The following is a 62,518-nucleotide window of genomic DNA, read 5'->3' on the forward strand; positions in this document are numbered from 1 at the left end:
CATGTGTACACTGCAAAAAATGTTAAAATCTTACTATAACAATCTCATTAATTTAAAATCGTATTCTGTATTCTACCAGTCATGTGGGGTAATTCCACTTGTTTCCAGTGCAGTTTCATTTGTTTCTGGTGTTTTCTAGAAACAAGTGTCAGTATCTTGAAACAAGGCAGAATAAAACAGATCACTCTACTAGTACCAAGGAATAATGCTTTATTCAAGAAAATTCGAGTTGATCCACATTATTTTCACTTGTTTTAAGAAAATCTGAATTTAAAACTCAATACTAGATTATGTAAATTGGACATTTTTTGCAGCGTGAATAATATGTGTGCATCTGTGTGTGTGTGTGTGTGTGTGTGTGTGTGTGTGTGTGTGTGTGTGTGCGTGCGTGCGTGCGTGCGTGCGTGCGCTCAAACTCTGTACAAGTCTGCAATGTGCCTTTGCCCCCGCTTCCTTCCAAAGTCGCTTAGAGTGAGTCAGGAGATCAAAGTGGGAGCTGTTGATTAATCCACATAACAGGAGCTTTTCCACTAATAACAGAACATTCTTTTCATTCTGCCTGCCTGGTACGTCAGAGCGGCCGAGCGTCCACAGGCACATGGACACCTACACATGGACCCCTGGAAATGTCACACAATCTAACCAGAGCCTGCACATCTCCTGTTACACTGGATGTCGTGGTAAAGCAGGGGGAAACTGTGGCATAAGGCACTAACAACCACCAATATGAAAAAAAAATCCTTATATAACTTGCACCCATTTACTGTAATACTAGTTACTATGATTTGTTATGCTTGTTACACTCATGGCCACTTTATTAGGCACACCAATCTGATCATCTGTTGCTATAGCCCATTTGTCCTAGGGGCCAACAACTTGTGTAGTGAGATGCCCTTCTGCACATCACTGTTGTAAAGACTGTTATTTGAGCATTAGTGGCCTTTCTGTTAGCTTGAACAAGTCTGCTCATCCTCCTCTGACCTCTGACCTCTCTCATTAACAAGCTGTTTTCAGGCCACAGAAATGCTGCTTACTGGATGTTTTTTATTCATTGCACCGTTCCCTGTAAACTCTAGAGAATAGTAGTAGGCCAGCTGTTTCTGAGATGATGGAATGATGCATGTCTGCATGCTTTATATATTGAGCTGCTGCCACAGGAGCTTAACAAGCAGGTGTACCTAATAAAGTGGCCGGTGAGTATATATCTGCTTACAATAAAAAGGTGGGTGAACTTTATTCTGCATATGAATAGGTGGGTAACTCAGTTACTGTAATATGGGTTGACCCTCCACCACATCCCTCATTACAAGAAGATTATAAGCCTAAGTAACATTGATCAGACACATATCAGTAAATTACATTTCGTTGTCCAGTAAAGTATTCAAACCCTTCAGTTTTGCACATTTTGTTTATCATGTTATTTTAATATGATTTCAATAATTATTATGCATATTAGAATGCTTGTGATGCCTCATAATGCCTTTTGAGCACCACTTCAAGGAAAGTGTTGTTATATCTTCTGTAGAGGTTTCCTAGTTGAAACAGACAATGAACTAGGTTGGGTGAACTGGGAGAGAGCTGGGTGAACTGGGTGAGGGTTGGGTGAACTGTTTGAAGGCTGGGTGAACTGGGAGAGGGCTGGGGTCATTTCATGTCACTGGGCCTCAGCTCACCATCCAGACCAGACTTCACTCACCTCAAGGCCCAAATCTCTCTCCAGCCCCCTCATCTCACTCCCACGAAGCAGTGCGAGGATGCAGCTATACCCAATCAAACATAAAGAAATCATTTGTAATGGTATTGCACAGAGCGGGCCTGTGTTTTGTCTCAGTGAGAAGGCCCGGGCCGTCGCCAGGCAGATGTTTGGGTTGGATCGCCGAGCGGTGGAACGCCACCCTTCCATCTGGCTCCGGCTCTGTGGGCTACAGGAATAGAGTACTGAGAAAGCAGGGAACACGACTCCCCTTTCAATAGCGATAGCATGATAGAGGAATGCTTTTCCTGCACCTGCAAGTCTTTTCTTTTACAACGGGTCCACCCAAAGAAAAAAAAAAAAAGCATTGAGCAATAATCATTTGAGGAATTTAATTTTGCCTGGGCTAAATCACTTGGAATGTTTGCATTGCGCCTCAGAAACTGACTCGGTCCCAGCACAGGGATTTTCATTATAAGCACAGCAACTGAATCCCTGAGTGTTAGTCTGGCATGAAGAATGATCAGACTTGTCAGTTGAAACAATAACAAACAAAAGTGTAGATGACACTTCACCTCCTTCAAAGACCGTCTTTCAGTGTATCATAAAGCGGTCACATTCTCAGACAGTGAACGTCGATCTGGACCACAACCTACATTACAATCATATCTTTAACGTCTTGATCGCTATCATGCCCTGCACAATCAACAGCGTTAATTCAACTCTGAGGAGTGTAAAAATCAACATTGTGCCAGTGTTCATACAAGCCCACCCCATCAGAGTTCATTTAACACACTTAGACGGTTTTGAACAGCCGCCCCAGAGCCTTATCAGCTCTCTGAGTGAAGAAACAACTCTCCAATCAACAACGCCAACTCGAAATAATCACTCACAACACCAACACTTATTAACGCTGGAAAATTCGATGTGCGTCTGGAGATCTCTCGCCCATCAAAGCTATGGGCTGTGGAATAGATTAAAACAAAGTATTCTTAGGTTATGCTGAGATTTTCCCCTGTGCACCAGGCAGGCAGGCAGTTCCCTCCCATCCCCTGTCTCTCTCTCTCTCTCTCTCTCTCTCTCTCTCTTTAAGTATCAGCTATCTCCTGCCAAAAGACTGACTGGATATTAATAGCAACACTCCCAGAATCCAAACCACATTTGTTTAGGTCAAGGCTGAGCTCAGCGTCCATTAAACAATACAGAGAAACTCAAACGTCTGGCAGCATGAAGAAGAGGAATGAGAGATAAACTAAACAGACCTCCAATGTTATAACTACTTCAGCCGGAAAAAAAGGGAACTTGATTGAAGAGGTTAATCATTTAAACTCGGGGGGGGGGGGGGGGGGGGAGTGCACTGTACAGGCATCAGCCAGGAACTTGGACTCTCGCTGCCGACTGCCAACCAAGCTTACAGTGAGGGTGATTTGTGGGCCCTGCAGCACAAAGATCAACTGTAAGACCAAGAAGCCAAAAGCCTTTTGAGACATTAAACTCTATACCGCTTTACATCACGGCCATTTATCATTTTCTGGATGAGGATCTCTGCCGGTTTTGGTTTTTCGCTTATAGTTTCCTTTATGTTAACCTCGACGATTAGTCTCCAGTTTGCAATCTGCATGATCCAGTATGAGCTTACATGTGATTCTTCCTTAAGTATATGAGCGTGACTGTGTGTGTGTGTGTGTGCTGAAGAAGCTGTGATATCACCGACAGTTTCAGGGTTAGAAAAAAAGCACAGGTAGTGAGTGGGTTAATGCAACGCATGGGCTTCTCTATGTAAAACAGTGCCATCTAGTGCACAAGCCTCACAAGACTCTATCATGTGACAGTCCATCCATCCCAATGTCAGTACAAGCTGGAAGATGTTACATCAGCTTAAGCCCATATCCAACCACAACTTACTCAGAAACCTGTCAATGTCTCCTTCAGTAACATCTACATTCAACTTAAAGTCATGCTGACCTTTTGTAAGAATCTCAGAGTTAAATTAACACTGATAGTTTTGCAGAGCATCTCACTGGGAATGGCACACACCCTGACCACACAGTCTGTCGTATTGCTAAGTAATGCGATTCAAGTCTCCTCTCTCAATTGTGCAATAGGGCGGCTTCAGAAAACTCCCAGATTCTAATTCTGAGCCCAGCGTGATTTTCCGTTCAGGATGGCAGAGAAAGGTCAAACAGAAGCTAACGTGGAGAGCGTGATGTAACACGTAAGACTGTGTGTCCCTGCTGACCGCGGTCGGATGACCGGTACCGAGCCCTGCTGACAAGGTCCAGAACATTCCCTTTTAAAAGTCAAACCTCATTTTTCTCAGAACAGCAGGAACAAAATCCAGCAGGAAGGGGTGATTTGTGTGTGTGTGTGTGTGTGTGTGTATGTGTGAGAGAGAGTGTGTTCTACAGGCCCATGTCTAAACCTTTAGTATCTGAGGAACTGGCAGTCACCCAAACCCTGACACATCTGTCCAGAGCCTGCAGACGAAAAGAGGGGAAGGAAAAGTTTGAAAGAGTTTGAGAGAGAGAGAGAGAGAGAGTGTGTGTGTGTGTGTGTGTGTGACACACACACACACACACACACACAGTCACAGATGTAACGCACGTGCCCCCACCCCCACCCCCACCCCCACACACACACACGGTGTACACACACCCACATGTTGAGTAAGAGTGGAGGACAGGGTTAGGTAAACAGTGGTGCTGATAGCCCTGAGGTTAACGTGGCCGCTCTGATTGGCTTATCTCTCCGCGATGGCTTCGAAAACCCTGGCTGCCAGCCAATAGAAACAGGGCAGGGAATGCTCTGCCCCAATCAGCGGAGAGAAAACATCCTGTGCTGAGACAGAGGGAAAGGAGTGACGCTATGAGGATCGGAGGTGAGAGGAGTGTGAGGTGAGGTCTGGGTTACCGTAGATATGGCCTGTTTGTCACTGCCAGGCTGCAGAGAACAGCTGCTGGTCTCTCAACAACTGGACTTTCTTTTGTTTTCTTTATGTGTTCAGGCTGGTGGATGGGCATATGCATTTTCCTTCAATGCAGATACACCTTCAGATAGACCTAACAGTTATCACATTAGTTAGCAATCTCTGAAACAAATAGGACTGTGAATTTAGCTGGTAAGTTAACTAGGCTAGATTTGGAAAGTTAGCTATAGTGGGCCAAATATATTACCTTAAAATGTATTCTTATGTATGTAACGGATGTATCGGAATGTGACGGATTCTTGAGTTCCATTCTAATACGTTTTTCAGTGGGGAATCTGTGAAATGATAAATATCCGATTCTCAATGTTTATATAATGTGGTACAGGTTTGGGTAAATCTTGGTACGCAGCTGTAGGACATAGCTGGGCTGTAGGTCTACTTGCTCTTCCAGGTAGTTTCCCACCCAGAGAGTGACGTAAGTTCAAAATGGCTGCCATGGGAATAAGGTCTATAGTCAGGTTACTCTGTGCATATAAATGTAGCCAGTGAAAAATAAAGTCCCAACGGAAGTGTGGGTTTCTTTGCAGGACAGGAAGAGAAAGGGAGCCAGGGCTTTGAGCCCTGCGCCTCCCATAAACGCATCAGCTGACCTCAAACCCGGGTAAAAATCTAGTGAAAGGTCCTTATTATTCTGCTGTCCAGGCCTAAGCTGTCTTTATAGGAGGTAAAGTCTTCCTAGCAAGCTCTGGTGCTGGTTTAATGAGTGGTGTGCTTTGGACTGAGAATGCAGGGGAAAGGCCACAATGTCCTTTTACAAAAAGGTCAAGTTTAATGTTAATTGTGTGTGCGTGCGTGTGTGTGTGTGTGTGTGTGTGTGTGTGTGTGTGTGTGCGCCAAGTAGGGAGGTAGCGAAGAGTTCACCCACCTTTTTAGTCATTCATAAATCTTTATGAGGTAAATTCATAGTAAACATCACATTATATAGTATCAAACAGATGTTAGTTATATGAGGATTTAAGGATAGGGAGGAAAAACAAACAATGAATGCCTTCCTTTTTTAATATAGATATTTGTGGTTGTTTTACCACTGCATCACTGGTGCAGAGGAAGGGGGGTATGAAGGGTGCACATTACAGCATTTGAGGGTTATTTCACTGGCAACCTTAAATTATAAGCTGTTTTGGCGCTGTATAGCTCTGAGCTTATAAGACAGACCAGTAGTATACTGTCTCACTTACACACACACACACACACACACACACCCACACACACTAACTGATTTTGTCGAAGTGAGCCCCTAAATATAGCCGTCCCACAGTGTTATTATCACAGCAGGGTAGTGCTCTGTTATCTCTCCTCCTTCACTCCCATTGTTTTACTACTCCAGCAGATGACAGCTTCACTGAGGCTGGGGCCCATTTGCTCTGTATATGGCCTGTTATATAAGGCCTGCACTGGCTCTGGTGTGTTCGCTATATTTTCCAGCAGCGACACTCTATAAATGATTTCATGCCAGCTGTTTGTGCCAGAGAGGAGAAATTCCTCTCACCTTGTGGTACAGTCTTACTCATCTTGACATCCACTGTTCTGTTCATTAGTGTTTATCCCATTGATGTGAATGGAGCGGGTCCTGATGGGACGGCTGACCAACCATGACGCCTGAAAACAACAATTCTGGCCGGGAAAGAAAAGTCCATCAGCGTCTCTGTGATGCCAAAGTGAATGAGCGTGAGAATGGCATGTAAACATACAAATACGTCAGTCCAGGAAAACACCACAGCCACAGCCAAATACGCACGCACACACACATGCGCAAACAGATACCCCCACACCAAACGCACACACACACACACACACACACACATCGTGGGGAGCTTTGTGCTGCTTTGTCTTTGTCACAAGGCAGCGGCATGAAAATGAAATGAAAATGTCAAGGCCTTGCTGAGTCATCCATTCAGAACTGGCCATGCTGAACGGCATGATGGGAAGTGGCGGTCCGGTGGCGGCGGCCGCATCGAAAGGCAGCGACCCCCTGCTGCGCTGCTGCCTGGCCTGGAACTGTCTGGATCAGCAGCCGCAGACTGACGCAAAACAACGCCAGACGCACACATACACGCCCACACACACACACACACACGTATGCATGCACACATAAACACTCATTCACAACAGCAATCCCCATGTTTAGGACTTCCACAAAAGCTTTTGTTGATCGCGCTGAGTGTGGGTAGCAAGCACTGGCCTGTTTCAACATGTTCCAACAACAAACGGCTTACTTCGCTGCTATTTTTCTCATGACAGGCAAAACACAAGACAATCACGCTGTGCTCGGCTTCTCCCTCGCCGTGTTTACACCGAAACGAACACACTTTTGTTTGGGTGGCTTTCTCTCAATGAGGGTCAGGCAGTGGGACATGGTACATACCAGGAAGGGCTTATAGCATAAGAGCTGCGAAAGCTACTGTGCAGCAGGGACGATGGAATCTGCGCTGACCCACATACAGTTCTGCTACATAACACAACATGAAAGGCGATAAGCTGCTCGTGGGCATGATATGGGATGGCCTGTCTCTTCGGGGAACGTCCTTCTTTTCAGGTGCGGAGGGAGCCTGAACGCAGCACATTCAAAACCCAAGGAGGGAAACTTGAGCAATGGCTGGTGGAAGACGGGATCTGATGCGATGGCTTCCTCTCTGAGTATAGACACTCAAAAGTTAGATTTCATTGTTCAAATCCACTTAGAGCATCACAGAGGCGGAGGAAGTTTGTAAATGAGTGTTGCACGAACCATAGGGGACATCCATACTAATAGGCTATTCTCATATAAGGAGTGATACTGTAAGTAGAAGGAATATAGGTGCAATTCCAGTTTTGTCATATTTTCACTGTTAGTTACCACTATCTGGTCTGGTCTCATTTTTTCACTCCAGCCTGTCCTATATGAATGAACTGACTCGAGAGCAACTCTTGTTGGGGAATCAGTTGGTGCTGGAGGATTACTTATGAGCGCACCCTCATATGACTACAGCGACGAGGATGTGTGTTGGTGATCTGACCACCTGTTCCACTCAATACAACATGCCTTGACGCATGATGGGGTCATTAGCCACACCAGGGCTACATTAGATCACAGACGATTTGTCAAACAAGCATTACTCAGATTTTCCAGAGACAAACACCAAAGGCAACTTCAATCAAAATATGACGAACTAACTGAAAACATCTGTGCGTGTTTGTGTGCAGGCATATGTGTGTGTGCGCTGAAATTAAAGAATGTGGATGTTTGAGAGTTATAACAAAGCATCCATTTCCAGGCTAAGCTCTCATGTCTCTGCAAGGCACCAAGGATCGCCTGTTCAAACACAGATTAGGGCTGTGAATTACATAAGGGTTAAAGAAAAATGAACATTCCGTCTCCTGGACGTCACTGAGTGCCAGTGTTTCCAGCAGAGCGGGCTGAGGGGTCAGACAGGATTTCCCCCACCGGTAGCAGTTGGCTACACAAATATAGGCCTGAAAACAAACATGTTATTGGAGAGAAGGGCAGAGGAAAAGCCAGACAAAGCGTCTGTGACGTAGCAGCTGAAAATAAATCACATTTCCCATCCGTCACCGGGCATTAAAGCTTTCCTGAAGCGTGGCATTCTGTTTGGCCCTCAAGACTTCCGATGCAGACCTGAACTCCTTGGTAACGTTAAAATCCACACACACAAGCACAAGTAATACAAAGTAAGGTTAGACTGATATACCGGTTTGATAATGTATTGGGCCGATATTGAAATATTTAAATATTTATGAAATGTCAATACCAGTCAATATATCTCTGATATGATGGAGGTTCCTCCCTATTTTATTTTCTTTGCAAAATTTATTTGAATGTCATTAGTGCTGTTTCAGAGGATTTTCCACCCGAGCAAGAGTCAAATTCTAGGGGGAAACTCTGAATCCTTGTCATTTAATGGGTATAAAAATGGACAAATGTAAAGATATTGAATATCAGCACACAATATCGGTATTGGCCTTCAAAATCCCATATCGGTCAAACAACTAATACAAACAACATACAAACCCCTCACTGGCATACTCTGATTTCTTTACATTAAGGCGAGAAATTAAGTTAGCAATACTAATGACAGATAAATCTGATACATCTGCTCTTCCTGCTGCACTCTGATTTCCCCGTGTTGGCCTTGAAGAACAGGAAATGACCCTTGCAGGAAGTGGGCGACGGCATGCTTCCTGTCTTTGTTTGGTAGGAAAGGAGTCGTTGGGCCTGTCCGAGGTGAAGGAGACAGAGGACAAGATGTCGCCTATGAAGCCGATCTGCAGGACCGCAGTGGAACAGCTATGACTGATGAAGTTTAGAGATTTCCCTTTGCATGACCCTTTGGAGGTTTATAGTGTATCACACCTTACACTGCGTCCGCTGCCACTGTCCAATCAAATCCAGAGTGTGACTAGAACTTTAAAATGCGGTTTAATTGGAATTGGCTTCAGTGCTGGACTGTGTTGCTGCTTCCATCTAGTGGTGCGCAGTGTAGACGCATCTAGTGGGGGTAAAATCCAGCAGAGGGAGACACTGTCTGATCACCTGTCAGAACTGAAGGTATAGTATGAATGATCATGTTGTGTTATGTTTAATATCAAGTGGACAAAACTTGCTACTGTGCTGGTGTCGCCTGATTCTGACTGACTCGTGATCTTGACTTGCATTCAATTATCTAGTGGTGATTTGGCCTGCACACTGTCCCCAAATGTTCCTGTGAATTGATTGATAATGATATTTCAGTTGTGTATAAGCAGCTGTAATTCATTTGCTGCCTTTGAGCATTTTTTTTTGCCACTTTATGCAAACATTGTCAGCACACACACTTGCTCGGGTGAATGTCTCAAGTATTTTCAAAGACTAGTTTTGCATATATGCCAGAGCAAGGGTGATAATAACTAATTACATTTACACACGTTAGTGTAACTGAGTAGCTTTTTTGTGTACTTGTTCTTTTTTGAGTAGTTTTTTAAGTCAGTAATTTCACTTTTACTTAAGTATGTTTTTGCTTACTTAAGTGTTGTACTTCGCTATATTTTAAATCACATCCATTACAGAGTACAGATTTTGTGGCTCTCCATCAGCATCAGAAACTGGACCGACGTAAAGTGACAAATAGTAGAGCCATTCACAGCGAGAAGAGTAATCTGGCTTTACTTTGTTTGTGTACTTTATGTTGTAATTGATATTATTTACAATTAAAATAATCTACTTTTGAACTCTGTACTCTCGTCCTTTTAGAATTGCAGGGAAAAGATAACATCTAAAAATATTCTCTTTTCTAAAAAGTAACTTTTAAGATGACATTTTAAATGAGCCACTTTTTACCTTTACTTCAGTAGATTCTTACACCTCTACTTTTACTTCTACTTAAAAAATATCAGCAAAGTAACAATAGTTCTACTTGAGTAGGACATTTTAGTACTCTTTCCACGACTGTGCCAGAGTCACCTATTATACATATTAGTATACATAAATAACCTGACATCCGTGCCTTTGTCATAGCTTGGCCTGCTCACATTCTACAGCCTGCACAGTTCAGCAGTGTTGCAGAGAGGAGGCGACTGAAAGATCCTGGTTCAGTGTCTGCAGACATTGCAATGCCTCCTAACGGACACAGGGGGTCAGATAGGCTAACCCTGAGTGAGTGAGTTACTTTCCAGGTCAATTAGTTGTTACATCTAAAAAAAAATGGCAAACTGGGAGGAGGATGCAAGTCTTTTGCTGTACACTAAGGAATATATTGAATAGATGGAAACAGGGATGTAGTGAAGGGTAAATCCACCTAAACTCAGTTTGTAGTAGTCAGTGTAGTATCAGACTGATTTAAGTTATATGACTGATCTGTGTTTATATTGGTGGTTGTTTGCCTGGAGATCATACAGTTTACCACCTTTTTATTTAGCACTACATCACTGGATGGCAACATTTAGTAACTTTCTATTTCTCTCTCAGTTAATCACACTGGAGACTGGGTGCATTATGTATTATTTTCCAATTCTTAAGCCATTCTGTACTGATCATAAGTCACAATGATGAAAAAGCATGATGTTCACATTGATGTTCAATGTTCACCTTCCATGGTTCACCTAAACTATTCTAAACATTAAACATTGCAATCTTCAATTGATTTCCATTTGGTTCTTTTGCTCCAGATCAAATGTTAGTTTCAACATTTGCTGTACTTTGGATGTAGATTTCGGTTAAAGTGGAAATATACTTTTTCTCTATTTGCAGGAACGGAGGACAGCCATCAAAATCAAATCTCAGAGCTACTGCTTACATAAGAGGTGGGCAAATAACGGGAATCTTTCATGTTTTAATGATCTCTATGCTGCTGGTGTCCAATCAATGATAGACACTGAGTAATATTGATAGACATTTTACAATTATTGCACAACATCCTAGTGGACACAATGGCTTTGCAACAAATGACCCTTTAATCCACAGGTTGATGCATCTATTCCACCTCCTGTCTCAGAGCGCTTCATATTCGCCTCACAGGCCAATGCTGATCTTTGCTGTCAAAACTACTTGAATAGATAATACATCCTGTAGAAACGTTGGCCTGGAGTATTTCCTAGTTTTGACCACACAGAGCAGAACAGCATATTGGCAGAAATTCTCATAAGAAATAAGAGAGCACATTTCATAATTAATCACAGTTGATTTATTTATCTGCATAATCTCACACATATCACAAACAACAGCACATTGGATTTTAGGAGTTTGAATCAAAATCATGTACACCACAGTCTGATTTTATAGTTCATTCATTCCTGAGGTGAGCGACATGTCAAGTTTTGCATCTTACCCTATGCTGTATTCCAAATGTTGCCACATACATAAATCCAAATAAATCCACAGTAGGCTACAAGAAGAAGATACAATAATATGAAATAATAAAGTACATTATATCGACAGGTCTGATTACATGAGTGCAAAATCCTATTTCAATATAAAGACATATAGGATATACAGCAAGAACTTGTGTGGTCCATTGAATATGAACGATGATTCAGTTAAAGACTGAGTCAGCACTACATCACATTTTTAAGCTATGAACATGGTTATATGGCTTCTATACAGTGAACTGCTTAATCCTGAACATAATTTCTACACAACTCAGTCAGTGATGTCTAGGCAGGTATTTCACCTTTGGCAGTGTCAAATGCTTTGTGATCAGAAAGTTGTTACTTTCCTACATGTAGAGATGGATGAGCCGTTATTACAGACACACTGCTGCAGTCGATTTGAATTTGTTTGAATATTGCACTCAATATAAGTGTGCTATAGCACAATGAAGTTTTTTGAAGTTTAAGGGGAAAATCCGAGTTGGCTTCTATTGAACTCTGTCGGTGACCAAAAGTAAAAAACAATTTAAAAAAAGATTAAAAAAATATAAAAAAGCGGCTTTTAAAAGACAAAGATTTCAGCACCTGGCCAAGTAATTGTTGGGTCACTGGTAGTGATCAACAAGCCTATAAACCCCCTGTAGATATATTTTGGCCATTTGTTGTATGGGACAGTAAAAATCTGCATCCCTTTTGCTAAAACGACTCTTACTGTGGGACGTAGTAATTCTTAGTCCATTTAAATTGAACCACACGTAGGGTTTGTTCCAGATATTCCTGAACATCTGATTCAGCCGTCGTCCTGTTTTCCTCGGTGTAGTTGGCTGGCTGTACGTTCTTTTTGAATTCTTCCTCTTTTTTGAACAGGTTGCTCAGACTCTCAGCTTCAGCACAGTTTCCATAGGGCCAGTTCTTTATGTCTGTTGTTTCCAAACCAAACAACTCCTGACAGGATTTGCAGGGAGGAAGTTCACTCCCATCCCTGATGCGAAACGCCTGACACCTGACATGCCCTTCTAGCTGTAGGGTTCCATCAAAGCTGGACATCCTGTCCTGTGGATAGTAGGTCATCACTGCATTGGCTACGCAACTGTCCCAGGTTTTCAGACAGGAGGCAGCGACCATGATTCTCCCAGGATTACGACCTTTGGTGGACATGGAGACTCCATAGTACCTGACTGAATTTGGGATCTGAGAGACACAAATGGTAGAAGAGACCAGATCTTGCACTTTACCCAAACCCAGCTGCTCCAGACGCGTCTTATCATTCAAACCCAGCCACTCCAGATGCTTCTTAATACCCAAACTCAGCTGCCTGATGAACTCTTGTAGTTTCCGAATTATTTGGTTTTCATCCTCTCTGTCTTCTGCCTGTGTGACAATCTGAAAGGAACCATAGACATATCAAGCTGTCATCCCTATATATTGGGAGTGATTTACTGAGTCATATGCTTTGTGTTTGTGAAGTGCAATTCGGGAGATTAATCATAAACTGTTACATGTGAGGATATTGAGGCAAGGCAGCATTTGTTAATGAGTTTACAATTAAGAATTGTGTTGCCTTCCACAAACTATAACCTCACCATGTCCAGCACACAGGAAAATGGACTCCGCTGGGGTAGTTGAGAGGAATAAAATTCAAATGGCCGTGGGAACAACTTCTTCAATTTTTCCAACATTTCTTTATCATTCACAATCACTTCTGGGGGTTGTCGGGGTGTGTAGATTCTTCCCAAGAAGAAGATGCTGTGAAGTATCTGTTGTGTAAGGAGAGATATTGTTCTGAGTTCTGTGTAATTGAAAAGCAATACAACATGAAAGCAAGTTAACATTTTGTCCCCCACAAATGATGCATCATACATCATCCCAAAGTTTTGTCAAAATCAGACCAGTGGTGTTTGAGATATCACATCTGAGTGTAAAATTTACCTTTAATTACAGCGCCCCCATTAAGCCAATCAGTGTAATTTGTATGAATGGCTGGATTTGTGCAGCAAGTTTCAAGTCAGACTGACTGTGTAAGAGTTAAAGCCTTTCAAAGATAGAAATATTGCACTTTACTTATAGATCAGTGTAATTGAACACAGAACATAGTGTCGAAATGCATCACCCCTCCAACTTCTGTTAAAATCACTTAGATTTAGTGACCTTTAAATTATAGGCCATTTTACCCCACCCATAAACGGGCCTATTAGTTGACAATAGGAAAAAAGCATCCAAAAAAAGTATTAGGTGCCAAAAACATAACTTAGTTCATATAAGACACTGAAGTTTATAAGACAACACCCCATACAGGACACACCTCATCCAGTAACACTCTCTCTTTGAGTTTCACCGTTTCTTGGATAATCAGGAAGGCGCTTGCTCTGAACTGTTTTGCATCGTCAGAATCCAATATCTTCTCTTTCCTAAAATAATAATGATAAAATGCATTCAGGCATTAAGAAGCACACACAGCAGTAACCGAGCTTCGATCAGAAAAATCTTCCAACTCACCTCGTACTCTCGGGTGCAGCAGCCTATTGCCATAATCGTTGAAAAGATGATAAAGATTAAACATTTCACTTATAACACAGTAATGAATCAGCAACACAGCGGTGACAGAGGATGACAATAGTGTAAATTATTTGCAAAGAACGAGACAGAAAAGCAGCTACTTACCATTGCAAGTCTAGTATAGCTAAATCGAAAGTACTTTAGATAGGCGGAACTAGACTTAACGTCACGTAATTTACATAAACCGGGTACATTTCAGATATGAACACTGAAATGGCGTTCATTTCCTTGAACCAGACACATCCACACACAGGTAGGAGGAACATTTGAAGAGGACCACCTAGGAAAAATAACTGTTGCAACCCTGTGATACAATTAACAAAGATACTATACAAATATCACAGAAAAAAATCCCTATGGGAATATTATAGTGATAGCCTACCATAAGAGATAGAAAATACCATAAAGGTCACTAGAAGCTAGCTTACTATAAAGTCACTATTGAGTAGCACAGACATACTCTAAGAACCTATATGAATATCATAGGAATATTATAGTGATACAATAGGAGATTAAATATAAAGTGCAATAAGGTCACTAAAATTTACCATTGAGTAGCAGTGTAAACAAAGTTCCTTAAGTTCCTATAGTAATATTATAGCCTAATAATATTATGGTGACACCATATAAGATATAAAATATAAAGTATAAAGTACTAAGGCCACTATAAAGTCACTATTAAGTAGCACAGACATATTGTAGAATATTGTGAATATTGTCTAGTTTAATTAGTGCAACTGGCAAATAACGGAGAGCATGGAAACAAAGGTAAGATGCATACCTGCCAAGAAGAATATATACAGTATGTGTCTCTGAAACTAAAAGCTAGATACACACCATGAAAATATCCATAATGGTTGAGAAAATAACATGGACACAAACGTTGATACAATATATTACTTTATTGATTACAGATTGAGTATACCCTGTATAAGTGAGAGTGCTTCTTAATTGAGTGTATTTCAACAACAAGGTGGTATAGTGATTATAGAGGCCTTCTGCTCACAGAAAGGTCACAGGTTTGATCCCCACAACAGCCAAAGTGTCTCTGAACAGCCATGTGTCCTGTCAAAACTGTCCTGGAGAAGAAACATAGAGACCCTCCCCGCTCACCCACTCTGTCACTCTGAGAAATGTAAACTATAAATCAAATCCTTTGCATCATGCTGAAAACTTATGTGACCATATCAACAGTGAGCTAATAACTCCTCTTCCTCAGATAGATAAAAGAAAGAAAAGGAGATACTGTCCATCCTGTGGGCCACCAAATGCCCAATCTGATGGATATTTGCTCTGATGATGATATAATGTGAATTAAAATACAGTGAAGGTAAGTGACAAGAGGCACTTGAGCCACCTTATGTCCTGCAAATTTTCCTCGTTAATATGCAACTTTATCCAGCAAACGTCTCCAAAATCTAAACAGATTACCTACTCTATAGACGGAACCTGTGGTATAAGTATGACGTTTCTATCATGTATTGTTTGAGAGTTATTGTGTTTACAGTAATGTGTTAAGAACAAGACAGACATACAGACACCATCATGACATAATGTCCTGTATACCATGTGTCATGGTGGCGGGACATAAAAATACATTTTGGTATAACCTCAAACCAAAATCATCCAACACTCACAAAGAGGTGCCACACTTGTGTAATGATTATTGTAAGCACATGCTAATTTGAGAGAAGAACTGATGTGATAATGTCAGTCCACACCGAGATGAAAATTAACAATTTCCTTAAATCTGTGATCAGAAAGGATAATTCCGGTTATTATCCCCGCGACAGCAGGGGCTCTATGGATCGCACGGTCGGTCGCTCTGTTCACCACTTCATGGCTCAACAATAACACTCATGCTGCAGTTACATGTCTTTAAAAAGCTGTGACTGAGCAATAAGCATGCAGTTAATAGTCCATTTGTCCACCAACAATAGCACTTCAATAGCACTTTTGATTTCAGCATTACTTTAAGATATGAAACCAAGATGTTTGACACGTGTGCTCATCTTTGGCAAGGAACAGCATCTGTAAGAAAACAGGTATTTATTAAGAAATGTATCAAATGTCTAGGTGTATCATAAACAATCCTCGGCATATGTGATATCTCTAAACAATTATGCTACTAAAAAGTACATATTATCCACTTTTGTGCCAAGAATACTTTTGTCAGGACAGGAGATAATGAAGATGAAGATAATGAAGTTATTTCTTTCTCAGGTTCACGCTGTCTTGCTCTTATGCAGTTACTGCCCTTAAGCTAAGTTCAGAGGTCACTTGAATACATTTTCCTGGGAGCATTAGAACCTTATGACCTTAGTCTTCACCCTGCACCTGATATAAAGTTATAATTAGGATGAGCATATACTATCTACTATAGAGCCAGATACCCACCTGCTGTCCTTTGGTGTGCATGCTAGATGGCATCCAAACAGTCCATGAATGTGGACTTCTCTGCCCTCACTAGATCTAGGTGCTGTTGGTCCAACTTCTTCCCCACAGCACCCTTCCTCACTTCGGCCCAATCGTCCTCAGACTACATTCAACAGACCAAGTCATGAAGTCCTTGTCAGTATCCACAGGTTATCAATCATTGGTATCCGGTATAAAACGGCCTCTCTAGTTCCCTGTAAATGATTACAACCAACTGTAATGTGCTCTCACCATATGTTTGAAGGACTCCCCTCTCCAAAAACTCTTGGACCCTGGATACTCAAAGCCCAGTTCAATGAACTCCTTCAGGCTTGAAGCCACCACATGCAGCTCCTCTCCATCATAGGCATACACATTTTTGTCCTCACAGGTCATCAAAACAAGCTGGCCACACTGGTATGGGGAGTTCTCCACTGCACCTACGACCACCATGTTTACTGTATCAGGAAGGTAGAAGTTTCCCCACTCCTCCACTTGGGCATCATTCCCTTCGTAGATGGTGTCGGCCAGCTGTCCTATCGTCCACTTGGAGTCAGACGGCTTCTTTAAGGCAACCTCCTTGTTTTGATATTTGGACACGGCAGCTGACACTTGTCTCAGGTAATTTTCACCTGCAGCATATTCACAGATGTTACGTGAGGAGAGTGTGAAGGGATAAGGGAAAGACTTGGATTATCATAACAAACAATTGGAAGAAAATGTGTGTAGTCTACCTTTTGCTTCGTAGCACTTCTGGAAAACAGGCGGAACCCTGAGAGATAGAAAAGATGAGGACCTTGATGGAGGTTACAAATAGCTCTACTAATTCTATAATAAATATAAGACACTATACAAGTATCACAACAGTACCCATAGGAATAATATAGTGATATGCCAGAGGAGATTAAAAAATATAATGCACAGTAAGGTCACTGTAAGTGGATGATTGAGTACCAGAGAAACAGCGTAAGTAGATATAGAAATATTAAAAGAATATTAAAGTGATTTTTTGTAAGCATAGTGTTTTGGCTTCCTTCTAAATTTCAATTAGGCACAAATAGATGTCTACAGACATTTCCAACACATATCGTAACCATTTGTACTCAGTTTGATGCAGCGGTGGCACCACAGCTCTAAAAGTGGTTGGGCCAAATTTGTTCAACCTTTATAAGCTATCGAGGGCTCAGGTTGCAAACACAAAGGCAGGAGTGGATCTAAGAATTTCAGGCACTTGCCCAGTTGGCTGAGATTAAATCTAATTACACACCTTCTATACTAGCCCCTTAGTGATTAGAAGAATGGCACTAAAATCATTTCTGTTTTCAGCAGATAGCTCTGTCTGGTGTGTATGGAAATGCTTTAGCATATAGTATGTTAAGTAACGGTAGGGGATTAGCATTATCCAAAGTATGAAGATAGATCTTTAAATAATCCAAAATTGGTATTGGATTTTAATCTATGGCCTGTAGATTCATAACTTCTGAAAACAAAATCTCAATCCTCATCATTAGTGATGTGCAAAAACTTTAGCCGTCTGGGTAACCTTCCTCACTTTCTGTTTCAGTTACGCTCAAAGTCTCATAGGAAGAGAGATATTGGGTAGCACAGTGGCTCGGTGGTTAGCACTGTCACCTCACAGCAAAAAGGTTCTGGGGTCAAATCTCGGCCCTGGTCCTTTCTGTGTGGAGTCTGCATGTTCTCCCTGTGTTAGCATGCACACCAGACAGATCTATTTAGCAGACACACAGAGATGATTTTGGTGCCAATCCTCTCGTCACATATTGGTTAAGATGACCAATGGGCCAAACTCCCAAAAAGTCGGTATTGTGCTTTAAGGATAATTTTGTGCTAGCCCATACTGAAAGCTGACATACTTGAAATTTCCATCTCTTGAGAGAACATTTTACTTTCCATCTTAATGTTTACTATGGTGCCACATCTGACAAACCAATTTCAATGAAAATAGAGCCTGATCATCTGCTAAAATATGTTGAGCAATTCTATCTGCATCCTTTCACTACCCTTTACATGACTGTGGTATGAACAACATTTAATAAAGTTTGGGAAAGTGCCTTACTATTCAGAAATCCATCTCCATCCATCACTGATCTAACTGGGTTGCCTTTATTACTCACAAACCCCAAGCAACAAAAAAAATGGCTTCTTCTCTTTTGAGACACTAATATATTCTGCTTAGATATACCGAACATAGTAAGGAAAATAATAAAACATTTGCCTTAGAAAATGAATCAAGACAGAAACAGCTATGGTAAGACTGGCAGCACAGGAATCACTTAGTGCAAGATACAAAGTTTGTTCCATTGGGACACTGGAAGAAACACACTTTCCCAATACCAGATATGTGACTACCATCTTCTTCAACAACATAATAATTATGTTCGCAACTGATTTTCCCTTTGTAGTCCTTGCCCTTTTCCTCTTTCATTCCTTGTAATGAAACTTCCAGTGAGCCTTTCTGAACCCCACAAGCCTTGTTCTCACCTTGCAAAGTTTAACAGCCCCTCCTCCACTGCTGCTGCTGCTACAACAACAACAAAAAATTCAACTTAAAAACTATCATACCCTGTTAACTCTTGGTCAGGTGTCATTAAATGACGTAGCATGGAGGGCAGAGAGTCTGCAGGTTTTCATTCCAACCAAAGACTACAGCAGGTGATTTCACTCATTAGTGGTGTCTGATGCAGGATGGTGTATCCGACCACTGTCTGAAGGTGCATTATATGAAATGAGCTGCTGTAGTCTTTAGCTGGAACAAAAACATGACCATGTGTGAGCCACACCGGTCTACCAATAACAATAACAATAATAATAATGATGATGATGATGATGATGATGATGATGATGATGATGATAATAATAATAATAATAATAATAATAACAATGCTTTTTTTTAAAGTATGAAAAGTAGGGTATTAATGTGCTTACGTAGACTCCGTGACAGGCTCATTTTCCATAATCACCTATAAGACATTATTAATGGAAAGACAAAAACAGTCTGTTAAAGGGACACAGATTATACGGCTAATAGGCCTAAATGCGTTGAGAAACTATCGATTCTCCAACACTGAAATTCGTGGAAATCGAAAGTAAGAAAAAACTAAACCTAATCGTAAATCAAACCAAATGTATTAAAGTATTTACCAGTTAGACGTGTATACATGTTGCTGTCTTTATGAGGACATATGCGGCGAAAACATACTATATCCTCTATTTATGTCCCTACACTGTTCCATAAAACCAACAACAGCTCACAGTTTAAATGCTGCCTTCAGGTACTCCCACTAAGTCCGAATTTAAACGTGATAAACACGTTTAAACGCGCATTCAAGTGCTTTTGCTCGGAAATAATAACAACTCTGTTACTCTGTTACAAAAACTATATTTTTAGTGGCTTTTGATTTATTTTAGTAATCAATGGGCACATACGGTATTGTAGTGGTATTTTAGAAAAAAACAACAAAAAAAGTTCCAATTCACTGTATTACAATAGATGCTGTAGCCTACACCTTGGCTACTACAAATATTGTGTTGCTGTTATTTAATGTCACATGAAATAATAATTATTTGGACAATTTGTATCAATGCACTGCCTACCCAAACTGTCCAGTTAAAAAAAGCTCACTGTCAGGTTTATAGTCCAGTAGGAGTTCAACGGAGGTCCGTGTTGTTTGATACACATCAGAGCAGATACTTGCGGTATATGAATGCGTGAACGATTCCATTAGATTCATGTGGCTGAACGCTCACATTTAACCGAGCAGCATTGGATGAGGATAGTAGCTACAGCTGTTCAGGTGGAACTTTTTCCCAATGACATCTAAACCACAGTTTGGAACTCCCCCGCACGGCTTCCATGCTATCCGTCTCCTAAACACAAACTCGGGTACCTCGGGTATTATTGAAAATCCGGATTTTTGCAGTCGTATTTACCATGTTGTTGGGTTATTTTACGGTCTATTGGTAGTTCCTGTTCAGACATTTGTAAATCCGATATTTCAGACTGCTTCTGAAGGCAACAAGAGGTGACGCAGTTATCACCGAGCGACTCAAAAAAAAACGAGAAAAAAACACGCTCCTCCTTCTGCCCGGTCACATCATGTTGCGTATTATTTTTTATGTGTGTTTTTTTTTTGGCATCAATATTAAGGGTTTGAAGACTTTCAAAGCTCGGAGAATTGTAATGCTACGTGGTTTTTACTTCAGAAACAACTGCAATAAAAACAAAAAAACAGAAACAGAAAACAGACGGCGCATGTGCAGTGAGTGAGCGGAAGCCGTATGTGCGTCAGCCGGAAATTGTAACGTCCTTTCTGCTCGCGGACTGCCATCATGGTGAGTTCGCCATGAAGCTTTAGCATTTCTAAGATTAATTTATGTCCCTATTTCGCATTATTGTGCCGCCACAAAACATATATGTATTACTAATGCAGTGCTACACTCATTTAATATGCGTTAGGGGGCTATGTATGTGTATCGAAGCTTTTAATCCGTATCGGTGAAATGTCGGATATCGCCAGTACTACAACGTGGTCCGTCAGGCAGTCAGGGCCGAAACCCCGATCCCTCTCCGTTAACCAAACTCAAGTTTTGTCTTGTAGGGTTACTTTACTTACAGCACTCACGACGTCGTCCCAGTCAAACACTCTATCCTGCCAAACGCCTGTAACGTTAGTTAGCATGTAAGCTAACGACACGTTAGCTTGATAACAGTGCGCGTTTAATCAGAAGACGCTAGGTAGCTAAAACCTTGCCCAGCCAACCTTAACTGCACCTATCAGGCTTTGTTGCACAGACCTTAAGGTGTAGACTTTTTCCAGGGCGTTAAACCCCTATTATCGCTGTTAATTGTGAACACTAAAACTGTCTATTCGTTAGACTGTCTCATATCCAGAAAGTCCCTGGTTCAGTCCCTGCAACAGCCAATGCTGTGTCCATTAGCATTAAGTACTAAGGCACTCCTACATACTCAGTAAGTGAAAGTTATTCTCGAAAAGTGCACGAGCTAAATGCCTAAGTTGTATTTCTCTGGTGTCTTTCCCAGGTCTTCAAGCGCTTCGTTGAGATCGGCCGTGTCGCCTACATCTCTTTCGGACCCCATGCTGGCAAGCTGGTGGCCATCGTTGATGTCATTGACCAAAACAGGGTGAGTGGTGGTGAGGAAGACTGATTTATCAATACACCGTGGCCCTGAATGAGACTTTTGAAATAGCCAAGTATTCTGTGCTTTCCAGGCTCTTGTTGATGGTCCCTGCACTGGCGTGAAGAGGCAAGCCATGCCCTTCAAGTGCATGCAGCTCACCGACTACGTTATCAAAGTACCACACAGGTGAGTGACTACAGGGGTTAAATCCTCAGTGTTGGGACAGACGGGTGTGGGGACATTTCACAAACTTAAGTCCAGGTATTAAATTAACATGCAAATGATGGATAGAAGAGCATATTTATACTGTATTCCCTAAACACTTGAACCTTATCCAGTTGAACAGCTATATAATGCAAATGGGCGAGTTAATGTGTCTTAAATATTAATGTTTTTATTGTGAATGGGGTTACTTGTCAGGCTAGTTAATTCGCACTGAATTTGGAGTCTACAGGACATCCAACATCCACCTTTACCAGTTTGAAAACTGTTAAACTGGCAGTTTCAGTGTGGGAACGGTAGGGTTGGGTATCAATATTATTTGTAAGTACTGAACCACTTAAACACTACTTACTTGTTAAGAGCTGCAAACTTAAGATGCAAAGTTGCAACAAATGTGTACATCCATTGAGAAATCTGTAATTTTTTGCTTATTTAGCATATGGCTGTCAGCATTATTTAACTTGTGACTGGCAATGCAGCAATATGAGGTACATCATTTATGTAAGGTTATAGCCAGGATCAAGAAAACATACTGCCTAGTGTGTTCATTAGGGTTACACAATGCAATGGAGTTGTAGATGTGGTTACTCTATGAACTGGACTCATCTTCAAATTAATGCAGCCAGTGTGACTGAAACACAACCAGCAGCTGCCACGATGAGCACTCATGACTTTGTCAAGAGGCATGATGTTGACGTGCTGTTCACTTACTGCTCTTAGGGTGCTAATGTTGTTGGCTAACACCAAAACACTGATGTTAGCAAACGCCTGTGTTACCAGACATTTCTCCAGCATTTTTTGGCTTGGAAAGATCAATCCCAACTAACAGGATTACCAGTCTAATTCCAAGTTTCCCCGATTCTTCTACCAACTTTAGACTAGCCTCTCATGTGATTCCCTATCTTGATACCTTCTGCTTCCAAATTTTGACTTTCTCCTGTGTCTCCCCGTGCATCATCTACTGTGTACCCTCTCAACAGCAGGCTTATTCATTAGATGGTGTTGAAAGATATCTTTTCTGATTACCATATCTACTAAACTATACAAAGTGATTGCAATTGCTATGTAATTAACATTGTATCGTGTATTTACTGGATCAAATAGATGGCTTTCTGAAAAAAAGACCAGGTTAGGATGCTTTCATTCACACCAAATAAGAAAAGTATTGTTTAGAAGCAATCACCTTAATGACCTCGGTCTGTTAGGTGAGTGTTGTATAGCAGTGACTAGCTGACAGGGAGGCGCTGCGTGACAGCGAAAACTTAAAATATGCATCCATTGTTCATTCAGTTAACTGCTGTTGACCTCAGTAAATGTGAGCATGGTTGGCTTGAGGCTTCAGTCGTTGTGAGTGTTTGGAGAGATGAAGGCAGTTGACCATTGATACAAGGAAACAAATGCTCAGTTGCTGTACCACCATCATTACATTTCAACCCGGATTCTTATTTCATGTGGTCTGTAGGCGTGGTTATTTCACAAGTATGATTGTAACGTTTAGTGTTTATGCATGCCTCTGGTTTCAGTACTTAATGTCTTCTTTATTGGTCCACAGTGCCCGTCAGAAGTTTGTGAGGAGGGCCTGGGAGAAGGCCGAAGTCAATGAGAAGTGGGCACAAAGCAGCTGGGCCAAGAAGATCGAGGCCAGACAAAAGGTAAGGGCTTTTTGTTTTATGCAGTTCCTATTTATTGCCAAGACTGGTGTTGGTTAATAAGATCACTAATAATCCAATACTGATACATGAAGATTTTCATTCTTAGAAAAGCCAGATGAGTCCTTGCAGTAAAGAAACTTTCTGAAGGCTTGTCTCAAATGTAGATGGTGGAATTTCTCTCCCAAACCAGCAGATAATCATATATCAAATCTTATATACGCACACATTTATGTCTAATTGACCCCGTTCTGTTTTTGTGATTGGAGGCTATATCATTCCTTTGTAGGCAGTAGGTAAATATTTACATGTGAAATATTTTCTTGCACCCTTCTTGACCGTAGTTGGAATTAATACAAAATTGAATCCAAATTGCTCTGCACTGTAAATGTGTATTCAGTGGACATTAATGGTCCCTGCACTTGTCAAGGCCAAGATAGTATTGTGGTAAAGTCCATGATGCGAGACCTGGGCTCCAATCCCCCCTGAGCCACTAATTTGGGCAGTACGGTAGATGGAGTACCATAGCGAGTAGGGAGACCATCTTTAAACTGGAGGACCTGTGCTCTGACCCCTCTGTGGATGGGGCAAGCAGAAAACTATTTCCCTATGTTACCAAGTATGTATCCCACAGACATTATGTAACTGACTTATCCTGGTTTTCTTTGCAGAGGGCCAAAATGTCTGACTTTGACCGCTACAAGGTGATGAAGGCCAAGAGGATGGTAAGTTTAAGGGAAACACAAATGCACTGTTGTCTTAGCATTAGACACTGCCCTGTTGTTGCCCTTGACCACAGATTAGAGTATATCTAGCAAAAGTATGTTGCTCCAACAGCTACATAGCATGTGTTAACTATGCACTTATGGTTTCTGTTTCTGCAGAGGAACAAGATCATCAAGCATGAGGTGAAGAAGCTCCAGAAGGAGGCAGCGAAGAAGTGATCAATTCCCTCAAATAAACTTTCGAATTGTTCATCCTTGTCTACCTGTCCTGTTTTTTCCCCTCTGATAGTACCTGGCTAGCTTACTTAGAGATTTTTCACTGCCAATATCAATTTTGACTAATAAAATTTATGGACGGGCAAATGCAGACTTCTGATCTGTTACATTTGGTGAACAATATAGATTGAAAACTTAAATTGGGTTCAAAAGCAGGAATGATTAAGAGATCATTGTTTGCATTAGAAAAGGAAGTCAGATTTACTGTTTGACATGATACACAGGGCTCTATTCATGGATTTTACGGTTGGAAATTCTCCAGTACCAAAACAATGCGTTAGCCTTTTACCAGCCTTATAGTGCATACTGGTGTATCCCTAGTATCAGTTGGTAGTGGGGTTAGATATTCCTTAGAGTGAAGTATTGACTTCTGACATTCTTGTAAATCAACTTGCATAGTAAATGAATGAGTTGTGATGGATGCCTACTGGGCTGAGTACACCCGCTTTAGAGTAGGACTAATTACTGAAGTGCTTTCTATGTGAAGGGATTGTAGTTCTAAATGTCAACCTAATGTGAACTAATTTAATCTTTAGATTCCTACTGCTTGGGGAAGTGACGTTTTGCCTCAAACATTCAAGTCAGATTTGTTAACTGTAGTAGGGGCTGAGGTTTCATCAGGATCATGATCCTGATTAATTCCCTTCATCTAAACCTCACAAGTTGGAGACAGGATCATCAGGATCATGATCCTGATGAAGGCCACAAGCCGAAATGCGTTGGTCTAACAAAGTTCTATATACTACAAGTGTTGCTGGAGTTTTGACCTTTTTAGATTTGACTCTCTAGCTGTATGTACAGTGCCAGATGTCTAGAGGCACTTTTCAAAATCCTCTGCATTAATTATCTGATGTTGAAGGGTACAGTCAAATTCAGAGCTCCTGCAATTCAATCTACGTGTCTGTTGAGCCTTAAATTCCATAAGAATTATCTTTACATCTGGAAAGACATGTACAGCCATGGCCAAAAGTTTTGAGAATGACACAAGTATTGGTTTTCACCTGGTTTGCTGCTTCAGTTTTTATGATGGCAGTTTGCATATACTCCAGAATGTTATGAAAAGTGATCAGATGAATTGCAATTAATTGCAAAGTCCCTCTTTGCCATGAAAATGAACTTAATCCCACAAAAAACATTTCCACTGCATTTCAGCCCTGCCACAAAAGGACCAGCTGACATCATGTCAGTGATTCTCTCGTTAACACAGGTGAGAATGTTGATTAGGACAAGGCTGGAGATCACTCTGTCATGCTGATTGAGTTAGAATAACAGACTGGAAGCTTTAAAAGGAGGGTGGTGCTTGAAATCATTGTTCTTCCTCTGTTAACCATGGTTACCTGCAAGGAAACACGTGCAGTCATCATTGCTTTGCACAAAAAGGGCTTCACAGGCAAGGATATTGCTGCTAGTAAGATTGCACCTAAATCAACCATTTATCGGATCATCAAGAACTTCAAGGAGAGAGGTTCAATTGTTGTGAAGAAGGCTTCAGGGCGCCCAAGAAAGTCCAGCAAGCGCCAGGACCGTCTCCTAAAGTTGATTCAGCTGCGGGATCGGGGCACCACCAGTGCAGAGCTTGCTCAGGAATGGCAGCAGGCAGGTGTGAGTGCATCTGCACGCACAGTGAGGCGAAGACTTTTGGAGGATGGCCTGGTGTCAAGAAGGGCAGCAAAGAAGCCACTTCTCTCCAGGAAAAACATCAGGGACAGACTGATATTCTGCAAAAGGTACAGGGATTGGACTGCTGAGGACTGGGGTAAAGTCATTTTCTCTGATGAATCCCCTTTCCGATTGTTTGGGGCATCCGGAAAAAAGCTTGTCTGGAGAAGAAAAGGTGAGCGCTACCATCAGGTCTGTGTCATGCCAACAGTAAAGCATCCTGAGACCATTCATGTGTGGGGTTGCTTCTCAGCCAAGGGAGTGGGCTCACTCACAATTTTGCCTAAGAACACAGCCATGAATAAAGAATGGTACCAAAACATCCTCCGAGAGCAACTTCTCCCAACCATCCAAGAACAGTTTGGTGACAAACAATGCCTTTTCCAGCATGATAGAGCACCTTGCCATAAGGCAAAAGTGATAACTAAGTGGCTCGGGGAACAAAACATCGAAATTTTGGGTCCATGGCCAGGAAACTCCCCAGACCTTAATCCCATTGAAAACTTGTGGTCAATCCTCAAGAGGCGGGTGGACAAACAAAAACCCACAAATTCTGGCAAACTCCAAGCATTGATTATGCAAGAATGGGCTGCCATCAGTCAGGATGTGGCCCAGAAGTTGATTGACAGCATGCCAGGGCCATAAATGCCATAAACTCAATGTAATTGTCAATAAAAGCCTTTGACACTTATGAAATGCTTGTAATTATACTTCAGTATACCATAGTAACATCTGACAAAAAGATCTAAAAACACTGAAGCAGCAAACCTGGTGAAAACCAATACTTGTGTCATTCTCAAAACTTTTGGCCATGGGTGTACAGTGCTTATTCCCTATTTTGGTCTTGGTCTTGAATAGGACTCAATTTTGCTTTGGCCTCTGTCTTGACATGGTCTTGATCTTCTGTGGACCTGGTCTTGGCATTGACTTGGACTGGACTAAGGTGCTCTTCACTACAACCCTGGTTTCACCTGAAGTTAGAGTAGGAGTCATACGTCTGCTCTTGAATAGGAGGGAATCTGGGATGAAGGAGAAGATGGGACTCAAGTGCGGGTCATGTTCTGTATGAATGGCCTAGATTTTCCTTTTTTCAAACATCCACTAGATGGCAGTCTCAGGCAATAGTGGAGCTTGACCCCTTTGTCTCCAACTTGTGAGGTTTAATAGGTAAGGAGGCAAATATACTGTACTGCCTGCTTTGACTTGACAACTTGAAATAGGTGATCATCCAACCACCTTTCCATGCCTCGTGCAGCCCTGTCCCGGTTGAAATAATCCAGCTCGCATTAGGGCACGGTGGGTGAGTCTGGCACTGGCCAAACAGGTTCCACTTCAGATCTCAGAGAACAGCTTGTAAATATTACATAAGTCAGTTGAACGTTGCCCAGCTGGTTCTGTGCAGGGAACGGGGACAGACAGTAAGACACACAGCACATGCCAGCGCACTTCCTCACTTACCTCTCCATCCACCCGCCATCAAGGCTCCAGAATCCTCCTTGGCCACCCAGGAATGTGGCTGAGGATGGGTGACTGGTTCAGGAGTGCCAGGCAAATAGTGAATCAGTTTGCCAGTTCAATAGTCTGAATGAGAGCTTGCTTGGTTTTGAGATATAAAGTATAATAATCAAAAATATATAATGACCCATTGTTCTTATGTAGCTCGGCTGTGATAAATATCACTTTTTCCCTTTCACCATCACTACTAATTTCTACCATGACACCTCGTGAGATTATGGTCTGCACGTGAGCACAGGGTCAGGTAAAGGAAAAATAAATAAATAATTTTTGGTGTTATTATTATTCTAGGGCCTATAATAAACGTGCTTTTCTGAAGACGTAGTTCTGACGTCAGAGATGAATGGGACCGATGCGCAGTGAAGAGAGAGAGCTGTGTCAGAGAAAATTATACCGGAAGTCAGGAGAATGTTCCTTCAAAATAAAAGCATAGTATTTGTGACAAGTAATTCAGTCGTTGGCTTTTTCTGGCTGAGTTGACACCGGAGCCCCTTGTGTGTTCGATAACCTAAATTAATGTAATCATTTATCACATTTATCTGTCATCAATAACTGCTCCACTTGTTCCCAGGATTTTTTTTTTCAATATAAGCAGGTTATAGGGTTTAGCGAAACGACACCCCCACTTTAGGAATTATTCTGCCACTGCTAAATATCCATTAAATACCCATCCATAAGACTCTGTCCTCTTTCGTCAGGAAATCCTACACACTGTATTACGATATAATGGTCACACCTCTGTTCCAGGTGAAGGTAGAAGGCTACAACCCTTCAGCTCTGAAATGTGGAGTTCATCTCCTCCTCCAAGTGTGCCACAGTCTCTGTACAATGGAAGTAAACCTGAAATCCAAAGCAAAAGGTCCACTGCAAATGAAAATCTGAAAGAGAAATGAAATGTATCCATACGTAAACAACAATCAAATCTTCAATACCAGCAAACAAGGTGAATTCACTAGAAAAACTATAAACCTTGGCAATAAATATATATATGTACAGAAAATATACTGACATATTGACAGGCAAAACAAAACACAACACACTCCCTCTGTGGCGTAAGACTGAAATAGCCAAGTATCTATTTTACAGCTGGAGATGATGCATGTTTGATATAATGACTGCATTATTTGGATTATTTTTCACTTTTTTTCTGTCTCCAGAAGTGACACATTTTACACTTTTATTTTGAAGGCAAACTGACTTCCAGTGTTCCTCTGGCTAACTGTGTTTGGCTTGACGCGGCTGACAGAGAGCAAGAGAGAGAGAGAGAGAGAGTGAGAGTTGGCTGTGTGACAGATTTACACACGGACGCGTTGGGATAATCGCTGGCCAGTTTGCTGTCATTTGGTGCCGAGTGTGTGTGAGCGGCGGTGGATTTCAGTCCCATTGAGACCAGCGGTAACGGTCTGCCTGGATTAATTGCATAGTCCCGCATTTAGAGGGGACGGACAGGACGCTTCGGCGCTGCTTCACATTCCCCCATGGTAAGTAGGGCTGTGATAGTGCATGTAGGCTGACGGTGGGCCTGTGTCAATATGTGTCAAGTTTGTTTTGCTCTGTTGGATTTCATTCCCGTGATGCGCATCCTCAAGGCACATTTCATCATGCTCTCTATGTCTGTTTAAATAAATATATATTGTTTCTGGTGTTTGCGCAGCCAGGTCAGTGCTGTCACGTTAACCTGGATGCCCAGCCAGAAGGCATCCTATGCTGACAGTGGGGGGGTCTCATATGGGCAATAGCAATCATGGACTTGAATTTTCGTTCTGCCAAAAATATGTTGCATGCAGCCATTGCTACTGAACAGGATGGCCACTTCACGAAATATCACCACAATGTTCCTTTTAATATTCCTATAGGGACTTCTAGTGTGTCTGTGGTACTCAATATTGAGTTTACAGTGACCTTATGGTACAGCTAATATCCTATGGTGTCACTGTAATATTCCTATAATATTCCTCTAGGGACTTCAAGTGGTGCTCAATATTGAGTTTGTAGTGACCTCTTCATATTTAATGGCATTTTATCACATGTGGTATCACTATAATAGTCCTATAATATGCAGACTTTTTGGTGTAAAATTTGTATAGTACTCTTCTGAAATGTATTGTACTGTATACTACTGAGAAGGCTGCCCTTATGCAATGTGTAAACAGGTTTGGCTGTAATTTAAGTTGGATATACTAACTGAACCAGTAACCCCAATGAAAATCACTATAATGTTCCTATCATATTCTTATAGGGACCTATACTGTGTCTATGGTACTCAAGAGTGAGTTATAGTAACCTCATCGTACGTTATGGTATTTAATATCTCCTCTGGTATCACTATAATATTCTTAGAGTGACTTTTACAATTTCTGTGATATTTGTATCCTTCTGAAATTAATTGTAGGATTACTGTCGACTTTGTATCTAGAAAATCACAGCTTTTGAGGGCTTCCCATTATGCAATGTGTAATAATGTTTGGTTGTAAAGTTGGGTATCAGTATACCAACTGAACCAGTAAACTGATTTACCTGTGTGCCAGGAAGGTCACTGCCTTGATAACTCCACGTTCATATCATGAACCACACAGCCTATCAGAGTGGAATGCCTATTGGAGCCGGTCCTTGACCTAATACATGTGTTTGCACATTTATGTGTGTGTGTGTGTGTGTGTGTGTGTGTGTGTGTGCATGGCGTGCACGTGGGCACGAACACACACACACATACACACTATCTTCCTTGTAAATCAATACACCAGCAGCTCCTTGTACAGTTATACAACTGACCTCGGAGCGAGTGTGACTGGTATGTTGTCGCTTCGGAGAGACTAGATTGGATTGGCTGGCTTTGAATTCTAAATATACAAATTATTTCCAAAAGTGTCTCCAGTGTACTAGAATAGAATCTTTTCATCCTGTAGTTTCATCCGTCGCCTGCTCGAAACCCATCAAGACAATGCACACACACATTCTTGCAGTGAATTAGAGGTCCACAGTTAGGATCTGAAAGGGGATTGGCTGCATGCTGAGGTCGATCAGATCACTCATTCGTTGATGGGTTAATCTTATTACCCTGGCCTGACCTGGGCACACACACACACTCAAACACAGACTAGCATACAAGAACTGGGTGTCTCTGTGTGTGTGTGTGTGTGTGTGTGTGTGCATAGCTACATGTAAGCGTCTCCCTCGATAGCTCCAGTTATTTGACACATCAACACTTGCATGGTGTCAGTGCTGGGGAGGTGAAGAGTGCAGCACAGTTGCGATTACTTTCATACGTGCGTTTCGAGTGTGTGTGTGTGTGTGTGTGTGTGTGTGTGTGTGTGCGAGAGCGCGAGACAGAGCAGAGACAGATAGAGATGTCAGGCTCCTATTATAAGAAATATGACTCACTCTTTTCTCACAGGTACGATCCTCCAACAGAGGATCACACAAACACCCCACGGTGCTTTTAAGGCATTGATATTTTCAGTGCGACTGCTGGTGGGTTAGGGAACTCGATAGCAGCTCCGTGAGACGCACGGAGAGGGCTTTTTTCCCCTCTTTCTTGTCCTACAGCATGTTAACACACAGTTATGTTGATAGGCGTGTTCCCTGACGACAGTATTTGGCTGTCTGTTGTCTCTGCTTGTGAATCCAGGTGAATGGGACACACCTAGGCGAGGGCCACCTTTCAGGAATGTTCTCGGCTCGTACTGTTTTTTTTGTGTGTGTGTGTGTCTCTTTGCTTTCTGCGTGTTCTTGGCACGCAGGGTGATTCCTGGGATAGGAATGCCATGCCTCCCCTGGGGGGGTTGTTTCATAATCGGGCCTGTGCGGCAGCAAACGACGACAGTAGCTTCTGGTGAACAGAGCGGATGTCGGATGCGTACGCGGCGAGGGCGTAGAAACGACTTAGCTCAGCGGTTCTCAGTCATGCGCCGCCGTGACCCGAGAGTCTGCGGGTTTTCATTCCGACCAATTACACATGAGTCATGGAAGAGTTTGTTTTTGGCATGGATTTGGGTTCCCTCCCTCTCACTCGTTCTCTTTCTGTCCCTCAGACCATCATGAGGAGACGGGGATGAAGTGAGCTGAGCGGCGGCACAGCAGGTGGAACCCCTGTGAGCTTTTACCGTGTGACCGTCCCACAGGGGCTCCTGCATTCAAAGAAGCCCTCAGCTGGTTCCGGGATCAGCTCCCGCATCCCACCGCCACCACCAGCAGCAGCAGCGCCACTGCCACCCTCACCCTAGTCCCGACGTCAACCGGTTTGGGGAGGAAGAATGGAGCGCTGACCCGTGACCAGCAGGTGGAGGAAGAAGGCAGCTCCCCCCTACCCCCTCCCTCCCTCCCTCCCTCCCTCCCTCCCTGCCCGTCCCGCAGCGGCCATGGCGGGGCTCAAACGTTGTCACGACGGGAAGATCGCCGGGCTGTACGACCTGGACAAGACGCTGGGCCGCGGACACTTTGCCGTGGTCAAACTGGCCCGCCACGTCTTCACCGGGGAAAAGGTACGGTCCAAGGCGGAATCTCGAGAAAGACATACATACAGCGCTATTTGAATAATACTAATAACTAGTGTAAGACAGATATATTGGTTTGCTTTATCATTAATATTATTATTATTAGTAGTTGTAGTAGGAGAAGGAGTAATAGGAGTAGTAACAGGAGTAGTAGTAGTATTATCCTGGGTTTCAGTGGAGAGTTTTAGTGTCCCATGATCTCAATACTGTTTCAGAGGCTTTTCCACCCTGGATATTTGTAATTTTTTGGCATGAAAGTGGACAAAACATCAGCTATTGGCAGCTTCAATCCAAGAACATTGCGGTATCGCCCTAGAAAACCCAATAACAGTCGAACCCTAATCTCAACTGTCTCTATAGAAAACAGAAAATCTTCCCTTTTGTTGCTGACAGTTGTAGATCAAGCCAAAGTTATGGCCGGTGGTGCTGACTACTAGTATTATCGATACTCATGCCCTGTTCCCCCTCGTTCTGCTGACCCCCCCTCCACCCAGGTTGCGGTGAAGGTGATAGATAAGACCAAGCTGGACCCGGTGGCGCGGGGTCACCTTTTCCAGGAGGTGCGCTGCATGAAGCTGGTGCAGCACCCCAACGTGGTGCGCCTCTACGAGGTCATCGACACGGCCACCAAACTCTACCTCATCCTGGAGCTGGGAGACGGAGGAGACATGTACGACTGCATCATGAAGCACGACGGAGGCCTCAGCGAAGAGGTGAGTCCCTGTGTGTGTATGTGTGTGTGTGTGTGTGTGTGTGTGTGTGTGTGAGAGAGAGAGAGAGAGACACCGTCCTTTAACTGAAACACCTTTTGCTCTGCTGAAGTGTCCTTGTGCAAAACACTGAATCCCTACCAGCTCCAGAGCCTGACCTCTGACCTCCCTGCAGGTGGGGGCAAGTGTCACCCTATTATTACTCTGTGACTGGGTGAGTGAATGAGTCAGTGAAGTTGTGAAGTTGCAGGTTTTATATGATGAGGGGGGATTGTTCAAAAATCATTGATGGTATCATTGGTTGGAATTGTACACCTACTGGTATGCCATTTTCTAGGGAGTAAAAATAATGGGATTTTGATATAGAAAATACGAGGAAATAAAACTTTTGTATTTTTTCGGGGCATTAACTGTTACATAGGTGTAGGTTAACTTATGATATGGAGAATTAGGTCCGGTGGATTGGAGACTCTAAGCTGCCCATAGGTATGAATGAGTGCTTCTCTATCTGTGTTGACGGAGTGGCGCCCTGTCCAGAGTGTTTCCCTGTGTATGCTGGGATAGCCTCCGAGCGGGTAAGGAAACGGACTCAATAAGTGAGATACGTTACTATTGCTTGATACCCTCCCTCTTCTTTTTTCCCTCTCCCAGGTGGCCAAGTGTTACTTCGCCCAGATCGTCCACGCCATCTCCTACTGCCACCGGCTGCACGTGGTGCACAGGGACCTGAAGCCGGAGAACGTGGTGTTCTTCGAGAAGCAGGGCCTCGTCAAGCTCACCGACTTCGGCTTCAGCAACAGGTTCCAGCCCGGGAAAAAACTCAACACCTCCTGCGGCTCCCTGGCCTACTCCGCCCCCGAGATACTGCTGGGGGACGAGTATGATGCCCCTGCTGTGGGTACGTTTTAAAGTGTGTGTGTGTGTGTGTGTTAGAGAGAGAAAGTGAAAGTGAAATTCTGGCTTAAGCAGTGGGGAGAGATCTATAGTGATTTATCAACAGCGGCAGGTAGTTATTGCAGTCTTTACCTTTGCTGGAATGGGACACACTGCCTCTGTCGTGCTGTGTGTTTTCTGTGTGTTTTCTGTGTGTGTGTGTGTGTGTGTGTGTGTATCTGTGAATGCACATGCGTTAGTGCTCACATACAGGTGTGTGTTCTGCTGTACTGTTCTCATGGCAGTCCGTAGTCCATGTGTGTGTTCCCAGCAGCAGAACATGGAACATGCTGTCCTCCATATCGGCCTGGCCTACTGATAGCTCCACAGACACACACACACACACACACACACACACACACACACACACTCTCTGGCCATATGACCTACAGTACTCCTGGATGGACCCTGCAGACACACACTGATAGCTTGATTAGCCGGCTGATAGGAGGAGAGGAGTTGCACAAGGGTCAGAGGGCTGTGGATATTGGCCATTTGGATGTTGAATTAAAAATGGAATGGACAAGAAATGAAAAAGAAGAGCGGCGATCGGGCGAAGAAGCGTAGGAAGGGCGAGAAAGAAACAAGAGGAAAACAGACAGAGGGAGAGAAGGCATCCGTAATCACTCTCTCTACCTAGAGGCCACTGCGTCAGAGCAAAGAAGGGAAAAAAATAAAACACACACACACACACAGAGGAGCAGGAGAGACGCATTTTCCATTTTTCTGACTGAGTGGAGACGCAGTGGCTATTTTCTTCTGTCTTTCTCTGCTCTCTCTCTCTCTCTCTCGCTCTATCGCTTTTGTGCCGAGCAGATGAGCTGAGCAGCGGCCACAAATGTTGAGATGGGAGTAATGGTCTGTGCGTGTGTGTGTGTGTGTGTGTGTGTTCGCTACTGATGAATAGCTCACACTCATTGGCTGGTTCTGTATATGTGTGGTCAGCTGTCCTGTAAAATCCTGTCTGAGCACTTGACCCAGATGACAAATCAGATGTGTGTGGACATTTTCCATGTGTATGTGTGTGTGTGTGTGTGTGTTCTGTGGAGTGTGCATACCGCATGTGCACTATTGCTCAGTCAGTTGAGCTGATGATGTTTTGATTGTGGGGATTATCCATCCAGCCGGGATGTAATATTGTGTGAGAGCAGTTTGATGTGGAACAAGCTGAACGCAGGCCAGCGGTCCTGCAGGACTCTCTGAAGTTTTGGGCTTTGAGGTAACCAGGCCAGGGGATTATATCATCGCCACAGTACCTGCTGGCAGTCAGTTGGGTGTTGGGGTGTGCTGGTGACGTGCCAGGTGGCGTTGTGCCCCGATAACCGGTTGGCTGGAGAGATAACGGGGCCGTCCTCTCACCAGTAAGATGCGATTGGTTGATAGAGGAGAGCGATATACATCAGTTTGGCCCGTTTGGGCTCCGGCGCTTTTCTGAGGAAAAATATTTTAAAATGGGAAAGTGATCCAAAACGTAGAGGAAGTTGTTGCGGCCAGACTCCCTCAGTGCGTAGGTGGCGGTTAGCAGGGACTGAAGAGGAGAGGGAGAGTAAGTGTTTCCATGTCATTGTGTCAATGTGTTTCCATGTCATTTATGAATCCACACTCTGCTCCCGAAAACTTCAGGTGTCAAGTGCAGTTAGCAGCAGGGAAATGATTTGACATCTTCATCAGTGCCTTGCTCAAGCATGAATAGGAGTAAGACAATGAATGAATGAATGAATGAATGAAGCACACCACAGTCACATGATCCATAGCCACTTGAATGTGAATTGTATCATGTCAGCTTTATATGCATCTACAAAGAGGAATATGTGTGCAATCCAGTACCTGAGACATTTCCTCTTACTATGTTTATGTTTTTGAGTGCAGAGCATGGATTCATCAATTCCATGAAAAGACTTTTCTGCCTCTTTTTTTGCTTTTTTTTTTTTTTTAATGTTCAGCAGCGTGCAGGTTCCCTCCTTTTCCCCCTCAGTAAATGGAAAGTTAAACATAGATTTCTATTTCCCATTCAAGAGACACAGGCTGCACTCCAAAAAATGAACAACTCACCTAATAGCAATTACAGTGAACATATCCTGAACGCATGCATAATTCAGGACGTATCCGTGCATAATGAACATGTACAAGTGAGAAAGTTTTCCAAAAAAGAAATGTTGCATAATGATGATCAGCAGAACAGGATGCTGAAGTTGGCTCCCTTAGCCCGGGGTTAGCGGTGTCAAGACAAAATAGACGGGGTGTTGATTATCTCAGGCAACGGCTGGTGTTGTAATGCAATGCAGGGCGGCGAAAAGGGGTGTTTACACTCCCAGCTGTCACCGCTTAATAGCCCGCGTAGTTAGTGCCGGCGATGCTAATGTTAAGTGACGTGAGCGGCGCTATCCAGAGATGTGTCAGCCATCTGGTTTATAAATAAAGTTATCGAGGAAGGAAGTTTGGCGGACCGCTGACGCAAGTAATGAGGGACCGGGGTCACGGTTGCTAGGAGACGTCGGCTAGGGGGTGGGGGGGTGGGGGGGGAGATGGTGATGGGGACTGCAGCGGCGTTCGCTTCCCTCCATCAGCAACACGACATGCTCCTTCACGGCGTCACAGCAATAAATACCCGCCACCCACAGTAAACCGGCACATTGGCTTCACCAGATTCAAATCTCCACCGTATCCTCGCAACTTGTTGTTGTGTGGTATGAGGACATATCACCAGGGATGCAGTGGAGGATGAACCCACCCAAGCTCAGTTTACCACCTTTCTATCGGTGGAATAGTGTTTACCACCCGGACATAAATCTTTCCGACGTGAATTCATAGTATATGAAAGGATCTGTGTCAACAATCTGTGACATTTTCATATAAATGAATTCCTCTTTTACTACTCTCTATCACCAATTGGTACGACACCACAGTGAATCAACCTATAGCCAGTTCATGAAAGCTGTTAAACAAAAATAAAGAATACGAGGAACTCATGGATTACCACTCAAAAAAAAAAAGCATAAACGATTTGATTTTTGTTTGTATTTGGTGGGTGGTTACAATTACAATTTCCCATTTGGCAGACACTTATCCACTTACTTACTTACTTATCCAAAGCAACATACACATGAGATTTTAATACACCACAAGCAAGGCTAGTCAGGAGAGAACAAGGAGAGTAAGTGCCATAAAGCTATAAGTTCTGGTCCAACAGGACATAGGTGCTATGAGGCAGTGCATAGAGGCAGATAAAGAGTTGCCTCATGAAGCTCTCCGCCTGGAAGCAAAGGTTTACCCACTATTTTAGTTACCCGTCACTTCATATTACACTGCATGCAAAGCCCAATATCTTAGAATTAGACTCCCTAACCGCCCATGAAAAACTGCTCAACGTAATGACTAAGAAAGCCAGAGTTGGCCTAGTTTTTAAGTGCATGTCTGTGTGCTTTCATCTTCCTATCTGTCTCGTGGTTGTTAGTATTGGATGTAGTATTATCTGAGTGCAGAATGTGTGTCAGTGGACCATGTCATTGACAAGGACGGTGGCAAATGCCTGGAGGAAAAAGTTGTTCTTTTAAAATGGCCATTCGGACCAAGAGAACTGTTCCATAAAATTAGCATGTGTATGAAGCTTTGAAGGATGAACACATTAACCCACTTTCCTAGGACTGTGTGTGTGTGTGTGATGTGATGTCTGTGTGTGTGTGTGTGTGTGTGTGTGTGTGTGTGTGTGTGTGTAAGCATGATGCCGGCAGGCAGCAGTGCACAGCCTCATCCTTGGTTAGACAGATGTGTCCCGGGCTAGTACATATTTATGGAAATGGCTCCGATCAAATATGATTCATGTTTCATTTGAACGTGGGGAGACAGTTTTTGTTTTTCATATCTAGGTCACCGAGCAGAAAGGACAAACGCGCTTCACTCTGTTGGTCCGTCATCCCTTTTCTGATTATTCCCTCTGTCTGTTTTCATTTCTCTGGCAGTTCACAGTTTGTGCTTGCATTACGTGCACACTAGCAAAAACAAATCTCTCTCTCCCTCTCTCTCTCTCTCTCTGTCTCTCCCTCTCTCTCTCTCTCTGCAGATATCTGGAGTCTGGGGGTGATTCTGTTCATGTTGGTGTGTGGTCAGCCCCCCTTCCAGGAGGCTAACGACAGCGAAACGCTCACTATGATCATGGACTGTAAATACACAGTGCCCCCTCACATCTCCCACGCATGCAGAGAGTGAGTAGCACACACACACACACACACACACACACACACACACAGAGATGGACTGGGTACTCTGCAGGTGCTGCATATTTCATGTTTATAGATGTGTGAAGAAAGAGAGTGGAGAGGGAAGAGAAAGGAGAGAGGAGCAGTCTCTCTCTCTCCCTCTCTCTCTCTCTCTCTCTCTTCTCCTTCTCGTTGTCCTGCTTTCACTCTGTGCTGCAGTCAGCTGCTTTGCTAGAGATGCAGTGCTGTGTTAAGTGTATCTAATGCATCCATTAAAATCTGGCCTCTATTTTTAACATTGCGATGCTTTAACGATGCATCGGCGCAGAGCTGGGCAAAATAGTTACTGAATACATTTTGAATACTTTGGGAACGGAAAAAAAAAAAAAAATACAGAGCGCTTGATTGTTCCTGTCTTGCAGGTTCTGGGTCCAACTATGAGAGCTATTTAAGTGTCTGGGAGAAGTAAATCAAGCTTACCTGCCCGGGTCTGCGTTGATGCATGCTGCGGCATTGCAAACACATACCTTTTTGGACATGATATTATGTCTAAGAAGAGTATGATCCATAGCTTCCATAGGTTACATTTACATTCAGAGAGCGTTCCAGATACAGCTTCAGGTCTTATGTGGTCTCAGTATGTGGGATAACTTGTTCCCATGCTTCAGTATCTCGGATAATATCAGATTATCCCAGGTAAGGTTCGGCCAATGTGGGTTTTTAAGGCCAGTGCTAATGCTAATATTTTTGGATTATAGCTGCTGACAGCTGATATCCAGTATCTTTAAATTTGACAATTTTCATGGCAACATATTGACGCATACTTGAGTGGATCAATTCTACAATAAATATGTAATCAAACAAACTGCATAGCATATATATCGGTATAGCAGACACATATATCGGTCTAATTCCAAACCCAGGTTTCCAGTGCCTGTAAATAGGATATATTGTTTACATTCACCAGCTCATAAATCGAATACCCAATTAGGCCGAATGTTAAGGAAAACATGACTCTGTGACTCTCTCCAGTCTTATAGACCACATGCTGCAGAGGGACCCCAAGAAACGGGCCTCCCTGGACCAGATCGAGGGCCACGATTGGCTGCAGGGCGTCGACCCCTCCCCTGCCACCAAGCTGTCCACCCCGCTGGTGTCCCATCGCAGCTTGTCGGAAGAGGAGCACGGCTGCATCATCCAACGCATGGTGCTGGGGGCCATCGCGGACCGGGACAGCGTAACCGAGTACGGGTCTCCCTCACGCGCAGTCACATGAATGCACATTGCGGCTATTCTTCCCTGTTTTATCTCTGGATATTTGCCATCATGCGCTAGTCTGACTAGTTCCACGCCTGACTGATTGTCGTTATCAGTTTAATTGTCGTTAACAACCAGTTGACAGTAAATCCTCAGCCGGTGCCTCACGGTCAGGATCAGGGTTTGGGTGCTGATCGGCTTGGCGATGTTTATGTGTGTGTGTGTGTGTGTGTATTGGAATGCAAATTAATCTCCCTCTCCGTCCTCTCAGGGCCCTTGAGTCAAATAAGTACAACCACATCACAGCTACCTACTACCTGTTGGCTGAGAGGATACTGAGGGAGAGGCATGAGAAAGAGCAACACAGCCAGACACGCTCAGCCAGCCCCAGCAAGGCCCAGTTCAGGTATACACACACACACATATACACAAACCTCTTGAGATGGGCAGAGTGCTGCCTCTGCAGTGCTGTATATCTGTCAATCTCCAAGAGCCAAGTTTAACAGCAGATGGAGAGACGGAGCCTTTTTCAGCAGAGAATGAAGGACAGACAGAATGGAGGAGAAGTTGCAGAGCAGCAACAGTATGAGGGCTGCACTGCAAAAAATATCCATCTTAACAAGTCATTTAGTCTACAACTGAGTGTTAAAAATCTTGTTTTCCTTAAAAGACTTAAAGGGAAAAATGTCTGCCAGCAGGGAGAGATAACAGGCCTGTTTTGGGAATTCTCTTGAAACAAATGACAATATCTTGAAATAAGGGAGAAAATGGCAGATCATTTCCCTAGTACTGAGAAAGAGACACTCAAAGAGACAAGTTGATTTGCATTGAAAACCAGTGCTATTATCTCTCTTGATTGACAGTTTCACATATATAAAGAAAAATAAGATTTTAAAGGTTGAAGTTAAGTTAAATTGAGTGGATTTCAATAAATACTGAACCCTGATTGGCTGACAACAGCCACTCCTCTAATTCAAATGAGATTCTTTCTAGTTCAAATGCTTAAAACTGGCCTGATTGAAAGGATTTCAGTAATTGTTTAGTGAGGGGAGCCAATCAGGACCAAGTCCAGTTGTGATGCGTTTCCTGGAGTTAGTCTGAAACTGCCTGTTAAAGAGTAGACTGTTGAAAATGCAATAGCTTTAAATTTAACCACTCAAACAAAATCATTCATTCATCATTCATTCGTTCATTAAACATCTTTGATCATATATGTACAGTATATAAATAGAGGAAAATATGAATTCCAATAATGTGGGACCTTTAAGACTCAATAGTGGACTAAATGACTACTTAAGTAGGCTATTTTTTGCAGTGTAAACACTGTATGCCTAATACTCTCAAGCCCACTGAACCCTGTCTTAACCATTCACAGGCAGTCCTGGCCCACCAGAGTGGATGTTCACCAGGATGTCAGTGACGGGCTGGGGGGTCCGGCTATCTCCCACCCTGGGGGGCCCCAATCTCCTGCCCGTAGTGCTGAGAGCCTCCACAAAGGCCCCCGGCCCAAAACGGCTCTGTTGGACCTCAGCCAGCGGCAGGACAACCACACTCAGCCCCCTGCCCAGCAGCCCGCCCGGCAGAACCAGGAGAGGGGGATCAGGCCTCTGGTCAAGCCCCACTCCAACCCCCTCAGGCTGGGCTCGCTGGCCCCGGTGGCCCCCTGCAAACCCCGCAGCCCCAGTCTCTTCAGTGTGGAAGAGGACGAGGAAGAAGACGGGGAGGAAGACAAATGTTTGCCGCCCTCTACGCTGCCTGCTCAGGTGGTGCTTCGTTGCAAAGCCTCCTCTTCATCATCTCTGTCCTCGTCCGCTAATCGCCTGACGTCTCGTATGAGCGCCCCAGTCCTCAACCAGATCCATGAAGAGGAGAGAGAGGAGGAGGAGGAAGAGGAGGAGAGGAGGGAGTTGCGTGGACTCGGCCCGCCCAAACCCAGCCTCAGCCTCAACCTGAACTCTAGAATACCGTCACCGTCACCGGTCATGCCATCGCCTAACATCGTTACTGTAATGGCACCGGTCGCCGCGGTGACCCCCGGCTCAGAGACTAGCGACGACGACACGGAAAGTCACCGTGAGCGGCGGCCGGATCGGGACGCGGCGACCGTCGGCGGGCGAGGGAGCGAGAGAGAGGGGGCGGTCCGGGGGAAAGAGGGAGAGAGGAGTGGGGCGGGGCAGGGCAGCCCCTCCCAATGCGCCAGTCCCGGGTCGGGGTCGGGCCAAGGCAAGGGCGCAGCTAAAGCCGCTAGCGGCCTGGTGGAAAGCCTGAAGCTGATGAGCCTGTGCCTGAGCTCCCAGTTCCACAGCCTGACAGGGGGAGGAGGGGGAGGAGGGGGAGGCAGCGGCGGCGGTGGAGGGGGCGGCGACCAGGACCGTCCCATGTGGAGGATGTGCATGGGCGGCTCCACCGGTAGCCTGGACAAGGTGTCGCTCCTGGGTGGCCCTTCGCCCAGGGGGAACCTCCACCACCACCACCACCGCCAGCCCCCCTGGGAGACGCGCTGGTGGACCCCCTCCTGGACGGCCCCTGCTCGGGCACCCTGAGGCTGGGAGAGCTGGACCTGGCCAGGGAGAACCACAGGAACCTGAAGAACCGGGTGCTGCAGATGCCCCTGAGCGACAAGACTTTGTCCGTCAACATCCACCGGAGCCCCAAGGAGGGTCTGCTCTGTACCCCGACCCCCCACAGCTGCTGCCAGGTCATCTAGAGAGCGGGCGCGGCGGCTCCCGGCTCCACGTCTTACCTTCACCTGTGGCCTGCTGCGCCTCCGCACTCCTCCGCTCTCATCCCTCTCTCGTGCACATCCCCTCTCATCCGGCTTCTGTTTTAGTTCTCTCACCACTTTGGTTTGTGAGTTCACGTTACGTTGGCGTTTACTGCTGTTTACGTTTGCTCTCGGCTTCCTTAAAGCACTTGCGGTGGACGGCTAGGAGAAAGTCCAAATGGCTGCCACACCGAGTACACGCAGCATTTTTAACGGTCTAAACTGGACACTAAGGAGAAAAAACAGGAGATATTTTGACCCTCCGGTGGGTTTCAACAAGAGACATTACCTGTGGAAAGGGATACAGAAGGTGCTCAGTGACAATCTACGCTCTTTGCCACACTCCCGCCCTTACACACAAAACGTATGTACACACATCGCACACACACACACACACACTCCCACTCCCTCGTCACTCTTCAGATCAAAGGGAAAGCCGAAGAGCCGATGAGTTTTAGTATCGTGTTACCAAGTTTTGCATATTGTCTTTTGTTGTACTCTGATGCTGTTTAAGATTTTTTTTTTATTATCAGTTAAAACTATTATTTTTTTAAATTATGTTTTGAGACAATCATTTTACTCTTCTTTTTTTTATTCTGACTGAAATAGTTGGTTATGACTGCGCTTTCACTCAGTGAGGACAAATAACAGGGTGAAAACCTTAAACGGACTGACAGCGGCACTTCAGTGTGACGGCGGCACTTTGGTATTTTGTAGTCTTATCACTGTTTTATTTTTCTATCTTGAACGTGCTCTGCAGTCTCGGACAGACGACGCACACTCACTTGACAAGCCTCTGCGCGCTTACACGGCGGAGTTTGTACATATGTGAATAAGCGAGGACTTCTAGCAGTACACCTGTAGTATTGACGGTAGAGTTGTATTGCAGTAGAAACCTGACTACTAGATCCTTGTAGACCATTATTCCTCACTCCTGCTTCTAGAGACCTGCTGGATGTGCAGGGGTTTGGTTAAACCTAGAGTTTCCCCGCGGAATGTTTTTCTCGGCAGGACCACTGAAACAACATTTGGACGCATAGATGTGACGCAAAAACCAAAACTGATACAATTCTTTTAGGTGTAGTGGCAGCTCTTGAAATTCAGGGTGGCCCTCAATCTTAAATCATCAGTGGTGGGAGAAACCCTGAACTACACTAACAAGCTGACCAGAAGACCTTGGTCTCTCATGTTAGTACTGGGTCGCAACCAAACCATGTACATCCTGTAGCTTTCCAGGATCACGGTAGCCACTGTTGTAGCGTATTCCAAGACAAAAACAACCAAGGGGTTTGAATATAACATAACAACACTGCCCCTTCAAGTATCGGTCTGTGTAACTGGATGTTTGACCCACCCCTCGTGGAATATATAACTTGACAGTGCATGTGTTTTGCTGTAGCAACCTTAATCTAACCCATCGAGGTCAATCCACCTAGTGTATCTACCTAAGTAACAGCTCCGAACGGTCACTTTACTCTACTGTAGCCTCACAGCAATACCAACGACTGCAAAATGTACAACAAAAATGGATGTGCCATAAAATCTGTCTTGAGCATATTGTACTGTATGTATATGATAGAGATCTATTAAAATAAAATGACGTGAATGAAGTATAAAGTGTGTTTTTTTTGCCTGTCTGTTTCCTGACGTTTGTTTTTTATATCTTTTATGAGTTGACTTGAAAGTTGATGCATTTCTACACCCCCGTTTTCTTTTGTCAATGCACCTCTTTATAGATGTGTGAACACAGCCGGTTTAGAGGCTGTGGGAGGAGGTATTTTAAGAAATATGAAGAGACACCTTTTGCAGCCATGTTACCAGCGTTCAACGTGAGCCAGCCAGGCAAAACCACAGAAAAAAGCAGGCTCTGTGGAGAATAAAGGGATACTGTGTCACGAGTAAAATGCTCTCACTGTACTGCATTGTCCCCTGTCCAGACAGGTAGACAGGAGAAACGTGTCTTTCCTTCCACAGTCCACGTGATGCAGACACACAACCCGCACTACATGTCAAAGGAACACACTGAGTATTTTGGAGAATAGTCTGTTGGTCAACTTACCTGTTAAATGAGAACACCAAAATCATCCATGTGTTCCCAGTAGATCATTTACTCGTGTGCTCCTTGCTGACACTTTAGCATACACTATGTTGAGTGATAGTAGGCCACTAGCATTATCTCAAAAGTGAGAAAAAAAAGAATTTGTGGCAGCTGTGAAGCTAACTGGTAATCTTAAATGATATGTGGCTAAGTCCAGCAGTTTTGTGTTGATTGGTAAAATTTACAAAAAGCATACTCCTTTGACCTAGCAGGGACTTTCTCTGATTCCATAGAGCAGTGGTTCTCAACCTAGGGGTTGGGATTCCCCAGGGGATCACAAGGTGATATTATGGGATATGAAAAAAACATTTCTACTATACAAATTTATTATCATGTCTATTTTTTTCTGATTTTTCTCTACTTTTTTTTTTGCTTTTTTCAGCCTGTCGTGTCTAGGCCTCCTCTGAAAATTAAATGAAACAACCTGAAAAGGGAAAATCATTCTTTGGTTGAACTCTTTGTATATGCAGCCTGTCATGGGGGTCGCATGTTAAGGGTTCACGAGCCAAAAAAGGTTGAGAGCCACTGCCACAGAAGTACAATACAATATAACTTATTTATTAACTTATTATTTATCCCACATGGTACAATTAAAAGTAGCTTACAAACAATCATTATAATATAGAATATCACATAACAAAAAGAGACAGGACAGTACGGAGTACCAGATCAACAGTTGGCAATGTGCATAGTGTCCATAGTGAGTTTTAGAGCTGCTGCAAGTTCTCATTTTCTCCCTTTTGAGATAATGTTAGTCGCCTACTATCACTCAACATAGTGTATGCTAAAGTGTTAGCATGGAGCACCAAAGCGAACGATCTAACAGGGACACATGGATGATTTTGGTGTCTATGTTCTCAACACTTAACAGGTTGACCAACAAGCCAATCTCCCAAAAACTTGGTGTGTCAACGGGGATATAGACTTAGCATAGCCAGCTGTGTTTAAATGGGGTAAGTATGAAAGATGGTGGGAGGGATTTAAGAAACAAATTTAAGGGAATTAAGACATCTAAAATGGAGATTCCATGTAAGGAGACCAGTGAGAGAGTGAGTGAGACGGGCCAGTGTGCAGTACGTACGCTCTCATTGTGTTTGTTTTCCTGAATGGGCCCAAAGCTTCCCCCAAACACTGCAGGGAGTTGTAATCTCTGCAACATCTGGGCTACTGTTCCACATCAGCCAGCTGAGAGTAAATCAGATCAGACCAGATGAGCTGTAGGATGGGCAGATGAACCCGGGTGACCTGCAGGCTTACATACACACACACGCACACACACACACACGTGGACACACAATCCATATACAAGTACACAAATAGCCAGGGGCAAGCAAGCCGTATGGGATAGCACAAAAACACACACACACACACACACACACACATGAGCAGGTGACAAAGCTGTCATGTGGGTTTCAAAAAGTGAATGGACCATTGAGGACAACGTGGCAAAGAGGCGATGTCCTGTGCACCGAGACACGTGCCGCAATCAGATCCTATCATCTATCCACCCTATCCTCTCTATCCTCCCACTGCAGCGAGACACATCACTCCCACCTGATCCCTTTCTCTCTCTCTCTCTCTCTCTCCCTCCCTCTCTCTCGCTCTTTCACACACACACACACACACACACACACACAAGGGATTAATTTAATGAGTTTCACATGTTATCTACGAAATACCACATCTACATCTACAACACGGGTGTCAACTGGGTATGGCAAGGTGTGCGCACTCACAAAAAAAAAAAACCACTCTAAAAATTGCCAGATCTTTATTTGGAAGCCAGATCTAAAAATAAAAAATCGCATCAAGGTAATATTCAGGATCAGTGTTCCCTCCAAGCGGATCGTTTGATGACCCCATATCTAATAACTGATCACATTCATCAATTAGTAACATCTTGTCAGCCATCAGTCATTCACCCCCCCATAAATCTGTCCAATCTAAGGTGTTTTAGAGGTTTTGGTGGTAAGTGATACTATGTAGATGGAGGGACTTACTTCATCACACCTTAGTGTTCAGTGAACTGACGCCCTTGTGTTTCCAATGAATGGGTCCTGTTTGGTTTAGGATCTATCTGTCAGCACAGCATCTAATCTGACCGTGAGCGAGGCGGAATATGAAGGCTGAACTCTTGCCACCAGGCTGTCGATGGAGCCGATGATGCTGATCCCAAAATAAAACTGCAGTTATGGAACAAAGGACCCCCCCCCCCCCAACACACACACATAGACACACATACACACACACACACACTGTCAGTGAGCCAGACGGATCCCACACCTCTTCAGACTAACTACAGCCTGCCGAGACACTGCACTCCACTGTTATTTTAAAACTCGATTACTTTGTGATTATTCCCAACTAGCACCATCGCACACGCACACGCACACACGCACACACACATACACACACATACACACACACAGTTGGGCTCAGAGTACACAGACGCTGTTTGGCCATCTGATGGAGCTTTTTTTTATAGAACACTGAGGTGTTTGATTGTGGTGATGGTGTGTACATGCGTGCGTGCATGTGTGTGTGTGTGTGTTTGTGTGTGTGTGTGTGTACACTAGATTTGACTGTGCAGGTTTGTTCAGATCAGAGTGTTACTGAAAGTGTTTACCCATCTCACACAATGTGGAACCAAGGACTGCCAGAGAGAGAGAGAGAGACAGAGGGAGAGAGAGAGAGTTTATCTTAGTTATTGAACCCGACAGGTCAAACAAAAGCAATTTGTTTTATTTTGAATGAAAAGGCAAACATCCTGTTGTGAGGAGTGTGTGTGTGTGTGTGTGTGTGTGTGTGGAGGGGGGTATTAAAAAAGAACACTTATTGCAGACTTTACATAGATGACAATAGAAGATAACTTGCCAAATAAACCTATAGCACACAAATTACATAAATAGGAACAGACAGAGCAAACAGCAGTGAGGCAAGCAATGGAGCAGAAGCAAAGAGCCATATGTAAGAAAAAAACAAAAAAACTGCACAGTGGAAGAGGCGGGGCACAGCTGGGGGACATTAGGCAGCACAACACAGCAGCGGTCAGACTTGCCACTAAACAGGAAAATATAAAAGCAGCTGCAGGAGTATGACAGAAATCCTCAGATAGAGCTTTTGAAAGCAGAGGTGGGGATCAAATTGGCCAATTTTCGGGGTATTTTGCACGTCATTCCAGTCAGAGGCAGCGGGGAAGTGAACAGAGGAGTAGTCCGGGGAAGTATAAAGAGGGTTAAGGTGGCAGCACAGAGGCATTAGTGGCTGTGAGGACACCAGTGGGGACGACAGGCTTCCTTCCAAGCCACATGCTCTTGGTTTGGAGGGAAGCCCGTTCTTTACCATGAGGTTTTTAACAGTCTTTACTATAAGGCTAAGTGCAGAGAAGCGGCTCTGTGGTTCTCAACCTGAGGGCAGGGACCCACCGAGGGGTCACTACATGATTTACGGAATGTAAAGAATATATCTGACATACTTATTTTTTGCCATGTTTTTAATCCTGGACACAATCGTGATCTTTGTTTCTGAAATAATGAACATTTGCAGCCTCTGGTATTTTTCCAAATCAATACATTTTTCCCAAAGTATATCATTCTGCATGTTTATGGCTGCAATATGGGGTTATACAATGTTGGGAATGACTGTTCTAAGAAGTGACCATCTGTATACAAAACTGTATATTCTGTACAGACTGTAAGTGGATGAGGGAGGCCCAGCAGTGCTTAGTTATTGATGTAAACAGACAACAGTGCTGGGCTAAGTATGGAAACTTGGGGGAGTCACTTGGTGTCAGGCAGAGGCTGAGAGGCTAGATTTTGTTGTGCTGGATCAATAGTTGGAAAACCAGGCCAGTGTTTGGGCACACTGATGCTCTGTAAGCTTTCAGTGAAGAGGGAATAATTACCAGCATTAGGAGATTTTATGAATCATTAGAGAAGTCAGCACTTCAAGACCAGTGATGTCACTGATGTGATGCGTCGGCTCAGTCTCAATGAAATGAAAAAGTCTCAATGCCTCTTTGGATCCTTTTCTTTCCTTGTGGGAGGCGAAGAGAAATCATCACATCATCAGTTTCCCCGTGCCTGTAGAGAATAACTATCCTACAGCTGGCAAAACCCAGTTCTATCTCTGCCCTATTGCTGCCTGTGAGCGTTTCCTGAAGCGCCCAATCAGGATTAAAATGCTGTGATCGTTAGACTCTGTCGCTCTCAGTGTGAAGCGAGAGCAGCGAGACGCTGTCGAGTGCTCTCGCTGCACAAAGACTTCTTGGAAAATTACCTTTCAGATCTTTGGAATGACACTTAATGAGCTGATATCTGCTCCCTCGTGAGACATGCAAACCTCTGAAAAAAAAAATTACCCTAAATTTTTGTCCCCCCACGATTTCGCATAAAATATATTTTTTTGTAGACTGTTCAGAGCTAAAACACAAATCACTGACTTTGGAACAGCTGTCAACAATCACAACGCAGCCAGATGCCCCGGGACATCATAATACCTCGTGGTAACAGGTGCAGAGACTGGTGGAGGCTTCATACTATTGTACAGACCTCTCAACAGTCACCATGAAATTACAATTCAAACAAATAGCTATATAATATTTTGCTGTTGTGGTCATTGCCTCAGGCAGAGACTGTCCCAGAGGTTTTGTATAACTAGTAAATACTTGTCTTTTGATTCTTATAGTACATCCTTTAATCATTTAGCAACATAGTGAAAATAAATGTCACTTGGGCTGCCAACCATGAGCTAAAAATAAATCTTTAGACTGTAAATATCATCAATCACTCATAAGCAGAGTAGAATTGGTCTGTTCAGTGCACTGGGGCTTTGTCTGTGCTGTGCTGATATGTACTTTTAGTGCATGTAGTGGTGGTTGGAATGGAGGGATGCTCACTCAAGGACAGCCTGCAGTATTGATTCCATATTCTGTATCAACATGTGTGTTTAAGTGGGAGCAATGAGGCTCCACAGCAGCTTTATTCTGTTCGCTTACCTTCACCTCAGAGCATTCTGCACCTTAGATCACCTAAGGAGGTTATAAAAATGACACTTTTGCCTGGATTCTAAAGCAATGGGTCAGGAGCCAAAATGAGTTGGTGCAGTGAGTGAGAAATATCAGTTTCAGGGAGAGATATAACTGTCAGCTTATTGAATTTTAGATCTGGACTCTTTGGCTGCACAAAACCATATGTGACAGTGTTGCCTACAGATAAACCAGGGCCTGATGGCTGATAGGAGAGTGTGGAATGCAGGTAGGCTGTCATCTGTGGTGCATCAGTGTGTGTGTGTGTGTGTGTGTGTGTGTGTGTGTGTGAGCGAGCGTGCAGCTTGCGCGCCGTTCTTTCAGTCTTTCAATTATATCCAAACCCAGTTTGAGAGCGCCTGTCACTGTTCTCGCTCGTTTCACTTTTACCTAATGAAATGAGTCTGTGCATGCGTGACTGAGCGGGTGAGAGAGAGAGAGAGAGAGAGAGAGAGATGATGAAGATGCACGCTCGCTTATTAAACGAGCTGAATGGACAGAGGCCTGGGTGTCACGCACGTTGTGTGTGCACGTTTCCCCGGCCCACGGGACCGCGCACATGTAGTGTGCTGCTGGACGTTTTCCCCGCTGCCTCCACACAGCAGCCGAGCCAGCATCCTCAAGAAAACAAACAGCCCATAATTCCCCCCCCCCCCCCCTCCCCCCTCCCCCCCGTCCAACCGCAGCATCACTTCCTGCATGTCGGCCATCCAAAAGACTTGGTCTCCGTGGCTACCCTGTTGCCAGGAAACGGTTCTGTGGGGAGGGTGGGGGTGGGGGGGTTGATGTCACAGAAATGACAGAGATGGGTAGAGGTGACAGAGAGGTTGCACTGTTAAATGCCAGGGTGCTCAGTGCTGGAAAATAACGTATCTCCTTACAGAACAGCCTGGCACCGACTCTTCCCTAGTTCACTTTCAGCTGCAGCCTTTCATGTCACCCTACACCTACTCCCTCCAGCTGCTGGTGGGAAAATTCACTGGGAACGGAAAGTCACAGCAGATCACACATCTGTATTTAGTCCGCCCACAAATTACCAGTCAGAAACTGTGCTGTTCATAGCATCAAAGCGATATGAAACAAACCTCAGAGTTATATTAATATGAGACCATAATATAGGCTCTCCCTTTTCCCCTGTGGTGACCTCTGACCCCTCTCATTATCTTCACTCTGCTCAGATTTAAGTAAAGATGAAACTTTAATGACCCCAGAAGGGAAATCGCGTCGTTGCAGCAGCAGCATAGTCACAGGAGCAAAGAAAAATAAAACATAAACACAAATCTAGCAAACGGAGAGTATTAAACATAATGCAACCGACAATTCCAACGTGTCGAGAACAAACTTGTATTAAGTAGAAACGCGCTGGCAGAGATGTGCGAGTGGAAAAACACTTGTTTCCTAGTTTCAGCCATATGTTTATATTCACACGTCCAGAAAATAAATGTCTCCATGTACTTTAAAGGAACAATTTGTTGAACTCATAATGATGACCCAGGAGACAGCAGGCCTATTTTTGCTCACACACACACACACACACACACACACACCTCTGACCCTATTCTGTCATTGCAATTGTGAGTTCAGCAGAGAATGCTGAGTGTTGTGCATCACTGTCCAGGTCTCCTGACTAGGTCACTCAGCTCAATATGCATGCAGAGAGGCGGCTTGTGTGGGACTTGCCTGTACCCATCTGCAAGCCAGCGGTGAGGTGATGTGCACACACACTGCTGCGGTGCTGCCATCTGCAGGCCGCTCTCGGTCAAAGTCTCTCTGGAAGGGTGAGGAAGTTTGGATTTCCTGAAAAACACGCCAGACCTTTGCCCTACTCACTTCTCCCTCGTATCTCTCGGAGTGGGTGAGGGGTCAGCAAAAAAAAGGAACATCCAGTGTACTTTGCCTAGACCTCTACCCGAAACAAGATATTCCCTTGGGAGCCTTTGCCTTTTTAACAGATAAACGTTGCCCAATAGTTTCTCAGAATTCATATTTCGAACAGGTCCCCAGTCCCACACGAGGACCAGACTATGGGACAGAGAGAATAAAAACAGGACCAACACAAACTGCATCTCACGTTTATTTACAAAACTTATTTACATGATCGCGGTGACTAGACAGAGAAACCTGTGGCTTCGCCTGACCTTTGACCCCCGAGCCTATGAGCGTGTCGGCCCGGGGAACGATGAGGAAATGGATCTCCCTTAAGAGTACAGTGCTTCATAATAATGTCAGGCAAATAAAGAGGCTTAAGGTTGTTCTGGTGGGGTGAGGGTTAGGGTCGGCCAATCCCTGCGCTCTCCTCTCTGTCGTCGGAACGAGGAAGCTCCGTGTGCTTCAAGCCCTCCTCCCTCTCAACCTCCTCTCCTCCTTCTCCTCCTCCTCCTCTATCCTCATCTCCGTCTCCTTCCGGCCGCTCACCTCCGCGTTCGCTTAGGGTCTCCGTCCTGGCGAGGATCTGAAGGACGGTCTGGTTGAAGTCGTCCGGCTGGTCGGCAAAGACGTAATGACCTGCTCCTCTGATCACCTGACAGACAAACAGAAAACATACAGTCCAACAGGAATAAAGTCAGGCTGTTTGGAGATCTAATGTGATTTAGTCCAAATCTTCTGATGAGAACTGACCATGATTTCCACATCCGGCCTCGCTTTCTTGACGGCATATCCGGAGTCACAGTCAATGCTGGAGCGTGAGCCGTAGATGAAGGAAATGGGAACGTCGGCTCGGATCTGGCCTATCCTCTCCAGCATAGGCCTCTTGGCCCAGCCGTAGGGAATGGTCATGTTCTTAAATGCCGTTTCTCCGCTGTGACAGGACAGGAGGGAAATGAACGTACGATAAGTGCGAGGGATCAATCGAGTAGGGAGTTAGAGAGATAAAGTGTGTGTACATGACAGTGTCAAAGGTTCGTCACCTGGGCGTCTGGGCGTTCAGATGGTAGATGTAGTCAGACACAGTGTTGTCGTCAAACACTGAGGAGTACTTCTGCTTGAAATCAGACCTGATAGTCTGAACCAGCATTGGACCTGAGATAGGACATTTGAATCAATAAATCATTACCACATTCATTTTGAGACATTAGTATAATTACCGTACACAAATGAGACCTTCACCGAGAAGATTAGCAGCCTCTACTGGCCTCTACACTGCATTTTACGTTGTGTACCACTCGTAAAACACTAACATTAACAATATCACTGGTGTGAGATAGAGGAGACCAATCGTCTTCACCATGGTCTCATTTATTTACAGTAATTATACCAAGGTATCCCAATTAATTTGACAATGATATACTGATGTTTATACTGATGATGCTACATCATCAGTATAAACATGTGTGTGTGTGTGTGTGTGTGCGCGCCGGCTGACCGAGAGGCCCAGCCAGTCTGAGTCCAGCCAGGGGGTTGAAGGGGCTCATGAAAGCCCCCATGGCTCTGATCCACACTGGGATGGTGCTGTGGTTGGGGTTCTCTGGACGCGCTGGGAAACCCCACGGCTCCACCAGTAGCAGATGTTTTACCCTGCACACACACACACACACACACACACACACACACACACACACACACACACACACACACACACACACACACACACACACACACACAGTGACTTCATAAACATACACTCTAAATGTTACATTTCAATTAGAAATGCACACATTTACTTGCTTATGGGGTCCCCGCTTATTCAACATACAATACAACCCACAATGTAAGAAAAAGAGTCCCAATCCAACATCACACACACACACACACACACAAGCACCTGTGTGGGTATTTGAGTGTGTAGGCAGCAGAGAGGTATCCTCCTAGGTTGTGTCCCAGCAGCAGCATTTCCTCCAGTCCCACCTTCTCCCTCCACTCCTCCAGGGCGGCCAGGAACTGCTCCTCGGCCCCCTGCGGGTCGGTACTGAACTCGGGACGGCTGCTCCGGCCGAAGCCCAGCAGGTCCACGGCGTAGACCGGCCCGCCACTGGACAGAGAGTCCAGGTTCTGGGCCCAGAGCGCCACCCCGCCTCCGAAGCCGTGCAGCAGCACCAGAGGAGGCCTGGGCCGGGGGAGAGGGGGGGAACACGGCTGGGGCTGAGTGGAAAACGCTAAGGTCCACAGATAGTTGCCGTCGGATATCCGGACGTGCTGCCTGGAGAATGGACGCTTCACGTCTGCAGAGGGGGAGAGAGATTATGGGACAGGGACGGAGGGAGGAGGAAGGGCCTAATTGGGACCTACAGGTTACGCACACACAATAGAATTCAACTGATATGGGTTTTTCAAGGCCAATACCGATATGTTTGGAATGAAGCTGGCCATATTTTATGATTGTGACCAAATTATTTCTCTGGTAAGACATCTAAAATAATAAAAATAATAACAATAAAAACATATTCCCTGACTGTGGTGATATATGACCAAACTGATGAATCAGTCTAACCCTCAGTCACTCACACACACACACACACACACACCCACACACACACTTACTCTTGAGCATTTTTTCCTCTGCATCTTTCAGCTGAGAAGGAGAAGTGGGGCACCAAGATGGAAGCCAACTTAATATCCAGGAGCTGTGATTCAGACAGCACACATGCACCCCCGCAGGCAGGCAGACACACACACACACACACACACACACACACACACACACACACACACACACACACACACACACACACAGTGCCAAAAACAAGCTATGAATACATTGGCTGGTGTTGAACTTTGATCCTATATCATTTCTGTTATCAGTGCTGATCCAATCTATACAGTAACTTCCCTGAAGCACTCTTCTACAGAAAAGTGCACGTTTTTCCCATTGTGTCATACAGCCAAGTGATTCATAAAGGCTATCAGTACATTCCGTTCTCTCTTGTATGGAAAGACTGTCACACCAAACTCCATAAAAAAAACTGTTAATTTAATATCGCCTTGCTTATTGTCAAACATATACCCGGTAAAGCATTACTTAGACCTATAATGAATCATAGGACCCACTCTTCAATTCGGCATACATCCACTACACCAAGCAGCACTTACTTCAACACAATTTCAATTTTTAGAATTGGTTTGCCTTTTATTCCCACAATCTTCCTCCTCCAAAAATACACGCTGGTGGGCGGCAGCACAGTGTGAACCATTTCAAAAAGTTTGTTTTATTGAAATAAAGTACTGCCTGGTGAATCACTTGTTTCCCGAATTTACCAGAAGGCCTAGCGGATTCGTAAAGAGTCCTACTAGTTACTACTAGGTTTGGATGTTTGCCAGCAACCAATGAAACACTAAACTGACCGATTTTTGAATTGAGTTTTGGCGTACATGTCTTTCCAAACAAGAGCGAACGGAACGTTATGGTGACGCTACGTTCTGTGTAAAGCAAGCCATTAGTATCAGTAGTTAGTAGTAATAAACCAATGCAGATTGATAAGTTTGATCACAAAACATGAACAGCATATCAGCATTAACTAAAGTTCTGAGGTGGACTACCAGATAAACTTACAAAGCAACTATGGCTGTGAGTAGGTTTTAAGTGTATATGTTTTGAAAGGAGGTAACTCACCTCTGCTCCTTGGTAGGTTGTACTTCCTCCGCCATCCTTCGCATGGTGTATTGTGATGGTCTGTCGTCCATGTGAGAGAATGCTGTCAATGGGTATGTAGCATTCAAGTACACCTCGTAAACTCTTAAATCCGAGATCTGAAGTAGTACAACTACAACTAGCAGCCAAAGACGCTGTAGCATAGTAAGTTATTTTTGGTGGCTGTTGTTTTAATTTAGAAGTCAGTGCATCAGGAATAGTTGATGTTTAAACAAAACAAAACATAGTGACTACTAAAAGCCAAACAAAGAGTGAAACTAGAAACATATACATTAGTTATTTACATATAATGTCAAATAGGTGCCATCATGTCATGGTATAGACTACAAAAAAGTATAAAAGAACAATGCAATGAATCGATTTTAGCTTTCATTAGCCTACTCCACTAAAAAATGTAGTTCAGATCATTCAGAAGTTGAATTAACAAAAACTGATTTTGACAGGTTGCTAGGTTCATCTGGTTTCTCCGTATTGGATACAATTTGTGACAAAATGTAAACAATGTAGCCTTATATTTTTGCAACGAATTCTAGAACAAATTAGAACTAAAATAACTCCTGTGGGGAAATTGGGTTGGTGCAAAAGCAAACAGGATAGAGCAAAGAATATAGAAAATGATGAGGGGGGGGAGATATATATTTAAACATGACACAACCATAAATTTAACACAAGAATGTGTAAAATAGAAATGTATGAGTGAAATGTTTGAGAAAAATGTTCATTTTCATGTTCATGTGCCATTCTCGTGAGAATTTGCGCGCGCTCAGCTCTGAATCGCGATATTTCCGACTGCACCTGAAGCCAGCAGAGTGGTGATCAATACAGCGACTTCCCTGACAAGGCACAGGTTTCTCTTAAGGAAACATATACAGGTGGGCTGCGTTGTATTGTTTTGGTTTGCGTGGGGGTGACATTTCCTTCACACCAACCAACTGACTTTTATACTGCCTTCATAACCAGGAGAGGCCGTGCTCTTCAGTGATTTTGTAGCAGCGAAGAAGAGAAATGGCGTTGTTAGGCACGAGCCAACTGGAGTCAGCAAGCTGTTCTAAAATCACTAAAGCACGGCCTCCAGCTCCAGTGGCTTTAGAAAACAGTGGTAATACACCTTTATATTAAAAATGGCGAACACAAATATTCAAGAAAACTATAGGCTCTTTTAATCGATTAAATAATAGTAAGTATAAAAACTACATTTTAATCATCCAACAAGCAACATACCCACATGTATTAGGTGATTTTCGGCTCGCGCGTTAATGTTCAAATTAACTCAACGGTCTGCGTTTATTGGGTATTTTACAAAGGCTTCCAATGTGACTGAGCCAATCAGAGCTGACAACCACAACTATCCGATTTATAACTTACATCTTTACATTGCTGCTTACATAATTAAAATTATCCACACACTATAGCCATGGACGCACTAGTGTTTACTGGCTAAACAGCAAGGCCAAACTGTGTCAAAAATGTATTTGTACATTTCGGTGAAATGCATTCAAAACTTATAGTTGGGTGACCAAAATGTATTTTGCATATACTTGCATATACAGTTATATTTTGTTAACAACAGGCCATAGGAAGAAAATGATATTTCAGCTTAATGTCAAGAAGTATCAGAAATAACATTTGATATTTCCATTACTGTTACTAAAATTGCAAACTGTATTACAGTTTGCAATTTTATGATTGTGAATGAAATGTTTTTTTTAAATTTCACATTGGCTTGATTTTGGAACAGCGTAGTAAAGAGCTACAAAAGTAAGTAATCATGGCATTACATGAGCTCATCACATTGGTTTTAAGGAGTTAATCAGGATTGTGTAACAAATTACACTTAAAGTAACCTTCCCACCGCTGCCTGGATGTCAGTGAAAGCAGCACATGGAAAATGGATTAAGGGTCAGTCTGACTGAAGAAAAATGTTCAACTTGTAATTTTAGAAAGTGCTTTCTTGAAAAAAGGTTCGGTCCACATTGTGCAACGGCAAGCCAAGTTAGAGTATTTTGGTGTCACTCAAACTAAGAAGTTGGCTAATAGGCAGAAAACACACACTTATACTCATAGAGATGAAACCTTTTGCCTATCTGCATAAATTTCTTCATATCATTTAAGATAAGGGCAGAGATTGAGGGGAAAGTTAATTCACATATCCTACGGATTTGAGCATACAGTATGTGCTTACTGCCTCACCCGGACTGTTACTGTCTTACTTTTATTCTTACTGTGAATTTCAGTGAACCTAAAATGGGTTTTATCAAATAGACTTACAATCTAAAGACGTTTAGGTTTTATCCTTGAAAAGCTTGTGAATCTCCTTCAGGAGTTGATTCTGTAGTTGGTGTTGAGTCAATGTCAGATTAAAGAGTCATTCACTATCTTTGGAGGTTTGGGGAATTGGGACCCAGCCCGTGACAAGTTCTTAACGGGAAGAAAAATATTCAACATAAAAGAAACATGTCATGGAATATTTAGAGACTGGTTATCACTGGTTACAAAGGACATGCCACCATGTTGGAGGAGAGGCAACAAAGCAAGGATTGCAACGTTACCACTTCTTCCTCCCTGACAAAACAAAGATTCTGCCTGATTCCAGCGGGGTGGTACGGTGTTCACATTAAACTACAGAACAGAGAATAAAGATCACAGAGGGAAAGCTGATAATCTTACAAGCGTTCCGTGTGTTTTCGCTCTTCCAACATGGCCGCGTGTCCCTCCTAACCACTTTCTAAACATGTCTGTGAGTTGCAAAACCGATCCCTTTTCTGATAAATGATCTGGGTTTTTCCCTACAGGCGAAGGAGAAATTGAAGAGAGCGCCCTGCCGGTCCTGGTCCACAAGGTGGCATACTTGTGTTCTAGTTGGACACACGCACACACACACACACACACACACACACTGGCGACTTTGTCCTTCATTCCTCAAACACAATTTTCCTCTCATACCACCCACTTCTAGTGGCTCTCGGACTATGGGCTGACTGAGTGGTTCCAAATGGACTCAAACCACTCTGACTCCTATGCTACACACACACACACACACACATATAGCCACGCACTTCATTTCCTTTTCTCTCACAGATGCATCCTCTCATCCTCTCGTTCTCCCTCCCCGCTACTGTCCGTTCACTCTGCTGAGTACTCAGAATTTCATAAGCCAACAGACAATGAGGCTGTAGCCGGGCCCATAGAGGAAAAGCAATAGTATAAGACTGTAGCTGTCTGGAGACCAGTAACTGGGTGGGCTTTTAGTGAGGAGATGGCATAAAGCTGCAGCATGGAGCCAGCCTGCTGGGTCTCACTAGTCAGTGTGTCTCAGAACTAAAAGGTCATGCTTGTAGACAAGAGGTTGTATTCTCTCTCTGCCTCTTATTATCTGGGGCTCAGAATCAGTATCCTGTGGTCTGGCAGTGAATACTCCCAAAGAAAAAGCCTGTCCAGTCTTTTATGCAATCAGGAGGAAATTTCACAAAACTGATAAACCAATTGCAATTTGGTCTAAAATTGTGGATGCAGTGCAGAATTAGGCCGTTATCCATCGATGATAACATTTGAAAAGAACACTTAAATTTTAGATGCAGCTTAAAGGAACAGTTCACCCCCAAAATGAAATTAGTTTGCCCCCGTCGCTCCATCCCGGCCCTCTCCCAAACTATTAAAGTAAACTCCAAAAGCAGCAGAGCATGTCCATCAAGTTTCTCCAAACAGCTCGAGCAGCATAATCCGAGTCTTTATAGCCAAACGATTGCACTGTGGGTCCAAAAATCCAATATTTAAATCTCATTATCTCCTAAATTTCCTCACTGAATGCTCTGGTCGCACACACTCTACAGACCTCTGATGGAAGAATCTGCTTGGTACTGGAGTAAAATATTGTACTTTCATTTGGGCAAGCAGGGCAAATCTACAGCGTCTCAATTAGTGGGGATGGGACGGAGTTCACTGTTGCAGCCCCACTTCATGATGTAGCCTGATAAGAAGGGTGTATTTTTACATAAACATCTTCCAATTTTTCCTTAGTCGTAAATATCTTTACACTGTATGCGCGTATCAGTTCGTGAATGAGTAACAGAGAGAGAGAGGGAGACTGAGCCTGTGACCATTTTCTAAACTTTTTTTTTTTCTTGGTTGTAAAACATCTTTACATTGTGTGTGTGTGTGCGTGTGCACGATCGGAGGCCACAGTATATTCATTATCTGTTCATAGAGCACTGTTCCAGGGTCAGCAGCTCCTATTAGGGCTGATTACCACAAGGTTAATACAAAACCCACTCCAGATCAGCGGGCTAGCTGTAAGCACAAACCGCACTGTGGAGTGGGTTTTTGGGGCATGGCCCAGTGCAGTATGGGTAATAAGAGTGACCAGGCTGTTAGAGGAAGACAGAGAGGGGATGGAGGGGAGGTGGGGGGGGGGGCTGTCTGGTTGCTAGGATACATGGCCGGCGCCAACAGCGGATATGATTTATAATGGCCAGTCTCACTGTCTCGCTTTCTCCGTTAGTTTCCTCCTTCCTCTCCTCCCTCTCACTTTCCCACCGACTCTCTCCATCCTTTACCTCCATCTCTATCCTCTGCACCTCTGTGGGTCCATAAACTGGCCTTGTCTGACCGATTTGTGCTTTTATTGCTGCCGTTAGTAATGGCTGTTATGTATACGGCTTTTCCTGATATCCTCTCCTGTGCACACCGAGATAAAAAACTGTTGAGTATTGAGTCTAGCTCCTTCTGTCTCTCGGACCGTGCATACAGAGTGCCAGGATATAGGTGAGCCGGCTTTCATGTGTGTTTGTAGCGTGTGTGTATTTGTCCACATGATCATGCCTGAGCTGCACCCACATGAACGGACGATATTGATTTGCCGAGACTTGATCCACCCCGGGATGTGAAAATCCTCGGGGACGAACCCAACATGAGGAGGAGGAGTGAGGCCATGTGAGGGAGGGACACAAAGGGGAATGCTGCTGGAGACAGAGTTGGCATCAAGGCCGCGGTGTAAGGTGCAAGGATGGCGCTTTTTGGAGGCCGCTAGCAATATTTTTTAATTGAAGCTGCTCGTATTTTGTGCCAATATAATATCATGATATCATATTTTTTTACATTTCACCGCTTTCACGCCAAATAAATTCCACAGAATTAACAAGTGTTCAGTGTTTCCCCCAGAATGCTATTCTTGTCAGGGTGGAAAAGCCTCTGAAGCAGCATCTAGACCATCATGGGACACTAAAACTCTCCACTGAAAGCCATACTAATGAAATTCTAACCGACATATCGGTCAAACCCTAATACACTATGTGAGGAGTCCATCTCCTTAGTGCTAATGTCACTTGGGCTTTCCAGATGTAGCATTTTGTCCTAAAAAGCTAATATTGCTCCTCTGATTAGCTAAAACATCATCTGTTGAGAGTTTAATTTGCTCAGTTGTAGTTGTACCGACTGTGACTGTAGTTTCCAAAGCGATTCGTTGTCGTGTTTTGTCTTGCTGTCATTTCACCGTTCCTATCTGACTATCAGACTCTTGTCAACTTATCCACACCCATCAAATTAGATAATCGGAGAAATCAAGAGGTCTGTTGGCTTCTTATTTGTGCACCCATAAGCAATCCAGGAAAACACACAAACTGGTGCACATCTCTCTTCTGCTCTCTGTCTCTCTCTGTCTCTCTCTCTCTCTCTCTCTCTCTCTCTCTCTCTCCTCTCTCTCTGTCCAGTGTCTTCCAGTAAATGGAGGATAATTTTAGAGCGATAAAGAGCCCAGAGGATATCGAAGGGAGGAACGCAAACACACACACACACAAACACACGCACACATACAAACACACACACACGCACGCACGCACGCACACACAATAAGATGGTCCCTCATTCCCTGTTGCACCTGCTGACCCCACAGCATCCACTGAGATCGGCTACTGCTGAGTGTGCGGCTTCTACACACACACACACACACACACACACACGCACACACACACACGTAGGAATGCGTACGCACTTTGACTAATAGGCCTAATGCTTCCTGAAGAGGGCCCAGCACTGCATTAGCTACGGATGTGGGATTGATTTAGAACTGAAAGCCTCCTTCTAGTGCGCGTGTGTGTGTGTGTGTATGTGTGTGTGTGTGAATGTGTTGTGCAGTCACTGGCGTGCATGTTTTTCCCCCTTCCCACTCCCCTAACATTATCTATTTACTAACAACTGGCTCACGCGCACACACACACACACACACACACACACACACAACACATGAAGGACCAATTTGTGTTTTGAAGGAAGATTCAGATTTTTTGGGATTGAAGCTGCTGATAGCCAATATTTTGTGCCGATATTCAATATCTTTACATTTTATCATTTTCATGCCAAAAAAATACAAGTATTCAGTGTTTTTATCCAATTTAGTTCTTGTCAGGGTGGAAAAGCCTCTGAAACAGCATTTAGATCATGTGACACTAAAACTCTACATTGAAACCCTTGTAATGAAATTCTTTTAGTGTTAGCAGCTCTGTAAGGCAGGATGACCCGCCACACCTATTCAATGGTAGAGGAAACATTGGGATACATTAGGCCATTAGGTGAGGGATCACTATCTTGCTACACTGGGTCTATGGCTACCGTCATGGATCACTATCTTCCAACCACATCAGTGAGGCTGTTAATAAAAGGCAATCCAGCAAACATGTTGATATTGAATAGATTCTGATACGACGTTTAAAACCTGTGTAAATATAACCATATGTCCATATCTGCTACCTGCATCATTTTTTTAAATGACTTTTCACCGTACCATGATATCATATTGTGAAACTTTTGTACTTGTTTGGGTTGACATTGAACTTCTCCTGCGTGACGCTGTCCGTCAAATGCTTGCTGGGAAATATCGGCAAACCGAAATATCGGTCTAACCTTTAACGCGAAGCCATGCGGAACAAAACAGAGGAACAAGAAGTTAGGGACCGTGGGGGAGAATACTGATGGAGAAATAGGTGATTGGAAGAGGACATTGAGAGGAGGAATGGGTTAATATGAGCGGAGAGCAGAGGAGAGGGTGAGGTGGCCTGGGGGGGAAACGAGAAGAGAAAGAGCAGAGAAACAGAATAGCAGACGTGGAGGAGGTGGAGAATTGATGAAGCAGAAAGCTGGGTTATTCCTGCTGTGAGTCTATGTGTCTTTGCTGTATGTGTGTGTGTGTGTGTGTGTGTGCATGTGTGTGTGTGTGTGTGAGTGTGCACATGCCAGGGCGTGTGTGAGCGAGTATGAATGGCGGGCTTTGGCAGTAAATGAAACTGTTTATCAGATCAATATGGCCATCATCTCCCAGATGACTGTGGCCTCTGCTGAAGAGCAATCATAAATCACGACCAAATATGGAGGACACCGATCTATACTGGCTGTGTGTATGTGTGTGTGTGTGTGTGTGTGTGTGTGTGTGTGTGTGTGTGTGTGTGTGTGTTGGGGTGTTAACTGTGGTGTAAAAGATTAAAGGAGAGTAGAAAGCTCTGTACTTTGTCTATGGAATATTCTAGTGTTGAATTCGGCTCATGAGCACTCAGGGAGCGTCGATGATAATCTGATCTGAGCTCAGCTGTTAGGGGGAGAACCGACCGAGGAGAACAGGAGAACCGGAGAACCGACCGAGGAGAACAGGAGAACCGGAGAACCGACCGAGGAGAACCCGAGAACAGGAGAACAGGAGAACAGGAGAACCGACCGAGGAGAACAGGAGAACAGGAGAACCGACCGAGGAGAACAGGAGAACAGGAGAACCG

General features: G+C 43.9%; 4 protein-coding genes across 4 annotated transcripts; 2 read left to right on the top strand and 2 right to left on the bottom strand.

Annotated features, from left to right (window-relative positions):
• Positions 1 to 11,330: 11,330 nt before the first annotated feature.
• LOC139644358 (uncharacterized) lies at positions 11,331 to 14,224 on the bottom strand. The gene is made up of 5 exons (XM_071519717.1): positions 14,181 to 14,224; positions 14,016 to 14,038; positions 13,822 to 13,927; positions 13,103 to 13,276; positions 11,331 to 12,902 (listed from the first exon to the last, which is right to left on the bottom strand). The coding sequence occupies exons 1-5, from the start codon at positions 14,181 to 14,183 to the stop codon at positions 12,228 to 12,230; spliced, it is 981 nt and encodes a 326-aa protein (XP_071375818.1). The 5' UTR covers positions 14,184 to 14,224; the 3' UTR covers positions 11,331 to 12,227.
• Positions 14,225 to 20,789: 6,565 nt separating this feature from the next.
• rpl14 (ribosomal protein L14) lies at positions 20,790 to 24,497 on the top strand. The gene is made up of 6 exons (XM_071519705.1): positions 20,790 to 20,843; positions 21,553 to 21,654; positions 21,743 to 21,837; positions 23,426 to 23,525; positions 24,194 to 24,247; positions 24,407 to 24,497. The coding sequence occupies exons 1-6, from the start codon at positions 20,841 to 20,843 to the stop codon at positions 24,464 to 24,466; spliced, it is 414 nt and encodes a 137-aa protein (XP_071375806.1). The 5' UTR covers positions 20,790 to 20,840; the 3' UTR covers positions 24,467 to 24,497.
• A 4,467-nt stretch (positions 24,498 to 28,964) lies between these two features.
• On the top strand, positions 28,965 to 43,655 carry LOC139644366 (SNF-related serine/threonine-protein kinase-like). Its single transcript, XM_071519729.1, has 9 exons — positions 28,965 to 29,178; positions 31,729 to 32,178; positions 32,685 to 32,903; positions 33,552 to 33,798; positions 37,894 to 38,035; positions 39,062 to 39,274; positions 39,558 to 39,692; positions 40,662 to 41,789; positions 41,831 to 43,655. Exons 2-9 carry the CDS (start codon positions 32,056 to 32,058, stop codon positions 41,991 to 41,993), a joined length of 2,370 nt encoding a protein of 789 aa, XP_071375830.1. The 5' UTR covers positions 28,965 to 29,178; positions 31,729 to 32,055; the 3' UTR covers positions 41,994 to 43,655.
• Positions 43,656 to 51,443: 7,788 nt separating this feature from the next.
• Positions 51,444 to 54,766, bottom strand: LOC139644375 (1-acylglycerol-3-phosphate O-acyltransferase ABHD5-like). The gene is made up of 7 exons (XM_071519743.1): positions 54,723 to 54,766; positions 53,654 to 53,736; positions 52,938 to 53,334; positions 52,539 to 52,690; positions 52,084 to 52,195; positions 51,794 to 51,974; positions 51,444 to 51,695 (listed from the first exon to the last, which is right to left on the bottom strand). Exons 1-7 carry the CDS (start codon positions 54,764 to 54,766, stop codon positions 51,444 to 51,446), a joined length of 1,221 nt encoding a protein of 406 aa, XP_071375844.1.
• Between the last annotated feature and the right edge of the window lie 7,752 nt (positions 54,767 to 62,518).

Source organism: Centroberyx affinis, unplaced genomic scaffold (assembly GCF_046629955.1).
Source record: "Centroberyx affinis isolate AG114_WGS23_722 - 3 ecotype Tasmania unplaced genomic scaffold, CSIRO-AGI_Caff_v1 ptg000059l_1, whole genome shotgun sequence".
In the NCBI taxonomy this organism is placed as follows: Eukaryota; Metazoa; Chordata; class Actinopteri; order Beryciformes; family Berycidae; genus Centroberyx; species Centroberyx affinis.

Bases quoted from the DNA above. Each gene is read 5' to 3' on its own strand.
- rpl14 (XM_071519705.1), top strand. The intron at 23,526-24,193 runs GTAAGGGCTTTT...TTTTCTTTGCAG, and splicing joins AGATCGAGGCCAGACAAAAG to AGGGCCAAAATGTCTGACTT. The intron at 24,248-24,406 runs GTAAGTTTAAGG...CTGTTTCTGCAG, and splicing joins TGATGAAGGCCAAGAGGATG to AGGAACAAGATCATCAAGCA.
- LOC139644366 (XM_071519729.1), top strand. From the start codon at position 32,056: ATGGCGGGGCTCAAACGTTGTCACGACGGGAAGATCGCCGGGCTGTAC. The intron at 39,275-39,557 runs GTACGGGTCTCC...CCGTCCTCTCAG, and splicing joins GACCGGGACAGCGTAACCGA to GGCCCTTGAGTCAAATAAGT. The intron at 39,693-40,661 runs GTATACACACAC...AACCATTCACAG, and splicing joins CCCAGCAAGGCCCAGTTCAG to GCAGTCCTGGCCCACCAGAG.
- LOC139644375 (XM_071519743.1), bottom strand. From the start codon at position 54,766: ATGCGAAGGATGGCGGAGGAAGTACAACCTACCAAGGAGCAGAG. The intron at 52,691-52,937 runs GTGCTTGTGTGT...GTGTGTGTGCAG, and splicing joins ACACTCAAATACCCACACAG to GGTAAAACATCTGCTACTGG. The intron at 51,696-51,793 runs GTCAGTTCTCAT...TTTGTCTGTCAG, and splicing joins GGCCGGATGTGGAAATCATG to GTGATCAGAGGAGCAGGTCA.
- LOC139644358 (XM_071519717.1), bottom strand. The intron at 13,928-14,015 runs GTGAGTTGGAAG...TTATTATTTTAG, and splicing joins GCTGCACCCGAGAGTACGAG to GAAAGAGAAGATATTGGATT. The intron at 12,903-13,102 runs GTGAGGTTATAG...GGTTCCTTTCAG, and splicing joins TTTCCTGTGTGCTGGACATG to ATTGTCACACAGGCAGAAGA.